Below are 70806 nucleotides of genomic sequence, written 5' to 3'. Positions count from 1 at the left end.
TCTAATGGTTAACGCTGCAATATGTATTAACTGTTTTGTCTGCTCCCTGCTCACACTTCTTTTTTTTTTTTGTTGTTGTCTAACACCCTTGGCCACATATGCTGTGCTGCTTACAGGTGTTCTCAGTATTATAAGGCTCCAATCAGTGAAAAATGTAGCATCAAGTTGTTGGTATGAGGTGGGGTTTCTTTGATTGTATCTATTCTCATTGTTTGAAGTCGTCACATCAACACCCTACCAATCACTTAGCACCATACACTGACAGAAGAACCACAAATAAAAGTTTTCCATTCAGCTAGCCAATCAGCACTTACATGTCCTTTAACGGAAAAGCCTGTGTTCATTATAAGCGACATCCGTGAGACATGTGTCACTATCGCTCTACACCAGATCATCACCACACACACGGGCAGGATGGATATTTTTCTGACCGTTCTCTTAGGTAATGTTTGGAAAAGGCTATTTATGTTAATGTTTAAATTGTAAAACTATTTTAACTACATTTTCAGTACTAACCTGCATAATGGTTAATGCTGCAATATTGTTTACATTTTACCTTGCTTTCACATTCCAGGAGCTGTTTTGTCTTATCAGAGTGGGATATGTGGATTAGAGTCAGAGCTGACCGTCAGACCAGGACAAAACGTCACTCTGTACTGTGACTGCAAAAAGTCCTCTGGAGTATACATAGTGTGGTTCAGGAACTGTTCTCATGAGAACCAGCCTTCTCTTGTTCTGCCAACAAGAGAAACAACAAGCGGTGTGAATCTTTTCCCTCGGTTTCATTTTGTGAGCAACAGCTCCTCTGAATCCTTTGACCTGCTGATCGAGAACATCACTGATTCTGACCTGGGCCTCTACTACTGTGGAACTGTACAGACCGTGGTGAAGGATGAGAACACAATTTTCTCCAAAGATATTTACAGATATGGAAATGTCATCACAAGGATCCTATTCAGTACGTATTATGGTCTGGATGCATTAATGTTTTATGTAGTGAACTTATCCATTTGACTAACTAATAACCACATAGTATATTGATGATGCAGATGGTAAGCCAGCTTGAGCCATCCCTGAGCCAATTTGGATACTGAGACCACCAATATTGCTAACAACATGTATGAGAAAATTTACTGTATCCCTACATCCTCTGTGGCGGAGAGCATGAGGATGATGAGGAGGTCAAATCCACTGTGGTTACCGGGTTAGAACAATGTAAAAGCAGCAGCAGTTATCAGCTACAGTATTCTTGTGAAATGTGGGACCTCTTGGCTCTGCAGTGTGATTGGTTATCATAACTGTGCACCCAATATTTTCAATGGCTGCTTTTTGTGCATATTAGGTTTGCAGAAAACCTTCAGAATGCACAAAATTCTGACAGATTTTATTTGGCAACTATAAACTGAAAAATTAAGGAGCATGCTTTTTTAAAAAAAAAAAAAAAAAAAAAAAAAAAAAAAAAAAAGGGGGATAATGGTTATCATTTGGGACTGACTCTTAAGACAAAGAGGTACCAACCTTGAACAGATTCATCATCAAATTCAAAATGAAAATCTGCATGATGAAAATACACATTTCCATGTATGTTTGAAAATGTGTTAGTGTCATGGTTCCAGTAGTTGGGCGAATAATACCACATGGCTATATGCATGTAAATCTTAAATTCATGTAAGAAAATGAAAATGGAGACAACTTTATTTGACTGTAATCAAACAGCACACTCAAAGAGCCAATCCACATAACGTTTTCTCTGATCCAGACTCCAGTGACTCTGAGCCTCCACACCCTGTTCCTCAAGACTGTCTGCCGTTCTGGATGTTCACTCCGACAATTGCTGCTCTCTTCGGCCTTTTCTCCTTTGTTTTGGTTCTCCAGGTCTGCCAAAAAACAGGTAGCTATTTCTCACACTTATTGACTCAGTTCTCCAGCATTCCCTTCACTTTGGTCATGTCCATATTTTCTTCTGCAGCTACTGTTTGTGCGGAGCTGAGAAATGACTAAATAAATAATTCATAATCTGTTGCTGTTTATTACCATTAACTGATAAGTGGCATTGTCTGTAGAACTGTTGTACAAAAGAACTATCACACTCGAGGTCGTGCTGTTATAGTGAATATTAGCACATCTGCGATTCTGTCATAGGCTTCTATATCAAAATTTTACTTTTGATCATCTAAAAGAAAGCTGGCCTCAGATCAGTACTCTGTGTGCAACTGGGAGCTGTCACATGATGCTGTGTTCATTTCTGCAGCTAAAGAGCCTCAAGTTCATCAACAACAACTTGAAACTGCAAGTCAAACCAGATGGCATCAGGTAACCAACAGCACCAACCTTTACCAGTCTTCATGTGTATTGGGAGACATGTTAATTTACTACAGACAGGTCAATTATTTAATTATACAAAAGCACATGATTGTGATTCTAAGGTACAAATGTCTAATTGTCTTCCAGGATGAAGATGGAGTGAGTGTGGTATGCTATGTTAGATATCTGAAGTAAAAATCGTAGAAGCCAAAGAAGAGAAGTCAGGGCTCTGACTTCAGCTCCTGTTCTGCCATCAAAAACCAGTAGAACCACCCAGTTTAATATTAACATATGAAATGGTTTCAGGAACTCAATAGCAGTGGTATTCACAGAATTGTTTCCTCTAACCTAACCCATTCTAGCTGCAACAGTGATGTAGGGGAAACTAAACACACACACACACACACACACACACGCACGCACGCACGCACGCACGCACGCACACACACACACACACACACACACACACACACACACACACAGCAAGAGGGAGAGAGAGAAGTAGATGACTGAAGATGCTCACTGATGTATGGAAAACAGTTTCAGTTTTAAAAATATATATAAACATAGCAGAACTGTTTCTAAAAACTTGACTCTGAACTTTACCTCTGAGGATGAATATGGGTTGCATTACTCTGTGTTGAACATTCATGAGGCACTAGCACAGTGTGATGGGGAGAGGAGTGGACGACGTTCATACTTTGCATTAGTTCCAGTACATTGTGAATTGGCAGGCCTATATTTTGAACATAATTACAAGACTGATATATGAACAGCAAGAACAACATTTTTCATTATGTAACTTTTCTTTGTTTGTGTTTATGCCTATAGCTGAGATTTTAAATATTAATGCTTAAGTTTCACAACAACCACTAGTACTGTGCGATATACATAATAAAAATACAATATTCCATTAAAATCACAGCCCTGTCTGCTTTTTTTCATGGTTTACATACAGTATATAAAACACACACACTCACACACATGCACACACATACAGACACGTTTGTTAGGGTTTTTTGATGGTTTGTTTGTTTTGTTTTTAATAATCAGGGATATTCAGTTCAATTTCAGAATCCCATTTGAAAATGCTTCCTTTCCATTTGAGGGGAAAAAGATCACATGTTCATTTTCCAATGCTTAAGACACACAGATGGTTAAATTTGCTATAATGGTACAGTTACAGGGCTCAAGATCTCTAATAACTTCCACAGTAATCAACAATGAGTCTGCCTTTCATTTAATCATTTTAACACTGACTTTTTCAAACCATGGAGCTCTAATTTGTGCATGAGCCTCTATAGTTGACTGGTATGGTGTTTCAGGAAATGCACAGGAAAGCCAACCATTGGTTAAAAACTACCAGCTCTGCAGCAACCACAGGACGCTACTGTGGATTTCCTGTTACATTTCCACATCTAGCTGTTTCCAGTGACCAGATCATTCTTTTGTGTTCTAGAGATTTTTATCCCCTATCCACTTTGTATGAGTCTGTGTTTGTGTCCTGTTTAAGATGTTAACATGCCTTAGTATGTCAGTAACATCAGCATTACGTAGAGGCTCCTTAACAGTTTCTGCAGTGTCTAAGTATTACTCCAGGTGAGATACGTCAGATATCAAGTTCACAATCACTGCAGCAGTTTCTTTCCTTTCTCACTGCTGCATGCTCTGCCATGTTTCTGACAACCTGAAAGAAACTGGAGATAGAAGATATATACATATATACAAAACAGATGTGCTATGGCTACATTTTCAAGACCCTTAAGACGTTTAACGTGTTAATTGTTAAAGAGCTCACCATGTATACGATAATATTGTTTGTAACAATGTTATGTATTCATATATTATGAGTTAATGACAACTTTCATGAGATATAGCATTATCTGAGAGCACTTAAACTTCAGTGTAGGCCACGGTCATTTTGGCGGACTTTGCCACCAGCTGGAACAAAGAGAACAGAGCTGAAAGAGGAAGAGGTCTCAGTAGCATATCATACCAACTCCAGGAAAAGGTTGACTGACATCTAGTGGATAAAGTTAGCATTACATCCAATAGCCATAAAAGCAAGATTGATCCCCCACCTTGACCTAGATGCTCTCTCTCTCTCTCTCTCTCTCTCTCTCACACACACACACACACACACACACACACACAGAGTGAGAGAGAGAGAGAGAGAGAGAGAGAGAGAGAGAGAGAGAGAGAGAGAGACATTTAAAGCTTTAAAGCGCCCCCCAGGAAAACCAACAGATATTCCAAGTCCGTGGTTATTTGCTGCTGTTGTAAGTTGATGTTTGTGTTGTGCTCCGGTAGACTGGAGGAACTGAATCGCCTTTTAGGACAAATAAAGTTGTCTGAATCTGAATAAAGTCGTCTGAACATACACACTGTTTTTGCACTTCAGCCTAACAGAACATGAGGCCATGTGTGGTAGTAAATAACATCACGTGGTGTTATTTAATATAACAGGCCTCAAGTCAAAAAGTAGTTCCCCAAACTAAAACTTGTTTTCTAACAACATAAACCTAAGTAAGGGATTGCGTGTTTACAGCTTACATACATGTTACATCTTTTACAATGTTACTTTCTTGCCAGCTGTTAAAGAAGAGAGCCCATACCATCTGTCTTGTGGTAGCCACCTCATTTCATCTCTCCTCCAGTTTGTTCAGGTCTTCATCTGTGAATATTATACAGTGTCTTAATCAGTGACCTTGTGAACAGTAACGTTGCATTGTTTTCATTTTCTTCTGCTGACTCATAATCCAAATAAAAAGTTGTGTGTGGAAACATATCTATTTTTAGCCACATGAAGAATGATGCTTTAGTTGGCTGTTGTCAGTTGTATATTCCAGTATATTTCAACATGGGCCCTATTTTTCCAAGCACATTTAGTGCACATAATTTGAGAGACAAACCTGGCCTGTGTGTTTACACTGTAGTCCAAGCAATCTAGCTCGATAATGGACCAATGCCCAATTTTTTTTGTCCCTGACATTTATTTGGAACTCAAAGAGTGTAAAAATTGGGCCCAGGTTGAAAATACCAGATCAATCCTTTGAGAGAGGCCTACTGCCGAATCACAGTTGTGCAGATATTTGTATAACAGCACAACCTCGAGTGTGATATTGCTTTTATACAATAGTTCTACAAACAATGTAGTTTCTTGGCTTTCAGTTTCTTGGCTATAATAATTCTGTCAGAATTCAAGCTTCAGCTGATTTGAATGTGTTTTCATCACAGTATCAGCACATGGTCCTTTACTGCTCATAAAATTGCCTGTAAATCAGCACTTTCTAACCCCTCATTTTAACCATAGCCCTAACCACAGCCACAGCCTGGGAAACAGCTCTGCCTGACAGTCTACAGTGTGGGCAAAAATGCAGAAAGTGTCTGTATCCAATTGCAATTACATTTGACGCTCTTATCCAAAGCTACACACATATGAGATTTTTATACACCAACAAGCACAGATCAGTATAGGAGAGAATGACGTCAAGTGCCAGAAAGCTGAGGTACAAGGCAGCGCAAAGAAGGAATGTAGAGCATAAAGAGCATGGAGGAGGAAGGAAAGCATAGAGGCAGATGTTTTCTTTTTTTTTCTTTTTTTTTTTTTTTTTTTTTTACACAATCCATTATGCATGAGCAGGTGGTTCCTGAAGAGCTGGATTTTTAGCCTCCTCCTAAAGACTGAGAGGGACTCTGCAGATCGAATGGACTTTGGTAGCTCGTAGCTATTGATGTTGCACCGAGGAACCACAGAGAGTCTAGCTAGTGATTTAGGAACATGTTGTGCTGGCAGTACCGGGACCCACTAAATGGCAGAGCAAAGTGGGCAGGAGGGAGCGTAAATCTGGAAGAAGGAGTGCAGGGTAGTTTTGGTTGCTGCTCTGTAGGTGAATGTAAAGGACTTAAATTTGATGCAAGCAACAACTGGGAGCCATTGGCAGGATTTGAGTTGCGGAGTGATGTGTGCTGTTTTGGGGAGGTTGAAGACCAGATGTGTCATTGCTTTCTGGATCATCTGCAGAGGTTTGAGTGTGCCTGCTGGGAGCCCTGCCAATAAGGTATTGCAGTCGTTGAGCAGTGAAGACATGCGCCTTTACCAGGAGTTGTGCTGCATGTTCAGACAGATATGGTCTGATTTTCCTGATGTTGTACTGAGCACATCAGCATGAGCAAGCCACAAAGGCCACTTGTTCCTTAAAGGTCAGTTGGTTATCAATCATGACACCCAGGTTTTTGGCAGACTTTGTGGAAATGAGCTGAGTAGAGTCCAGTTGGATACTGTTGTTGTACAGAGGGACTGACTGGGAAGACAAGGAGCTCAGTCTGTGACAGGTTGAGCTGAAGCTAGCATTCCTTCATCCATGCAGAGATATTGGTGAGGCATGCCAATATTCAAGCTGAGACTGTGGGGTCATCAGGGTGGAACGATAGGAGGAATCATCATTTGGTATCATCAGCATAGGAGTGATATAAGATGCCATGTAAGCAGATGACTGCACAAAGGGAGGAGGTATATATTAAAAAGAGAAGGGGACCAAACACTGACCCTTGAGGTACCCCTGTGGACAAGCAGTAGAATTTAAGATTTAAGATTTAGGATTTGATGTATCCAGGTTTCTTTTCTTCTCTTTTCTTCATCTGTTGACCATTCATAATTTAACTCATTCATATATTCTTCTTGCTAGGGCAACCACTGGAATACAAGATATGGGACACAAGGGGTAAAGAGGTCTTGTATGCCTGTGAATGTTAGGTTCATTAATATAAAAAATGCATAAAACATTCTGAGATTTGACTACATCCAAATTTATTTCCAGTCATTATCAGCTATCAATAAATTATCAAACAAAGAAACATCCGCTGATTTTGATATAGCCTAATTTTAATTCCCATATCTAGGACTTCCAAAGGAAAACATTTATTCAAACTGTCAAAAAAGTAGCAAAAATAGCAAAACTACCTTTTCAACCATTTACCTGTTTTCAGGTAAGTAAAGAAACTAATCAAAGCACTGACTTCAAGCCTGTAAACAATGAAACTGAAAAATGAATCCTCTAAAATACTCAAATAAACCATATAAAAAATGCACCCATCCATAATTCATATCCACTCAGTTGCTTTAAATCAAAAATCAACTATAGGATCTAGTCTATAGGCAATTTAAGCAGCAACTCTTTTAACAAAAGCCCAGAAAATTTATAAAGCAAACTCTCAAAAAAAAAAATCAAACCCAGAAATTTTTCAGTCAAAAAAGTTGAAATTTTCTCTGAGCAGAATGCATTTCATTCTTCCTCTGTATGTCTTAAGTATTAGGCAAAAGAAAATAGAATTCCCACTCACTGTCCTTCTACTTGCAATAAACTTTACTAAATACACAACGTTTCAGTCCTGAGACCATCAGGTAAAATCTAATGAAGATTTTACCTGATGAAGTGTGCAGGAATCCTAATTTCTCTTTCCTGCACAGACATTTCCTCATACACATCCATCTATAAGAAACTGAAGGTGTGCATGAGTGTTTACATTCAATTAGAGTATGAAATTTGAGTGTTACTTCTGTTACACAGAAGGTAAACCACTGTTGAATGTTTGAACCATAAACAAGGCATCAAAAATCTACATCTAAAGTAGGGATGCAAATGTATAGAACTTTTTTCTAATCAAATATACACTCCAATGCCCCAGCAAGTACTCATGTATTTGTTTTGCAGGCTTTTGCAAGCCTCTACAGACCACAGCAGACACATGGCAGTGTGACCAGCACTGTTTTGTTTCCACCTGGCTTCTGTTTTCCAAGTGCTAACAGACAACATTGTACCAGGACAAATACCTTGCTTCTATTCAGATCTAGTGAAATTGCCTAATGTCACAGGTCACACCCACTTCACACCAGGGGCAATGAAACCCCTGCTTTGAAAGAAGTATTAGACAGCCCCAAGGCCCAAATAGCTTATTATGTTGAATATACTCATATACTGACCCCTTAAAACATAATCTGACTGATTAATTTCTTAGATCAGTGTGCGCCAGTATATGTTTTATGACATTATAGACTCGTGATCCTAAATGGATATTACATTGGTAACATTGGTTAATAGTGGTAATAGTGATGTCAATAGATTCAAGTACGCTCCCCCTCAAATTCCATTCAGCATTGATATAATGGCAGGTTACTGTCATGTAGGGAATTTTGTCGAGTGATGACCAACAATCGGTTGTCAGCACCACATTCGGGGTAGATGACAGGTCATGTCTGATGATTGACATGCATTCTTGGTATATTTTTTTCACTCAAGCTGTGAGGTTGGCCAACTTGGGAGTGTGTAGTCTGATTCGGAATAAGCCATGAGGGCAACAATGGAAAATGGTTGCGTATCAGGGGCTCCCATTTTTGTGATGAGGTTAGTGATGTTGTCACTTTGCGCTTTGTGTGCCTTGTCACACTTCTTTCAGGTGAATACATCGAATACATCGATCGTTTCCTGCTGTGGGCCTGCAGTGGGTCAGGTGAAGGTAAACTGGACTGAGTGCTTCCATCTCAGATGATTAAGCACTGATGCTGAATTTTTAGATACTTAGGGCTCTAGTTTCCTGGCGCAGCGCGGGGTGGCGCAGTGAGGCAAACCCCGCGCAGAGCTAGTTTCGACCGGCGAAGCGGCAGAGGCGGACAGTTTCCAAGTTTCGCAGGCGGAGGTTCGCCGAGATGGGAGTGGCGGCGCAGCGGGGGGAGGTGCCGACATATTCGGCTTGGCGCAGTGACAGTTTCGTGCCAAAAGGCTTCGCCGAGGTGCGCCAAAAGCTCGCCATCTGAAACCACGTCTACTTTCAGCGCAAGGCGGAGCGGAGCCGGCGCAGTGGAAGTTTGGCTGCCTGGCGCACATCACCAAAACCTCACGATCAGCACAAACGGTGCCAATCTCCTTTGATCTGACATCAGTTGTGACGGGACAGTCGATATGGAGATATATGTATGTGCTGATTGTGATCGTAGCATTGAATAGTGTTTTTTTCGGTATTTATTGCATTGTTCATGTGTCTGACATTCCGGAAGCCTGCCTGTGAGGTTTTGGTGACGTGTGCGCACTGATCGCCGGTCTCCGCTCTGCGCCTGTCTCCTGAGCTCCGCTCCGCCTGCGGCAATAGACCTCCTTGTCAGCTGTGTAAACTTTCATTACGCCTTCACGCAGCGCATTTTAAAGGCAAGGACAGGGACTCATTTGATTGGTTACATGTGAATCGGCTGTGTCAAACCCACTCCATGCCTTCTCTCCTCCCCTCCGCCGGTAGGAGGGACGGCGGAGTACTTGCGCCACCGAGAACGGCGTGCCAAACTTGGAAAATCCGCCTGGCCACACCCAGTTGGCGAAGCGCATCTGCGCTACGCCCCCGCCTCGCCTGGTCTGCGAAACTAGAGCCCTTAATTTCTACCTGACATAGTTTACATTTCACTTCGTCTCCATCTCCATCCAAGTCAAAATAACATCATGCAATACTTCACTTGCTGTCCAGTTTTGGTTGCTTTTTTGTTTGTGTGTGTGTTTGTTTGTTTGTTTGTTTGTTTTTTGGCGATAGCTTAGTCAAATCTGTCAAAGCACAGTGATGAAACATGTCAGCCAGAGAGGAAACAACAATGAATGATACCACAACAGCATTGGCTTTTAGTTAACATCCCCCATTCCAGAAAATTTCAAAAATACATATGCGTAATATATAGACTTATAAAATATAAAATATATTTAGAAAATGTCAGTGGGAAAAGTGCCTACCAAACGATTTTTGACTTGATTTTTTTTGTAAACATTTTCAGGCTGCTTGATGAGCACTTGTTTACTCAACTACACGTTTGCACCCCTGACCTAAAGCATAAATGGTCAGGTAACTACCACCTGTATACTTAAGACTTAATAACAGCGACATAATTCAGCTTCTTGTAAGTAAGAAGTTACTGCTATATCAGAAATAACAGATCAATTCATTTAATGCTACTGTGATCACTGTGCATATCCCATAAGGTTAGGCATCCAAAGGTATCTTGGCATTTCATCAAGATTACATTATTCATATGTGTGCCCTATTATAACACAATTCTATGACTGCTTTTAAATCAAAATCATAGACATATCGTCTATAGGTTTTTTCTCTATTTTCTTCACTTTGTAAGTCATATACACTCGACCTGTCTGTCCTTGTCTTTCTAGAACCTGTGTCCAGCTAGTGCCTGGACACCACTGATAATGAAAGCTTCCACCCTCAGACTTGGTGATATCTTTTGGAACGTTTTCATGAGATTTCACCTTCAGGTCTTTTCAATGAGGTTCTAAACCTCAGGAAATTGTTTAAAAAAATAATAATAATTAGCAAAAGTAAAACAAAAACAAAATTATCTCAGTTGTCAGAGCTTCTGAAGGCCACTTTCAAGCCTCTCTGAAGTTGATTCTTTTTTCTTTTTAAAAAGGTTCTTGAGCTTTAAGGATTTTTTCCCCTTCTCTTTGTCTTTGTTCTTTTCATCTCCACATTCAGGGGGTGATGCAGTTGAAGATGGGGCAGTGACCCTTGGTGGTGGTACTGGCGGCTCTGTCTCTCCTAGAAACCTGCCGTGTGTCAAGTTGGGTGTTGAGATAGAGAGGTCACTGCGGGTGGTTGGGTTTGCAGCTGCTGAGGTGTAGGACTTCTCTAGGATTCCATCATACACGAGCTGGCTTAAAGGACCAGTAGGGAAAAGGTCTGATGATGGTTTCCATGGCACAAGGGAGGTTATGGTTAGGTCTGGCTGTCCAATCCGACCTGGAGTTAAACTTGATTCAGATGCATACTCATCCCTGAGTATTGTTTGTTTCTGTGTTTCCATGGCAGCATCAACTCTATCCCAGGATATCTTTGCTGTGGGTATGTCTATGGAACTGACAGTCTTGTCTCTTGGTATTCTTTTTCTAAAAGAGCCAGCAGACATCTTGAGTTCATCTCTCAGTGTTCTCCTATTTGCTAAAGTTTCTGATCCAAATTCCTGTTTTTCTCTTGACACCTTACAGGAGGAGGTATCTATCAGTGCTTCCATTGTCTCTCTTGGTAGCATCTTTCTTGAGGGACTATCAGTAGAATACTCTGGCTCATCTCTAGAAATCTTTCTTGTCACTGCTCCAGCAGTATCGGCTACTTTGTCCCTTGGAATTGCTTTCACAGAGGAATCAAGCTGATACTCTCCTTTATCCCTGGTTATCTTTCTAGAACCTGTATCCAGAGACATTCCCATTAAATCCCTGGAAATCTTCCTGGATACTGAGTCAAACGGAAGCTCCATCTCCTCTCGTATTATCTTTCTTGATGTGCAGTCCATTGAACCCCCCATCATATCTCTTGATATCTTCCTGGTTGCAACATCTGTTGAAGTATCTAATTCATCCCAAAGAATTTTCCTAGCTGTAACATCCAGTGGTAAATCACTTCGATCTCTGTATAAATTCCTTGAGGAAGGGTCCATCAAAACCCCCACTGTATTTGTCTCTATTTGTCTTGCTGCAAACTCTGCTGCGGCTTCCAACTCTTTGTAATGCCCCTTTCTAGCTGGAGCCTCCACTGAAACCTCATTTCTTTCTCTGGACATCTTCCTTGAAGGAGCATCTGTCAAAGACTCAGTGTCCTCAAGATTTTCCACACAATTATCCAGTACTTTTTCTTTTAAAATCTTTGTACTGACAACATCTGCAGAAGCTTCTTGTTCTTCCACAGAGATTTTGCGGACTGGAGATTCAATAGAGGCTTCCAGTTCTTTACTGGAGGGCTTTCTAATGGCGTTGTCAAATAGCTCCATTTCATCACGATATATTTTGCAAGATGATGCGTCGATGGTGGAGGAACTAGGAAATATTCTGCTAAGAGTAGGTGGAGTCATGTAATCTGTGTCTGGGAATATCTCCTGGGAGTCTCTATCAATGAGAGAGAAAGGAAAGAACAAGGGGAGGAATGACAGAACAATGGAAGAAGTCTAAATTAGTATGAGCATCATTCAACAAAGGAACTTGAGTATGAGCAGAGAATAATAATAATGGATACTGGACTGTAAAAGCTGTAGGCTGGGAGACATACTGTCTCTTCTGGGGTGTGTGGAAGAGCTCTTTCTCCTCCTCAAAGCAAGGGAATGGTGCATGGATGGGGATAAGGAGGTCAGGGTCTGATGAGATCACAGAGGCTGTAGGCTGAGTAATAACCCCAGTACGACGTGAACGACATATGGTGGAACCCCGAGACCGAGGAGAGCGCTTCATTGGTGGAACTGGGGAAAGAACAAAAGTAACCACTTAGATAAATGCTCCAATTATTATCTAGTGTACTGCATTATGTAATGTGTGCATCATTAGCCTTACTAATGTGCCACTGCAACTTCCCAATTTATATAGTCCCAAAGTAAATAATGAATAAAGAAACATAATTCTTAAATAATTGCCACTGACACTTTGGCTCTCACTGCCCTAACTCTTGCTACTGACCTGGTATCTGTGATATAACTGACGAAGCAGGGTCTTCTATCAGATCCTCCACTGACCCATGGACCGAACTGTGGCATGAGCAGGGTTGGTGAGGAGCTCTGGGAATTCCCAGGACACTGGGGTCTGTGTAGAGTTTAGCAGTGAGGTTTGCCAGGCCAGCATTCTTCAGGATGGGGAAGCCACACAGACGCTCAATCTGCTGCCAGCGGTGAAGGCGCTCCCGTAGACAAGCTGTCACCTCAGACAAGGCATTCCTGGTCGGTGGGGGACAAAAGTGTAAGTGTGTTACATGTTACATGTTTATTATGAGAGCTAATTAAACAGACATACACAAAAACCCCTGCATACATAATGATGTGACTCACTTTGCCTCAAGGATCTTGTGATCAACCTGGTCTAGAGAAGAGCTGTGAGCCACATGGAGAGTCCCCAGCACAGAACTCCTCTTCTTCTTAATCTTCTCTGCCTGGAAGGAAATAGGTCAGTTGCTTGGTGAGTAGGGCTGAAATGATTCCTCAGGGAACTTAAATAACTCAATTATGAAAAATCCTTGACTCGAATTCTCTGACTCAAAGCTTTGCTTCATCTATAAAACTATATACAGTGGGCTGAGCAGCACACAGATGATAATTACAATCACATAGTTTGATTGCGTGAGTTGCAAACATTGCTAGTGAGTTGGAGGAAGGGAGAGAAAACACAAGCAAGGAGCATACTGATAAGTACATGGATAGACAGATAGATAGATAGATAGATAGATAGATAGATAGATAGATAGTCTTGTCATTACCACTGCTATCAAAAGCATAAAAAACATGGTATACATAAAAGAATCTTTTTGACATTCATGTAGCCATCCGGTGTTCATGCATTACCTCTTCCTTGGCAATGGCAAGCTGTAGTTCTGCACTCTGCTTCTTGACATTGTAGTACTGGACCTCCACCTCATGGGTCAGTTGCAACCACAGTTGGAGGACCTCTGAGGCAGACCAGCTAGCCTGCATGTCTTTCTCTGCCTGCTTGAGTGCTCCACGAATCTGGAGGGATAGCATGACTTAGACATTACAAATCAATCCATTGAATAATCACTGGCAACTGCAGTAATTCTCTTCAATTTATTATGATCAAACTCAATAGGTGGATTAGATAAAGTTATGCCAAAACGTTGTCAAAATATGGTTACTCTGAACTGTGTTTGAATGAGACTGATATATTGCCTCTGTGCTTTAGGTGGGCCCATGTTTCTACCTGCTCCAGCTCTTCTTCTGCATATCGGAGGCGGCTGAGTTCACTGACAGCCCCCTGCCTCAGCTCGTGCAGACGGTGGGCCTCCTCCTGCGCCCCCATGATCTCATCTCTCATCTTCTCCTCCAGACTCTGTTTCTCCTCGGCCACATTTCGCTTTTCTTCCTGGGCTCGCTCTAGTCTAACAGAACGAAACTGTTATGAGCACACACACACACAAACAAGTGGACTCATTTATAGAGGTGGTAAAAAAGAGAGACAGAAACACATACACAGGAAAACTACAGTATGCTTACTGTTCCTGTAGTTCTCTGAGGCTCTGCTCAGCTCTCTGAAGACTCTCCAGGTCTTTCATCATCTTGGCAATGTGGATCTTGCTAGCTTTGTTCTGGACCTGAGCAAACCAGCAGCCTCCAATTCCCATCACCACCGAAACAATTAGCAGCAGGTCTTTCATGTAGTTATGAGGAGGACCTAGATTGAGGAATGCAAATTCATGTTCATAAATGGTACATATACCACAGATGGGTAATAAAAGAAAAAATTAAAAACTCACAGTCATCAGCATGGGGTAAGTCTGAATCCCAAACTAATGCTTTTACTTCAGTGGATATTTCCACTGAGAAATTGTGTTAGTTTCCTGAATTTGTTGTCAAAATACAGGGGCTAGTGACATGGAGCAGGAACTGATAAATAGTAATGATATTATAGAGGAGAAGCAGGAAGAGGGGAGCAGGTGACAAGTGGTGTTCTTACGGGTTGGTGGTCCAAACAACACCACATCCAGAGCTTTGATATTGAGCTTCTGTTTGTCTCTCTGGTCCTGAACCCTCAGATGGCCACTTAGGAATGAAGGCTCATTGGCTGCAATCCTGCACACAGATGATGAGTGTTTGTACTGACTAGATGAAGGCAGGCAGCACAGATTGAGTGTACATGTGTTTTTAATCATTCTTCTATCTTGTTTTTGAGGCTAGATAGGATAGTTTATATGATACGTAATCCTGGCATGTTTGATTATTAAATAATGAACAACCTAGTAAAGTTGTTTTGTTTTTACAGTGAATGGTACATAAGTACATAAGAGGTAACAGCATAGTGATTTGGGTAACTGTTGTCACCAAATGGTATCCTACTTGGAGATGAATGAACACTTGTTAAAACTCAGTGGATGTTCTCAGTGGATTGCCATGTTCTCACCTGGGGAGGGTGTTTCCATTCACTTTAAAGTCTTTAAAGTTTCTCTCATACTGAGGCAACTCAACAAAGTCCTTCAGCCAGCGAAGCACATCGTCTTGAGTCCAGTTATGAACTGAAACAGGAAAAGCACAGTTCTAAAAGTGAGAGAAAGAAGTGTTGTTTGGTTGCATACATAGATAAACACACATATGCACACATGCACACATGCACACATGCACGCACACACGCACATAGACACACACACACACACACACACACACACACACACACACACACACACAGACCTTCAGATGACTTCCATCCCCTCCAGAGCTCCTCTACAGTGATATGTTGGTCTTCTCTGTGCAAGTTGCTGTGTTTATTGGTCTGCTGCTGCTTCATGTCCTCAATAATAAACTACAAAGGGAGAGAGGGAGAGAAAGAGAGAGAGATATGTAAAAATAAGGGCTTTAGCAGACCCCAAAAATTGCTGCACCGGGTCAGAAGCACACAACACTGGGCACAAGCTGAATCTTGCTATCCAAAATAAAGTGGTTGAGATGTTGTAATGTCTTATGTTTCAATCTGGGAATAGGGGGAGGGTGTATGAGAATGCATGTATTTATTTCAAATGGATGTAGGAGCATGAGTGTGTGTTAATAACTTCACTGTGAGTACAAGTATCTGTGTGTGTGTGTGTGTGTGTGTGTGTGTGTGTGTGTGTGTGTGTGTGTGTGTGTATGTGTGTATGTGTGTGTATCGCTGTTGTCTTGGAATGTGTCCTTGGCTGTAAACGGATTCTTCATGTGATGGCTAGAGGAATCTCTGGGCTCTCTTCTGATGAGCCTGGGCCCCTCCCTGTCATCTCTATGGTAACTGCAACCTGAGCCCAAGGATACTGTATCCCTTGGCTACTTTCTGGAAGGCCACGGCATGCAGGAATTCTGGGTTTACTACCAATTCCACATATAACTGGGGACTCTAAAACTTTCTGGGCAAAGCACTTAAGTTATCCTAGGCTGGAAATGTTAAAGTGTTCAATACACAAAATATACCATGAAATACAAACACCACAAAGGCACAACTGCACACACGCACAAACACACTTTTACATAAATACGACTTGGCACGCATGCACTAAGCTATATGCTTACATGCATGCACTTTCATGCTGATAGCTCATTTGCAGGAGTAAATGGAAAAGTCTTAAAGGACAGCACCAGTATAATTTTACATTTGGCTCATTGACAAAACTATTTTGCTCTGGTAGAAAAGCACTAGTGGCTTCCTAGATGTAGATTTCAGACAAGTATACAAATCCTGTTTTTTCCTGTTTTTTTTTTTTTTTTGTTTGTTTGTTTTTGCGAATCTCTCCCATTCTGAAGAGGGAGGCAATATACATCATAGCACAGAAGATAAGAGGCCAAACATGAATGTATCCACCACTGTTTTATAACATTAATTTAAATGGGTTTTCAACAGCACAAATGTTTATTTTGTTCACAATTTTTGATTTTTTTTTTCTTTCTTTTTTTCTTGTTTTGTGGAAAAGGTTCAATTCAATTTAATTTAATACCAAAACAAGTACTGATATATTTGAAATATCAAATATCTGTGTTGTTTTTACAATAATCTATTTATCAAACCTCTTAGGAGAACATTGTGTTTCCTCAAGTGGTTTTTGATAATACTAGCTAAAGAATAGGAGAGGCAGAAGTCAAGAATCATAAAGAATTGTTATAAACTTAAAACAGCCTATTATTGTGAAGGTTACCAATGTTATTCTACGAGTACAAACCGATTTTGACATTGAGCCAAAAGCAAAATTATACTGTCGGTATTCTTTCAGTAGCATTTGACTTTACCGCCAGCCAGGACACCTGTTGTACCCCTGTTTATCCCTGTCTCTCTCATCTGCAAGCACACACACACGCGTACAGGCGCTCCTGCAACTCATGCAGTTCAAACATTACATTAATTAAAAGAGGACCGAGTTTTTTTTGTGTGTTTTGTTTTGTTTTGTTTGTTTTTACCTCAACACTCTCCTCCACCTCAATCCCTCCATCCTGGTCATCGTCCATCATCTGGTGGATGTTCCGTAGGGCCTCCAGGCTGTAGCGGTCCGCCTCGCTCATACAAGGAGGAGACACCACCATGCACGGGTCTGCATGGACCAAGAAGGCAACATTTCATCGACCATTTGAAGGCAACATTTCACCACCATTCAACTTCACTGATCTTTGACTCCTTTATCACTCCGATGGGGTGAGACAGCCTGAGTCTAAATTAGCCATGTGCAAGGGCGCACATTTAGGGGGGGTCAAGGGGGACAAGTCCCCCCCAATATTTATAAAAGATAGATAGATATTTATACAATTTATAATAGATATTTATAAAAATAAGATTTTCCTAGTAAACTGATGCATAAAAATGGTAAATGGGTGCATAGAAATCCACCAGAATGCAGGAAATTAAATGTAAGATGCTCAAAATTTCCAGTGGGAGGACCTCCTGACCCCCCACTAAATGTGTCCCCCCCAATGTCTAAGGAAAATTTGCGCCGTTGGCCATGTGTATGATATCATTGCTTTATGGATTTTAGCTCAGTTCTAAACAACAAGCAAAATTTCTCATCCTACACCTAGAAGGGATCGCCATAATGCAAAGCCCTCTGTGTGTGTGCGCATGTGTGTGTATGAACAAGGGTGTAACACACACACACACACACACACACACACATACACACACACCCATCTTCAGATGTCAAGACCAATGTTGTTATTAAGTGCACTAAAACTTGAGTTTTTTTTTATTAATTGTGGACAATTATTCAGTTAATATATTTTTTTTATTATAATTATTTAAAACAAGTGCACTGCAGAGAGAGTGCAGATCTATTTACATAAACATGACAATGTTTACAACTTTAGGGTTCATTTGACTTCAGAAATTTTGTGTTATTAAATTGTATTAAATCATTGTATTTTATCAAAAAAATATATAATAGCATTTGTTATTCATTCATTCATTTGTTTGTTTGTTTCTATATGTGAGTCACTAAATGCTGCTCGGTTAGATACATGGGAGCATGACATGTAGCCCACCATCACTCTAGTCTGTCATACAGAATGTCCTCAGTGACTCAGAGTCCATTTCCTTCTGGATGACTCAAACAGTTTCGAGCACCAAGGGGCCTTCAACGGGTTGGGGGTAAGAAGTCAGTTGGTCACAGTCAACAATGCTAAACTGCCTAATTGCTTCTATTTTGTTAAATTCAGCCCAGGAGTAAAAACACAGGCTAACAGAAAGAAGCAGTTGTGGATATGGAATATTTAAGATGAATTACCAACAGGCATGCTTGGAGCAGGTGTGGGGATTGCAAAAAGAGCCTTCCAGAGAGAAATGCAATATAATAGATAATAAGTGACTTCAGCATGCCAAATTGATTTATAATTCCATCTCAAACATTTATTGGTGGTTTTTGTGATTTGATTGTTTTCACATCTCTTCTCGACAATGATTTGCACTGACAGTAATTTCCTACACTGCTTGTCAACCTGGAGAAAGAAGTGGGCTGCTATGGATATGACTATATCACTGTTTATCTGCCCATCCCAAACAGGTTCATACCACCAGTAAGTCTAGTAAACTGACATGAGTCCCCTGGGTGTTCATAAAAAGCATTTTTCATCAATGATAACACTTCTTATTTGGAGGAGTGTGTGTTGGGACCTCCACATTTGACCCAACTTCAATCCTTTTTACTGGTGAGCTGAAGCTGCTGGGACTCAGGGACTGTCTGGGGTTAGATAGATAGATAGATAGATAGATGGATAGATAGATAGATAGATAGATAGATAGATAGATAGATAGATAGATAGATAGATAGATAGATAGATAGATAGATAGATGCTGTTGTTGTTTTACCCACGGATGTCATTTTAATTGTCATTTTAATTCACAGCCAGACAGGCGTACCACTCACAAACACACAAAGCCTCATACACAAGCTTTAGGATGGCATACAATGCATGTATGCATGCTCTATACTAGTATGGCAAGGCAGCACAAGTCCATGTGAGTCCAGACATGACACTGTAGTTTTTGTCTTCATCATTTTAATGGATAGCAAAGATAAATCAAACAAATTTAGGCCTATTTGGAGGGTACAGGCCATGGTCCACCACCAATGCCACCCAGCACTTGTGCAACAGGATCTCACTTAACTCCAATAATGTGTCGCAGTGGCACAGTAATATCATAATATAACCCATTCTGCCAGTTTACATTTAACCACTATTGGCATATTTTTATACCCACAGATACTATTAGGCCAGAGGCAGCGACTTCCTTGCTGGCTCACTGAACAGGTGCTTCGATCTTCAAAGACGTACTTCCATATTCTGCTCTAGTTCTTTCTCGATTCATGAGCGCACAGCCTACCTGTTGGGTCGAAGCGTGCGCTCCCACCAGGCAAGGCGAAACCCTGCAGGTTTCCCACGCCTTCTGTGGCCACGAAGAGCGCAGAGCGGAGGACGAGGAGCAGCACCGGGGAGAGAGGCAACATGTTAGAAGTAAGATAAAACTGTCGGCCGGGGACGAGAGAATCCACAAAACAGATGGCGGTACTCCAGACACCGACCCCCGTTTAACGGCGGCACCGGTGTCAGTGCGCGAAGTGTTAAGCGATCTGTGTTGCTATTAACGGAACCCCCAGAAGTGAGATGTGATACTAAAGATTAACTTGAGGAATCAGACAGGCTGCACTTGAACACAAATGTCAAAAATGGAAAAAAAAAAAAAGAAAAAAGAAAACTCCAGGATAATTTTGCAGAGACAATGTGCAGAGTCATCCAAATATGTCTCTCACAGGAGAGTCGTGCATAAAGCATTAAAATAAGATAGGCCTACCAACTTAAAAAAAAATAAAAAAATAAAATAAAAAAATAATAAAAAAATCAGTGATAAGTCCTGAAATTGTTCTACAAAATAAGAAAGAAAATCCCATGTTGTATCCACACACGCATGGAGAGCGGGTTTGGAGAACACAAGTTCTAAAGGCGCTTGGAAATAGCCGATCCTTTAGGGTTAAAAACTATTCAGTCAGAAATAAGTAGCCTATAGGCTGCATAGAACCCTAAGTCAAGAAACGCGTCCTTTTGTTCCCAGTGTCCAGTGAGAATCTGTTTTGTTTCGGCTTTTGATCTGACAAAGTTAAGTCAGCTCTCCATACTTGCCCACATTCTAGCAACGTCTGCTCTCCCCTCAACCCCCTCGTATTGGAAACGCGTCGCAGTGACGCCCCTGCGCGGTATTTACAATCTCTCTCTCTCTCTCTCTCTCTAACGCGCGCGCGCGCGCACGCACACGAACACGCACACACGCACACACACACACACACACACACACACACACACACACACACACACACACACACACACACACACACACACACACACACACACACACACAGAGTTTGCACCCACCCTTCAGAATAGGGGTCCCCAAACTTTTTCTCGCCCCCCTCAGGCCTCCCAAGTAGATGCACATCGGCCCCCAGTTCGCTTATTTTATTCTAAAGGCGCTCATCTTTTATTGACAGATATGACTTGGTGCAGGGCTGAACAGCTGTTTATAATGGATAACGACCATGAGTGAAAATCCCTCACCAGAACAATCATTACAAAAACAATTTCTAACTGCTGATTTATATTAATAAAACTGAAACTGTGGGTCCTATTGGTTTTAGATTTGCTGGAGGGCCCCTTGCAAACCTGTAAGAACCCTCTGAGGTCCTCAGACCCCACTTTAGGAGCCACCGCCTTAGAATAAGACTCATGATAAGAGCAGCATGTGGAGGTCATGTAGTGGCCTGGCTGTGTGGAACCAACAGATGTACACATGTTCGCAGATCTTCACGCCATGTGCACGGGCTTAGCAAATGTTTGTTCACCTGTTGGTTTCTCCATTGATGTCCTTATTTGGTTTGCTACTTCATGGTAAGTTTCACAGTTATAGAAAAACACCAAGACACACACACACACAATGATCCTAACTTTGGTGAAATGAGTATAACCAAGAGGATGAAAAACACCCCCCTCCACACAAACACACACACAGTTTCATGGTAACAGTAACAAAGTGTTAGGTTTCATTCCACTGGCTCTACTCTCAGTCTAAAAATACAGTGAGACAGTTTTGACCCATACCCTGCAGAGCATGCACAGATGAAGTGTCCACCAAGACCTCAGTAGGAGCTGTTCTTGAGTATGTTTTATATGCTCCCATCTCCTAACACTTACAATCCTATCGCTTCTGCTCTGCTTACTGGTAATGAGAGACAGGAGAAGAAAGGGGGCTTAAAAAAAAAAAAAAAAAAAAAAAAAAAAAAAAAAGACTCATGTACTCCAACACCTAGTGTAAAAAACTGGGTCAGTGAACAGAAATGCACCAAAACAGGCGAACGATATGCCAACTTAAGCTTTTTTTATTCATGACCTTCCATTGAAGAAAGCTGGTGGATTGATTGGCTGTTTAAGGGACTTAATCAACAGACCATATATTGACAAGATGGAGGGATGATATGGGAACAGAAAAAGGAGGGACTGATAAGTCACAGACAACAAGAGAGATGTTATAGGAAAGAGCACTTTTTTCCGTAAACACGAGCAAAGAAAAGATCCTTAAAAAAAAAAAAAAAGCTGCCTGGATCAGGACATGATGACTTTTTGCATACTAATGATTAGTTGCATCAACACCAACGTACTTTGCACCTGTTCTTCAAGAGATGTCCAAACCACCATAATCAAACAGGCAAAAAAACAAAGTCGTGAATCTGGGAACATGGAAGAAACAAAGTCAGTCGATTGGAGATCTAATGTCTTTGAGAGTTGAAAAAAAAAAAAAAACTTGGGGATTAAATGGGATTAACATTAAACCAATAACCTAGTGTTTTGGAATGGACTAAGATCTTATAAGGCATGCCAGTGATAATAATAAAAAAAAAAAAATCCACATCCCTCTCAACTGTTGCAGAACCACTGGCACCGCACTAGAATGTGGCTGGATTACTGAAAAATGCATCATGTTTCAACCTGCTGTGATAGCTTTATATAAGACATCATTAGATCAAATCATCAAGCAATGATGCAGCTTTGTATCTGAAATATTACAACTGTTGCATATGTTTGAGAACATAAGAGGAAAATGGGCTCAATGGTACCACAACAGTTGCCAGATTGTTACATACGAATGTTAAAACCACATAATGTACACATAGGTAAGAGCAATGTTAGTGGTCACTGTAACAGCGAGGAAAAGCTCAACAACCGCTGGTACCAACATGAGAGGGAACCTTTTTCCACAACATCAGATCCCAGGCAGGTTTTAGCTTTGCAGCTTATAATGGTTAGTTAAAATGTGAATTTACAAACTGACCAAAGAGCAGAAAAAAGTAAGTCACTTAAATTCTACTTACTGTACAGTAATGATGTAACCTATCCCCAGAACAAGTGTAACTATCCCTTTTCAAAGTATTACAGCACCGGTGATATAAAGGACAGGAAGTTACAGCTCCCCCATTTTGAGACCAAAGGCCAGGATGTAAATATTTCACTTTGCAACCAGTTTATCTACTTTGCAGCATCTTAGGCATGCTGATTATGCTGTAACAATATACAAAGTGATTACCTCAGTGACATAAAAACTACCAACTGGCAGTATGCTGGCCAAGCTATCACATTTACTCATGATTTTCTTGTCAATTTTTAAATATACAATAGAAAAAGGCTACTCTGTGATAAACAATAAGCAAGACAAAGCGCTCTCTTACTTAGGTAGTGGTTTGTAAGGCAATGTTATTTAAATGACAGTGCCATTGTCACTAAGTAGTTTAGTGAGTCAGTCCAAGCTTTCCATTTACATGTTCAGCCAACTGAATTAAACTGAGACACCGAAAGAGATAAAGACAACAGATGTGGTTGGATCCGATTCTGTAAGCAGTTATTGGCTAGTCCCAGGGTAAAAGCCCAAGCACAAGGTCACCTATCTAGCACGGCTGATTGTAGCAAAAGTAAGTCTAGTGTTTTAGGCAGTGAGACACCATGTTGGACAAAGCTAAATTCAACAAGGCTGAACTCCAACAGCACTCTGTTGAGCAATAGGTGAATTAAAAAGGGGAGCACTGCAGGCTACAAGGCAGAGATGGTGTTAAAGCTCTTCTTCCAAACACTTTGGCCCAAACTCAAAAGCAAACTTAAAGCCTCTCTTAACTGCCCTGTTTGAAATTGTTCTTTAAAATGACTGGTCACATGTAAGCTGTACTCCTCCTTCTCTTATATTACATCTTTCTTCTTTGCTCCTTCTGAAGATACATGAGAACAAAATGAGTACTTTTTGTTTTCAACACATTGTTGGTGTGAAAAATGGTGGTACCATTACCACAGAGCCAGAGAGGGCTGAAGTTTAGATTTGAGTTTAAGCAATCTGGTACAAAAACCGCAAACTGATTAGAAATCACAGGCCTTGGTCTCCCAGAATACACTGATAGTGTATCACACATTAACATCATACATGTATACACTACACTCATTGAAAACATTTTTGATATTAAAAAAAAGTCTAGTGAGAGGCCAATCAATTCAGGCCAATGGGCAGGATGATCTAAGGCAGCTAGGCAAACATCTGCAGGCGGACATGGGTATGTCTCAATTGTCTGACGAGTCTCCTGCCAAATCAAGCTCCATTTTTTATTTCTCATCATTATGGAACGTGAAGGATAATGAAAGGTGTCTAATGACTGTTGAGATTTAGAGGCTGATTTGTCAAGGTTTTTTGTCATACTCAAACAAAACAAACAGCAGCCATTTTCATTTACCAAGGTGCACTGTCAAAAAATGCATGTGTGGCCTAATGCATATGCATTTCAGAGTGTTATGATATAGGAGCACAAAAATATAGAAGGGCATGGCACTTTATACAAATGATCAGCTAAGCCGATTCATAATGATTGGTGGCAGGTGTGGAAACTGTAAAATTATTTAACAATTATTTTAAAAAAGCACGCCTTAACTCTTTTGCAGCACCATGGACTATAGTTCTTTTCAATTTAACCTGGCACACACAATCACACCATCTTGCATTAATTGTCAGGTGTGTACCGTAACACTGAGACTGAGTCCCAGCTGTGTGGACATGAATCACAATGCAGCCACAATCTTGATGTTGCAAACAAAGCCATTAATTTACCACACAAAATTACACTGCCACTGTCCCTTTTACGCAGCAAAACAGTGGCTTGGCATGTTTGATTATATGTGTTTCAAAGCTGCTGTATCTGATGCTGGAAACCATGATACTTTTTAGAGATGCACCAGACGGTTCTTTCAGTCGCAAATATTAACAGCAGTGCATTCAAATTAGCTCAGCTGCCACTGTGCTCCTTTACATTATCACTCTCGGTAAATCACTTGCTGAATTAAGAACGTGAGGCGTTGCGAAATGCAGCGGCCCAGGTAATAATTTGTGGCATGCTTGATAAATCAACCCCTTAATCTGCATTTTACTGTCCAGTTCCAATAAACATTAGGGCAAATGGAGGAGCCCCAGTCAGATTATTGGGACAGGTATGCCATTTCCACCTTGCCTAACCCACTGAGACAAAACTCAAATGGGGGGCCAACAAAATGAAAAATCATTCTATTTGGTAACAAAAGTGAACTTTCTATGTTGTATCATACAAAAACTGTGAAAATGTACCTCAGCAAAAGCTTATAAAATATCATACGAATAAAATAATATAATAATATTCCTTGGTCCGTAGAAACTATGTTACTATTAGAACGTATTTTCCCCAAAAGCTTTCCCTTGCACACAACTGATAAACCATCACGCTCCTTTATAAAAACATGACCTCGGTAGAAAGTAAGCATGGTGAAAATATCTTCCAAACCGACAGATATATAAAAAACAAAACAGTTCTTTTATAAAACAGGCTTCAGTGAGAGTGGGGTGCCTGAGGAAATAGATGCATCTTTGTTGAGATACAGATCTTGGATATCAGGATCCTCAGAATGGAGCTTCTGTCATATCCACAGTGATCCATATAAAAAAGGGCCAAAGAGGAGAATTAGTTATCCCAAGTCTTTTTCTTTGAACTTGTCTCTCAACTCTCTTTTACGCTCCTGATGAACACAACTGCTCCCCGATGAAGAGTTACTGACTTGGTGTGTTTTTCTTCACAGGTCCATGAGCCTCTTTGGGAAGTACACGCACACCTTTGCTCAATCATTCATTTACCACACACACACACATACAAATAGGTATTACTATGACAGCACCGACATGGCCGACGCCCCTGATGACATACTACTGGCTGAGTCGCTGGTGGCATAGGGCCCCTGGCCTTCCCCAAGCCCACCGAGCGAGGAGGAGGAAGATGGTGAAGATGACGATGCTGGTGATGATGAAGAGGTGCTGTGTGACCGGAGAATTGCCCCAGCAGCACTGCAGTGTGGTCGGGGGCCCGGTTCAGGGGTGTAGGTGAAAGTGAGGGCGGTGGCGTATATAATTCCATCATTGCGAACCAGGGTGACAGGGACTTGAACCGGCTGTCTTACCCAGCGCCAGCCCTCCCGGAAGGCAGAGATGTCTGGGACCACACACAGGATGCTCTCTCCACACCTAGGAGACAGATGGATGAAATGAAATTTGCTTTGTAAAAAGAACCCGTTACCCATGACACATACTAGGCATGTCACAATACCACGATTTTTGAAGTTGGTACTAAAACCAGTGATTCTTGACAAACCATTTGTTACAACAGCAAAAACAGAAACCCAATTCAGCACACACCCCTTTATTAAAAAGAATTCACACAAAAACTAACAAAACCTTCTTTGTGCTTTGAGTGTTTAAACATACAGGCTACATTCAAATTGGTATTTTGTTTGGCCAACAGGCCAGGTAGATTATTTGTTTGTTGTAACAATGCTTCTTGGCAATAAATCTTAAACCGTTGGAAAGCCTGTTTATTTCCCTTTTAAATGGTGCCACATTTGTAAGGAACATGCATTTGTGGGATGAGCAGCAGAGCTGAGTATGTGGGTTGTGCCCATGAAAAATTTGCAAAATCTTCTCTGCCAATGCCAAACAGCTTATTTTGCTTTTGCTACTGACTCTTGTTTTGAGCTCCAGGTGCTGCCAATCAGACCTGATTGGCAGCACTGATTGTGGGGCGGCATCTCCCTCACTGGAAAAACGAGGCTTATTATCATTGGAGGCAATCTCAGTGCAGAGAGATATCGAGATGAGATTCTGCAACCAGTGGCAACCCCATATCTCCACAGTCTGGGGCCGAACTCTATCCTCCAAGATGACAACGCTCGCCCCCACAGAGCGATGTTTATCAGAGACCACCTCCAGCATTTGGGAGTGGAGAGGATGGAACAGCCTGCCAGCAGTCCTGACCTCAACCCCATTGAATACTTGTGGGATCAGCTTGGGTGTGCTGTTCATGCCAGAGTGACCAACACAACCTCGTTGACTGACTTGCGACAAATGCTGGTTGAAGAATGGGATGCCGTCCCACAGCAGTATGTGTGACCAGGCTAGTGACCAGCATGAGGAGGAGGTGACAGGCTGTTGTGGCTGTGTATGGTTCTTCCACACGTTACTGAGGCTCCTGTTTGTTAAATTAATAAATTGTTAAATTGCCAATATGTCTTGTTTCTTCAAACTTCAATCATCCAATCCACCAAACAAGAGACAATGGCAGAATAAGCTGTTTGGCATTGGCAGAGAAGATTTGGCAAATTTTTCATGGGCACAACCCACATACTCAGCTCTGCTGCTCATCCCACAAATGCATGTTCCTTACAAATGTGGTACCATTTAAAAGGGAAATAAACAGGCTTTCCAATGGTATAAGGTTTATTGCCAAGGAGCATTGTTACAACAAACAAATAATCTACCAAACACAAATTTCCTTACTTTTTGTGCAATGTTTATAATAAAAACACTACTGGAATTGTTTTCAAAAATCTGATGTTGATTTGGTACACAAGAATGAGTTCATGTGACCTACCCAACAGACACACAGACAAAGACTCCCATACCTGTACATGGTATCAGCCTCCACATCTCCAAACCAGACTCTGAGGTTAGGGGTGAAGTTCTGTCCTGTCAGCTCCAACATAGCCACATCTCCCCCACCATTCAACTAGATACAGGGGAAGAGATAATGAATGGTCAAGTGCCTAATGTGTGCAGCTACAAACACATTTTCCACAGAGAGAGCTATGTGTGTGTGTATGTGTGTGTGCATGTGTACCTGTAGACTCTCCACCACAGGGACAGGTGTGACAGGTGTGGGGACAGGGCCCATGCCCTCATAAAAGGTGTATTCTGCCTTGTCAGTGCTGATGATGGTCCAGGAGGCCCCGTCATTAATCATCTCCTTATTAGTCTCTTTGGGGCATGGTGTGGCCTGGAGGAAGTCAGAAATAGATTTAATTGCTCAATTCCACATCTAAAGACAGAGAAACTCCAACCTCAGACACCACAGTGTGAACTAAGAGCTTGCCAATGTTTCCTGACTGGAACACAGATTAGAGTTGGATCTCTTGTCCTGGACCATAAAGCTCACTAAAGGAGGTAGAGAGAGATATCTAGACTGGGTATTAAAAATCACAGCATACACATCCAGCAGCCAAAGCTCTCAGCTCTCAGTCTGTATTTGCTTGTTTACCAGGAGAAAAGGCACTGCTTTTTAGCTAAACTGACAGGATCTCTTTCAGAAAAGACCATGAGAGGTGATGCTCTTGTAATTGCCTCCACTTCAAAGGCTTAGGCTCCTACAGCATCTTACAAAGTACCATTTATTTGTAGGGCCGGGCACGACACATAGAATTTTATTGTCAATTGCGATTTTGGCCACTGATGATTAGGAAAACAAGATGACTGAGATTAAACAATTATTGTGTTGTTGTTCCATTCAGCAGTGAAGCTGTCTTTGTGTCTTGTGTTGTAAATCCAGCAGGCCCCTTTTCTTTTTCAGTGGTGCACTTTTGCTCCTCAGTAAAAAAGCCCAGGCTCACTCTCAGTCAGGCTGTGGCATGTTTTTATTTAGCTGAAGGAAATTCCCTGTTAAAAAGACAAGCTTTTTATTAAAACTTCAGTACATGTATGGTGCATCTAAAGTCAATAAGTAATTCTGTTCAATAATCACTATCTCAATATTGACCAAAATAATCATGATAATGATTATGCCATAAGTGAGCAACCCTATTTATTTGTTTGATTCTTTTCTTTTCTTTTCTTTTAAATTTTATTAATAGTTTATATCCTATTCCATTTACATATATGCCGTGATTAGCCACACAGTTAAGTAACAAAAGTTCACAAACTGGTAGCTCTGAAATGATTAGCTGATTAAGAGATCAGTAGATCAACAGAAAATAAATTGATTATAATTTTGGTAATCAATCGTTTTAATAATTTATCAAGTAAATATACCAAACAGATGCTAGATACAGCTTTAAATATGCAATGGTTGCTTGCTTTTATTGATTTTATTTTATTACATACACACATTTATTACATGAATATCATGTTTCTTTGGCTGTTTGGCTGTAGTCACTAATTTTAAAATATTAATTTTGGGTCTGGTAATTTGTCATGTTCTTAATATTTAATAGACTAAATCATTTGGTGATCAATCAAAAAATAAAATCAACATGTCCTCTTTTTTAAGTAGCTAAAAACTAACTGTGGCAGAAGTAAGATTTTAGTCAAATATATAATCACCAAGACGCCATTAACCAAACTGAACACTATTCAGAGTTAAAGAGAGGCTATGTCAGTGTGTTTGTGTGTGTTTTTGTAGACCTGGAACTGGATGATCCTCTCTTGTGAAAGACAGAGATACATTCTGTCTGTATCTTTCAGGTAGAAGGCACACTTGTGGAGCTGGGACACTGGGTCATCTGCATCCAACAATGCTGTCTGTTTGTCCACTTTACGAATGATCTGGGGAATCGGGGCAATCACAACACCCGTCACAAATACATACAAAAGTGACATAATACAATATGTGACACTGCAAATTTACACAGTGTAAATGTGTACAAAATGATACACAGTAACACAAAACACTAGGGCACAGCGTGTACACACACCTTAAAAAAAAAACAAAAAAAAAAAACAAAAAAAACATGCACTTTAAAATCGCATGCTCCATCAGTGCTCACTCTCTCATAAACATACATACCAGTCTGGGTAGGGCCATGCCAGTAACAGAGCAGACCAACTTGACCGTCTGGCCATAGTGAATGTAGCCATCTCTCACAGCAAACTCCTCTCCTTCAGACTCATCATCATCCACTACACAAAGAGGCAACACATACATGTTATTTCTATTCCCATATGTAGATCTTAAATGTGTCCCTGGTCAGTGTAATTCATTCCTGTTGTGGCGACTCACCGTTAAAAGTCAATCAAAAAGAAAACAAAATCATTAAAACACGAGTAGACAATTAATTTTAGCAACAGGAAATGAGTCAGGACAATTCACATACTGAAATGTATTCATCGAATGACGATGCCTGACAATAAGTTTGACTTTGGTGAACTAGATGTGCTTTAATGTTTGCTGTTCCAAATACATTTGATTTCATGAATCGCTGCTGCACATACATAGATTTATAGATTTCACAGGGATATACATAATCCTGCATAAAAACATATCCATGCTGGTGGGAGGAGGTGGATTAATTAAAGTAAGACAATTGTAGGCAGCACAGAGAATCAAAGGGAGGGCGGCTAGAAACAAACTGTCAAGGTAAGCTGACACATAAAAGGCTTTGAATAAGGAAGTGAAAAGATGAGTGGTTCCATTCTGAAAAAGTGTGCTAACAAGGAGAGCTATCAGTTTACAATGCCTGATGAGTTTCCCACTGCTGATTAATAAAAGTAATCCGCTGTTAGACGGAGAGAGAAGAGAAGGAAAACAAAATGGTGCAGGGGAAGAAGATAAGTAAAATGTCATGATAAAAGAAAAAAAAAACAAGGAAAGAATGTGTGACTCACAGAGGTGGATGTAGAAGGCCCCCCACTGTTGGGAGCTGGCGTGGAAATTTCCCCCCTCCACATGGAGATACCTGGTACTGACTGTCTGGGAGCGCAGGCGGTTAAACAATGCCACTTTAGTCCCCGATGCTATACACACTGGAGCGAGCAAGAGAGAGAGGCAAGACGATAAAATAAGGAAGTATATCTATTGTGAACAAAAAGTGTTAAACTGTTTACTTATCTCTGTCACAGGAAAACCAAATATGAGCGTGCAGTGAAACCATACAACTGTACTCTACATGTGTATGTGTGTGGGTGGGTGTGTTTGTATGTGTACATGCTTGTTTTCACACATCTTCCCACTCACAGTCTGCATTCTTCAAGGACTGTTTCTTCTTGGAAGGCTTGGAGATGACCTTGATCCTCTTGCTGAGGAAGACTCCAATGTCGGAGCTGTTCCCATATAACATCTTCACAGACAGCATGAAGTGTTTCCTTTTATCCGAGTCGCTGATGTACAGCGTTTTAGCTGTGCAGAAATGCTAACGGGGGAGAACATGCAGGTTAATGGTTTTGTTTACTTTCTTGTCCCTTTTTCACCAGCCTCCCCTCTCTTTTGGAGACCTAATGATGCAACAATACACTCGATTTAACAAAACCATTCAATACACAATATGGAATTAATAACAACACAAAACGATGCACTAAATAAAAGTTCTGTGACCAAAAAAAAACAAAAAAAAAAAACAAGACTGTGCAGAATAATGTTTATTTCTGAATCCAAAATCTTTCTAGAAATGATACAAGCTTTTTTAGAATATAAAGACTTTTAAAATATTGTCATTGGAAAGTGCAAATAATATTTAGATGAAGACAGTGAAATTGTGCTCAACAAAACATCCCATTTGTGATTACTATAGCATCTAATATTGTGATAATTTTTTCTGCCCTATGACACAAACTCACATTTTATGCAATGTATTGAATTTGGATGAATTGCTCCAACCCTACTGAGAACTAGATTATCACCTTAAAATGTGCAAAAAGAAACCAGGGGGGACATGCATAAATATTAGTTTTGAGTGTGACAGCACTTAATAGATTTTTGCAACAGCACAGTTGCATATGTTCAAACTGAAAAGGAACGCAGTTCAATCGTACATTTCATGTGTTGGTTATGTTGTGTATGTGTGGGTGTCTTAAGCTTTCGACAGAAAGCCACAAGTTGTTTTTTTTTTTTTTTAAATAACTCATATGGCCTTAGTGTGAGTAAAACGGGAAGTGTGTGTGTGTGTCTGTGTGTCAACTCAATGATGTTACCACTACTGATTGCCTTCTATGGTTAATTTTATCTTGTATGCTGTAGATGATTGCCTATTGGTTTGCTTTTATCTGGTATAACAGCTATTGTTGTTATTTTTATGTACACTGTACTGTGTTTTCTGTGTTGTATAGCATGCCCAGTGATTGTGATTGTTGAGTATGATGTATTTATGTGCCTTGACACAACAGATGCAAATTAGCTTGAGGTAAATTCTGGTGCAATTTATTTTAAACTGTGCATTGTTCCCGTAAAAATAAAGTAAAAAATAAATAAATAAATAAGACATATGTCTGCCATATGATAATTGTGTACCCACCTTCCCCTCCAGATTGAGCTGCTGCATCTCCTGCTCGCTGTTGCCAATGCCAATGAAGGCACAGGGCTGGGCCTCCTGCTCGGAGCAACCCTCCCTCTCCATATTCTCTAACTTCTTCTGCCAGCCACTGCCCATCAGATACACACATGGTGGAGGGCAGAAAAACCTGGTTGAGAAAAGTGGAGGTCAGAACACACACACAAGGAGGCCCTGTGCATCTATTTGAACCTGCAGAGATTTCCCTCTCAGTGCCTCTCAAAAACACACAAGCAAACACACACAATTCAAAGAATGCAGACGATAAGAGTCCCAATCCAACCTTTTCTCATTGCCATAGGACTTCTGTGCAACTTTTGCGTGTAGTATGAGCACTGTTTGATCATCTTTCTCCTTCAAGTAATTCCTCATAGCCTCCCTAGGGGAAAAACAAAAGATAACGTTTCAACAGCGCAGCACACTTCTTACCAGTATGGAAACGACATCTGCTTTGATAGACTTGAGTCATTTCCCCTCGGCAATCTGCAGCAATTTCACGGCCCGTGTGAATAAGGTTTGACATTTTGCGTGATTTTGCCTGTGGTTAGTCTTACCTTGTCAAACGCTGAGGTTGAGGTCGCTCACCAAACTTCCTGTAAAACCAAAACACCAACTTGGAAATAGTCTACACATGGTTTCAGTGCAGTGATGAGTAAATGTAAATGAGCTCATCAAAACAACACACTGCCTGGAAGGTGCTTAACATACTACAAAATGCATCCTAAAATGCCAGGATCAAATACAAGTATGACAAAAAAACAAATAATTAATAATAATAATAATAAGAAGAAGAAGAAGAAGAAGAAGAAAACATCCTAATGAAGGGTTACTTCAGCATTTTCAAAATGGATCAATACAGATATACATAAGAACACAGAACTGATTTTTTTTTTTTTTTTTTTTTTTTGACAGGCACTAATCTGATTTTGTCTTTTATTGTTAGATATGATTATATGATTTAGTATAAAGCTGCAAAACTGTGCTATACTGTATGAAGAAAGGTAACAGCAGAGTGGCACAGTTAGCCCAAAACCTCTGAGCACAATATCATTTCACATCCTTTCTCAGTGATAACCTCTTGTCAGTGAAATAATAGTTTAACTTTTTACATTTTATTTGTGGGAGATGGACCCGATGGTGATCCCTGGACTCCACTCTAGAAATCACTGCTCCAATGTAACAGTTACAATCTGAGAAGTGACTTAACGTTGTTACTTTGTTGTTTTACTTAACTTTCCAGACCTGAGCGTTTATGTATCACAAGAAACAAAACAAATACAAGCCATGAAGTCAAACGCAAAGGCTGATAAAACTACTTTATAAAATGCGCTTAGTTACTTTGGCGTACATGTCGACAGATAGGATAAAGAAAGTAAGTGATACTGCGAAGAAGAGGGGCGACTTTTTGAGAACAACTGGCCCAACACTGAGGCACAGACAAAGTAGCATGAAACAGTTAAGTGTGGAGCCACTTTGTTGATGGCACGGCCAACGATATCAACACTCAAAAAACACTCTGCAAAAAAATGCAACAACATGACAGTGGCTCAGCAAACCGACCAAACTAAAACTTTTCAACAATTTCAGCTTCATTTTGCTTTGAATTTCAACACTTACCCCGTCACAACGGGCGCCATCTTCCATTAACTCTCCCCCCTAAAAAGGTCCAACAATCGCGAGATCCCTCCCCCAGCCCCTTACCAAAGCCAACGGCACAACAGAAGAACCAGACTGGAAGGAAAAGAAGGGAGAGAAAGAGGGGGAGGTGTGACGGGGTAAAGGGGTGAGAAGAGAGAGAGGGGGAGGGAGGGGGTGGGGGGGTTGACGGGCAGAGGGCAGACGCCATAACAACAGGCGTGGGAAAGTTGCAAAGTCGCGCGAGAGCAGGAAAACTCTCACAATAGACATGAGTGAAGATGGAACCGTGTTCACGCGAGATGAAGTGATACCCTCATAACCTGCCTGTCTTTTTTTTTTCTCTCACAAGACACCGCACTGTAACTCGATTCCCACGCCTTGTTGAGCAATACACTCAACACCTCCATACACTGGGCAGAGGATGCAAAGAAGCATGAGCTGAAGCCATGATGCTGGAAAACACTTAAATCAGAAATCAGCTTGAATAAGGAAATATAAATGATTTGATACATGACCCACTCTCCAAGCCATGTAGCATGTAACTCTAACCCTTTACATAAGGGTCAGATATATTGCCATACATAATAAAAACATATTAACAAAAAAAGAGTATATCTAAATTGTAAATACCCTACATAATTCTGTCCAAATGATTAAATCAGACTCCTCATACCAGATGCTTTATTTGTCCAAGGCTGTTCACATACTTGGTATATTCTACAGAATGTTCATATGAATTTGCATATAAAGTTTATAAAATGTGGCATTTAAATTTATTGGCAAAGCACGGGAAATGACATTTAAATGGTAAGTGTATTGACAACACATCACAATGACATCGGCTGTAGGATATCCTCTTTTTTTCTTCTACCGACTGTACAGTAACATTATATAAATTTTCAGCACTTCTATTGCACATTGCAAATGTTAATGTGGAAAAAAATAACTAATACTTTGGTAAAAAATGAGGTGAATTATTACTGGGCTGGCAAGGCTGAAATGTGAAAAAGGACATGCCTGTATCTTCTGTTTTTAGTAGTGTGATCAAATAGAAAATGCCCACACCCACATACTCACACACACACCTACCTGCATTACCCAAAATGCAATATGAGCACCATGTCAGATACAAAACGCCTACTGTATTCTGTCTGTACTTAAGACTTTTCAGCCTTGGAATGATATGTAAAAGTCTATTACAGGTAGAAAAATTAACAATGTCTTCTTAATTCACAACTTCTAACACCATTCCTAGGCCAATTCTTCCTGAGTTATGTTAAGATATTTGGCAGTAGTCAGCTGCTCCAAATGTAACAATCTTTGGAGAAAGTCCTTTAACATTTAGGGTCATATAGAGAGATGACCCACAAAAGATGTTCTCATTAAAAGTAAAGAACTCACAAACAAAAATATTAAAACAAAACATTCTCCTGTTGGATGTTTTGCAAATGTCTAAATCTCCAAAACATGATTCCAGCTGTGTTTGTGAAACATAGTCCTCCACTCCTCTGCAGGGCTCCAATTCTAAATCTTCCAGAAAATCTTCTTCCTGTAGAGCACGTATGAGATGAAGACCCAGCAGGAAGTAGCCACGAGGTTCTGAGTAAGGTGCTCGGCGTGGGATTGGCTGTTGATCATTTGCCAACGGAAGGGGAAATACTCTTCAAACACTTCATGCCCCACGTACACGAGAATGGAGTTCATCCCTGAAAACGGGCACACAGATGAAAAGGTAAGTCAAGTGTTACATTTATGTCATTTATGGTAATTGTATTTACACAATAGCAGCCTAATACAAGTCTGAGATGTTGAGCATACAAAAGTAGTAACTTGTTTATTTCTCATTATCCCAAAAGAAATATATATTCAGACAATGCATGGTTGAGGCTTTGCACTGTATTTTCATACACAGGTGTCTTACTCGCCTGCCCCTATTTGTTATTTTGGTGACTCATTGTGGACTTGGCAAAGTGGGAGGAAATGTGTAGCAGGGGGTACAACAGCAATGAACAAGCAGCAGTATGTGATCAGATCCTATTCGAAAGCGTTTCTGTCTTTTTTGGATGACATGTTGGCCAGTTTGTTTCAATATAAACCCCTCAAGCAGGACCAATGTGATATATTTTTTGCTTATTCTATGTACATACACATGTTGCTGTGGTTGAATGATTGCCATCCCATATAAAGCACTGCACTTAAAGGGAAGAGAAGAGGTGATTTGATTGGTCATGACTGACTGACACCAGCCTTCAAATTAGACGGTGGCAGGTCATAAACACTCATGTGCAGCAACATTAAAGTTGTTTTATACACGCTTCTAAAATGGTACTTTGTGAACGCCCAGGAATAGTTTAGTGCTCACCAGGGTAATAGAATGGAGCTCCACTCCACCACTTCTTCACATCCACTGTATAGTAGACCAGGACCAGCATCACAAAAGCGAAACAGGCCAGGGTTGTCACATAGGACAGAGACCTAAAAGTCACATTGACAGATGTGCAGCACCATTAAGACATTCTACTACAAAAATGTAACAGTATATTAATATATAGAAATGTAACAGGATACCTCTGCATGTGAGGAAATCTGTACATTCTAATTGGTGGCCCTCTATTTTACAGCAAGAGTTTACCAGTGATCTCATTTGCATTATACACCAGAAAAAAACAGTTATTGCATAAAGCTACTTCCAGACAGGACACAGTACCTCAACACTTATGCTCTTAAAACCCATTAGTACTGTCACTAAGCATGGGCATTGTGCTGCACACAGATTTATAACATTGTGGCCAAACAAAAGATACACAATCAAAATTTTCCTAATTCTATAACACCAGTTTGTAGTGTGTAAAGACTTTGGGGGAAAAAAACACTCCAGGAGAAGTAAGTTAAAATGGCAGTGGACATAAACGATCTATGATCACTGATTATTTTTATGTTATATTACATAACACTAATAAGATAAGCTAGGAATGTCTCTTCTCCCTGCTTCTTGGAAACCAATTTTCTTATGCTACTCCAATTTCCCCGAGCATCTAGTGAACATTTGTACACTCTGCACCAAGCAGCAAGCGCTTGGTGTCCCATCTGAAAGACACATGAGAACATGAGAAGCTTTACCATAGGTTCTTGTTGACAGGAATGAAGCCCTGGTCTCTGGAACATTTGGTAAGAACCGCTGATATGATTCCCTGCGTGGTACAACAGACATTACTATTCAACAAGTACATAATTCATGTCCTGAAAAAAATCTAAAGGCACAAACATTGTGATTGAGATGCTACTTTGAAATGCATCAGATCACGTTCTTTAAATATAAACGCAAATAACAACAGAAAGATTTGCACATGTGTTACAAAGATGTTATTTAATGAGATAATCTACTTACCAATATGAGACCCCATATGAGGAACCTGGACATTATTTTTGAGTGGAGATCTTTGTAGTGTAAGATTATATAGCCTGCCTACAAAAACGAAAATGAACACCAAAATTAGAGCTCAAATAATTCTGGTCTCATAATTCCAATGACCTAGATGACAGTTTCCTCAAAATCAGCAATATAAGAAAGAACAAGAGACAGAAAAGAGGGAATGACAGAGACCAGACAGATAACAAACCTGTAATCCAAGGAAAGTCATGAAGATGGAGTTGATGCTGCCCAGAACGCCCTCTGGGTCAAATGGCACATGAGTTGCATAAATCACCTGGATTGAAAAACAGAGAAACAGTGATCTGACATGTTTTGTTTTGCTTAAAAAGCTATTTGTAGTCTCTGTAGGAGGACTGATAGTAAAATGAAAAACTCCAAAGTACATATATTTAAAATTAGTTCTGATTTGATGAAATAGCTCTAGCATCACACACTTAAAAAATTGGTGGTAAGTTCACCACTGCCTGAGTCTTGCAGATCAGGTGGGATTATAAAGATTTACACATGACGTTAAGTATAGTATGGGACAGGATTATTTGCTGAATGAGGACGGTGCTGTGCTGATGCTTTTCAAAGAAGTGCAACAAAGGAAAAGGTAATGTTATCTTTGGCTGGTGGCCTTTCACATCGATATCAACACTACGATTAATGAAGTTAAATAGGTGTTTGCTGTGTACATTTTTTGTTTTATTAAGATTATGTTTTAAACATTTCTACTTTATCTGATAGTGACAGTGGGGAGAGACAAGAAAGGCAAGGTAGAGAGAGGGAATGACATGCAGCAACTTGCTTGGGCCACATTTGAATCCAGACTGTTGCAGGAAGAAGTTAGCTTTGATACGTGGTAAGTGCTCTACGAGGTGAGACACCAGGGCGCCCATGCAGTGTACATTTTGATAAAGACAATAATTTACACCTTATCAATTTACTGTCAACTCCCCTACAAATGTCTCCAATGGCTTTTTGGAGTAACTTCATCATACCCTGTTTAGACTGCTTATTCGCTGCAACATGTCTGCAATAGGAGCTCACACGTTTCAACTAAGCCTATATTCTCTAGTTGCAAGACCTAGAGATATCTAAGAGACAAATTATAAGTAGATTGATGATGACGATCAAATAACCTGAGAGAATGGGACAGAAACTTCCAATGAAAGTTCAAATTAAGGTTCAAGCTCCGCACATCATGCCATAACAAGAGTTAATGGGTCTATAGCTCTTATGTTTTCAGTTATTTCGATGGTCACTAACCCGTGAAGAGGGGGTCTGGTAGATGTGGCTTTCTCCCAGCAGCCAGCGGTCGATGTATCCAGCCGCTCCACCAGTGCAGTTGGGATACAGGCCCATGTCCCCTATCCCACCTGGACCCAAGTATCCACTGCACAGAGTGTTGTAAAGTCATTTTTGATGTCGACAACAAGTGAGAGGTTAAGGTTAAGGCTGAAAAAGCGAACTCGGGACGTGTTGGTGTCAAAGGTTCATGACTAGCCAGTATGGAATTCCTTTTTATTGAAAAGATGCTAGTGCACATGTACAAACACAGACACAGACAAACAGAAACACACACACACACACACACACACACACACACACACACACAATGCAAACATACACACAGTCCTGTTTGACTCACGTTGGGCAGCCTGGCACAGGAAGTAGGAATGTGAGGCAGAGCCAGATCATTTCCAAGAGAAGCATACATAGCCAGGCAGGCCAGTACAGTAGGATCTCACGGGCAGGGTACCACCATGCACTCTGGGAAATAAAGACACACAATAAGCTGCCCCTAAACACTGCACAGACCTTTCACTTCCTTCATAATATATTTAGCATAACAGAGATAACAGTTAAACCATTAGAATGCATTTGTTTCCTATAGCCACTGTATGGAAATATTACTTCAATTAGCTACCATTCCAATTAACCACAAAAAAACATTACACCAAAAATGAAAGGATGAGGGTAAAATAGATGATATGACTGACTGATGGCAGGTTGTCCATGTGAACTCTGGCCACCAACAGATTCAGGCAGGCTACAACCAGGTATGACCAGGCCAGACGCTGCAACACACCTGGGATCCTCAGGTTGTACCAAGATACTGTAGATGAGGATGCAGAGTGTGAGAATACGTGGAGGCAAGAATACACAAGCAAGAAAAGAGTGTGCGCTCGTCATGAGTGGAGATACAATATTTGCATCTGCATACATGGATACATGGATATGTCTAATCACGGGTCAACACTCACAGGGTCCCTGGCAATAGTTAGGGTTTATGATGAGGACTCCTATGATAAAGAGCTGCAGACTCCTCCACACAGTTTTCCACAGCAGTGAGCAGCGACTTGTGCCTACACGCAACAGAGAGTTGACTGACAGGGCAATGGACGTCCCCATTATAAACACAAACCTGGAGGGAGGGAGAGAGCAGAAGTTGAACAATGGGATAAAAAGAAAAGTGATGGGAAAAGGGAGGATGAAATGAGGGGAAAGAGAGCGAGGAAACGAGATAAGATGGCACCATATTTTTCATTTCTTGACTCAAACCCTTCCTGAAAACACAAAGGAGCTGATAAGGTTTATTTATTTGGTACAGCACTGTTTCCCCAGGGATTGATTTCAGTGGTGCACAGCATTTTAGTTAGAGATCTAGTTCCAAACCTACTTACTATTAAATTCAAGTCAAAACTTGAGTGCCTGTCAAAGTAAATTTGGTTTGCAGTCAGAGTTTACAATCAACACACAATAAAAACATGCTCAAAAGCAAAGCACAGTGTAACAGTATAAACCCTATGTAACCCTATGGACACACATCTGTTAATCAGCACAGAGAGGGAGTCAAAGGATCCCTATAGTTCAGTAAAGTTGCTCATCAGTGGAAAAATGTAGGGTTTGTATAGAAGCAAAACACAACACTCCATTTTCTGTGCAGATTGCACAGTGTGCTTGCAATGGGCTTGAATGAGTCCTTGGTTCTTTAACTCTTATTCCATACCACCGTTATTACATAGAGGCAATTTTCTACACATTTTCCATGGGGGGTGCTTTTATTTTCTAAGTGGAAATAAAGACTGAATTACTAGTAGTTCTGAATTAAGGCTGTGGGGGAAAAACAGTAGAAGAAAACTTTAACTGTGCTTACCAAGGGAAGACCAGATCAGCAACAGTGAGGCCTGTAAATTGACAAAACAGACAGGAAACTCCAGTTTCATCATCTGTCAACTACAAACGCAACATCTCTGAAATCCAAAATGTGCACAGGTATTGAAGATACTGAGGCTGTGTGTGACCAGGGCTGTAAGGTTAGATAGATAGATAGATACAATGCATATTTGGAACACGATTAAGAAAATGAAAAAGAGATAAACATGATCTCACCATTCCAGCTCTCATGTCTGAAGAACCAGTATCGCCCCCCTCCATAGTTCACAAACACCATAATGACCAAGGAGATACTGAGAAGGAAGACAGCAAAGGCATTTCTTTATTCATCTGGTTTGCAGCATTACGCAAAACAACAACTCACAAATCAAGATAAATATAATGTGATTTAATGGTTCATTTAACGTACCAAGGCTACTATATCTAGAACCAAATCCTGTGTCCCCTTTAGCATTAGATCCATGATAACATTACAGTGCAGGCAAATTCTTGAATGCCAACATAGTAGTCAGCTGCCTAAATCTCTCAGTAAATCACATGATCAAAGAAATTGAGTTAATAAATCCCAAAGAGCTGTAATCCAGTTGATATCATTGTTTGAACGACCAATAAAGCTGAGAACAGAGTGGGATGAGGGGGACCTACCCTCTGAATGTGTCCAGGGACCGTAGTCTCTTGCTGGGGGTGGGAAGGGGAGGGAGGATGTTGTCAGTGACTGTCTCCACTATCCTGCCTGGGGAGCCCAATTCCTGGATGATGGAAGAATCAAAGTAAGGTATCAGCACTGCATTGTTGGAAACACAAATGCATGTACATACATATATGTGCATGGACCCTCTGGAATTGAAAAACTTACGGGTTAAAAACTATGTTCAAGTACAACAGAAATCAATCAAAACCACATTAGTCATGAGTTATGGCAAATTATATGAAAACATGTTACAGAATTTCTCATGGCAGTGGGTGTCCCTTGCAAAAAGTACGTTAGATTTAGCTTATGAGTTTTTGAAGGTTGATAATAAGACCAATATTTACAGACAAAAGTAGATGATCCTTATTATTTTGTATTGCTATTCAATACAGTTAACTTTTTTCATGAAGCTATGAAGCTGTAAAGATTAAGTACTCGCTTCAGAATTGTATTCTTGTCAGGATGGAAAAGCCTCTGAAACAGCATGTAAACTGAGACTAATCAAATTCTTTTAGGTGGGTTAGCAGCTCTTTACGGCAGAGTGAATCTCCCCAGCTACTCATTGGTAAGGAAAACACTGAGGTACACTAATCCTTCAATAACTTCCAAAAAAACATAATCCAGCAATTAAATCAACGAATACAACAGAAAATAAAATGTCTGTTTATATGTAGCAGTATTCAGGGAGGAATCTCCATCACATTGGCAGTGAATAATATTGACTGACTGATAAAGATAATTAATAAAAGGCCTTTATCAATCTGATATACAGTATCTGCAAACTGATACATTAGTCCAACTCTAATAAATACACATCATAGTTGGTGTGGTTACAGAACTACCCGTGACAAATAAGGTCCTAGGGTATGCAGTCATATGAATGCCTTCCATGCAAATCTTTAGCCCACTGAAACACTCACAGAGTTGATCAGCCTCTCTGTCTCCATGGAACTGCCCAGTCGGAAGAGTATACTCTTCACTGCATCAAGCCTACACAAGACATAAATTAAACAATAATGAGAGTCTGTTTCATACATTTATGCTCAGTTTCCACTCAGGACATATAGAAATACTACTGTAGCAGCAGTTCTCAATTGCTGTGCAGTGCTGGCATGAATTAGAAATTAAAATGTTGTTCAGTAATAGCTAAGACCACTGCTAAACACAAATATTACATTAATACCATTAAAACTGACTGAGTGTAATAACTGATTTCAGTGGCTGATTTGAAATCAGTTACTTTCTTCTTTCTTTCTTTGTTTTTTAACATTCCAGATTTATGTGACTTAAAAAAGTAATAAATACATAAAAGGATTAAGTGGTATGGATAAAATTTAGAACCACCACAGTAGTCAGTCAGTTCACAAAACACAGCTTTATTAAGGCTTATAAAAAGAAATGGGAGTTTACCTCAATATTGTTCCTCCAATGGCTGACACTACAGCCAGTCCAGCAAACACGAGGAAAGCTGTTAAGATCGCTTTAAAGAGAGAGTGGTACATGGCTTAAACAGCACAGCATATTCTTTGCAGGCGGTGTTAAGTGTGAATATGTATCACAACACTGTACATATGTCTGTTTAATATGGGTTTAAGCGTGTGTGTGACTCACGTATGTAGCTGTTGACAGGATCTGCGTCAGTCACCATGGAGCAGCTGATTATTCCAGAATCGGTCAGATTTTTCACCCACAAAGAATAGTTTCCATGCTCCCCAAAGTGGAATGGAACCCTACACATTAGAGACAGTATGCTAACCAGGCAGCAAGCCAGCAAGGCCGACAAAAACACAGTCATTCAACACAGAATCAATATCTATGTCCCATCAATGAAAGACAAAATGTGAAACAATATTTGACTTTCTTTTTTTCCCAAAATCAAGGTATGGTTTGTGTAGGAATGTCTGCGTGTTCATGTTCAGTGACGTACGAGCAGAAATCCACGCTGCTAGGAGAGCTGTTGACCTGGAGGGTGATTCCATGCTGTGTGTTCACAGTGAAGTCTACTGCACTGGGCACACCAGGACCTGGCCACGCTGGCACCACCCCTAGCTGCTGGAACAAACACTAACATACAGGGCAACACTTATCAAAACAACAGCAATCATATCACCATCATCATCATCATCATCATCATCCAAAACAACTAAGGGTCCTATAGAATCAACTGGAGGAGAATATTTAATATGTGTGTGAGTGTAGGAAGAGAGAGAAAGAGAGAGCGAGTCTACCTTGTAGCAGTGTTCAGACTTCCAGGACACCACCACATCAGTGACCAGCTCATTGTTAACAGTCAGAGACGCCACATCCATCTTCAGGGCAGTGTACTTGTGATGATGATGATGATGGGGACCAGCTGGAATTAGAAAGAGAAATGCATGCATGCATGCAAAGCAGTTAGCAAACGCGTTCAAGTGATACAAAAAGAAGAAATACACTGGGGAAAAAACAAAACAAAACAAAAAAACAACAACACCGCTGCCTACAGTATCTCTGCATCTTTTTTGTAGCAGACCACACCCAATAGTAAAAACACTGCTAATTAGAGTGGTCATTATCATTTCTAATAAAGCTAAGGAACTATAATTTATATTACACTGATTAGGAAATAAACTAAGTGCACCCGCCTGGGATAATGTCTGCTTTTCTATATTATCGTAAATGTTACAAGTCAACCGTGAGGGTTTTGCTTATCACCTAACACATAGAGGCTACAACTATGTCGCTAGCAAGCACCAACTTACCGAAACAACTTGGTCCAGTGTTAATTTACTTCATCTCACTCTGGATAATAGCTAACGTTAGCTCCCTATATCGATACCGTGAATAAAAGAGAAGAAAGTGTCCAGTCTGACCGCAGGCTATAGCCAGCTAACTACAGTCTGGAGGAGGAAGGCATGTGAGGGTTGAGTGGGAAGACTGTAACCCCGCAGTCACATGCTAAATTAATCCGTAAAATACCCCCCTGGAGGGAAGTTCAAACGCCTGAAGTTCATTCTTGGACTCGGCTGTTTCCCTCAAAGTGACGTTAATGGTTATTTACCGTTCTGCTAATCTAGCCGTTAGCTAGCCGATCATATGATTCAACGGTTCGACATTTAAATAGGTCCCATGTCTCGGTGAAAGTTCAACGTTGTGAAGCTGATTGAAACGAATGAAAAGTGAATTCTTATGAATGTGCTGTGCCACTGAGCGTTTGCCAGGCTGGCAGCTGAGCACTGCTCGTAGCAGTTCGGCTACAGTCACGTCGCGATGCGGTCCGTCCGAGCGGAGCACCGCGACCGTTGGCTTTACTTACAGGCAGAGATTTCAGCTGTCAGCGGTGCCACGCCGATGGCCACAACCAGTGCAACGACTGCAAGCGAAAACAGCTGATATTTCTTTGGTTGTGCCATTCTTTTATCCTTCTCCTGTCTCCCCCCCGCGCTCTGAGGTGTGCCTTTTGTTTTTTTCTTTATTTTGACTTTTCCCTTTGCCATTACATATTCCACTTCCGATCCCTCCTTGTGTTGACATTGTAGTGGGAGCAACAAGGGACAAAGTACAAAACATAACCCACTGCACGGCCCCAGAGGCTGGACTGTGATCCACACAACGTGTCTCCACGGACATATTAATAGTCAGGGAATTGTATTTGTGTGGCTATCCGCGAAGTGAAAATTAAATTAATGGCAATGATCACTTTGGGCACTTAATTACGAGCGTATCCCATCTAGAAATGCTTCTGGACGACGGAATAACGTTAGCAATAATGGACATTAAAGCATGCACCAAATGTTTGGCACAAGCAATGGTTCGATGCTCAATTTCATACATTTATCACACTACGTAGGATTAATTTGGCGCAACAATCAAGGAATGAGGGGACATCTCTGCGTCTTATTTCCGGGTATGACAGAAACCATCATGACATGACTAGAGTCTTCGTTTAACACCCAGGGCCTTTTAAACAAAGCAGGCGTACACAATCTATGAAATGCTGATTTTATTTTTTTTACTTATTATTTTTTCGGGATATACTTGTTCAAGATTAGCCTTTGACAAAAAAAGACAGCATTGATTCGGTTAATAGCTGTACGTCTAGCCAGACAGTTGCTATGGCAACGGCTTCCTGGTGTAAAGGTGGAAGAGGAGAAGGGAGTGTTGGGAGTGATCCATCTTTAAATCACACAAGCTTTGACATTTCACGCATGCGCACACACGAAGCGATGGGGAGGCTGTGAAATCGATCGTCGAGTGAAGTGCTCCTCCCTGATCGTGTCACCATGGCTGACAAACAAAATGTTCAAAAAAGGTAACCTGTCTTTTGACTTACCGGTATCTAATTATTTTTTATGTTGATCGCCGTTGTAACACGCAGCGCAGGAATGCGTAAACATACAAATAATCAGTCGTAATGCTTCAAACAGCTTAGCGAAATGGCTATGTTGGCTAGCGAAGTTAGCTAAAACATCTTGAGCCGTATCCTAACAGTTTCTTGCTAATTGTTTTTTTTGGTTTTACAGTGTCAAAATAGCTGCCGGAGCAGTTGTTTGTGTTGAAAGTGAAATCAGAGGAGATGTAACCATTGGTAAGATGCTATTTAAATGTTGCTTACTGTGCATGCTGACTTGACAAAACCTTTGGCATCTTTATAGTAAGCCTCATCACACTCCATCCTAAAGCTGTGAAGTCTCACATCCAGGTAGTTAAACAGGTTTTAAGATGGTCTCTGTTTTCCCAGGTGCCAGGACGGTGGTCCACCCCAAAGCTCGTATCATCGCAGAGGCAGGACCCATAGTGATTGGAGAGGGCAATTTGATAGAGGAGCAAGCTCTTATCATTAATAGGTGATGTAGGACCCCTTTTTAGAATGCAGGACGTGCTTCTCTACTTAAGTCACCTTTTGAAATGCAGTCTCTCACTCTGTGTATCACCCTCCCTAGCATTATATTAACAGCAACCTCACTTGTTGATTCTGCCAAGCAGTTACCCTGAGAACATCATGCCAGACTCTGAAGGGGTGGAACCAAAGACCATGACCATTGGTATCAACAACGTGTTTGAAGTTGGATGCGGTATCCTTTTGACTAGCCTGAAAAGCGAGGGAGCATGAATTCAGCTAATTGTGTGGTCAGATTGTGATTTAATCATGTGATGATCCACAGTTCTCAAAAAGAAAATTTCCCTTAACCAGCTAATAATAGTATCCCAAGCCTTGAAAATCGGAGACAATAATGTAATAGAATCTAAAGGTGGGATGTTTTCCTGTTTGGGTTTTTGTATGTGCGCAGGTGTAAGTGTAGACAAGTGTAAACCTCATAGTGAGAGAAGGAAGAAGTTACAGTGTATTCATGAGCTGTGCTGTTAACCACTGTGTGTGTGTGTGTGTGTCAGTCCCTGTATCTTATGTGTCCTCTGCTCTGTTATTTAGCTGATGTTGGTAGGAATGTGATCCTCACCAGTGGCTGTATCATCGGGGCCTTCTGCCAGGTCAACACCTGTGAGGTCATACCAGAAAACACAGTCATCTATGGCTCCGGATGTATGAGACGAGTACAGACAGAGAGGCCTCAGGTACGTACTGGAGATGCACACATGGTTGAAGGTTTGAGTGGAGATAGGTGGCCCTCGGTTATGGAAAGGGTTAAACACTGAAGAATGACACTTTCTTCAGTGTTTTCTGCTGTCATGAGCATCATTCTGTTTTCAGTCTGAACATCTATTAGTTTATTAAAGCTTGTGTTTTTCTTACTTTAATATTGTCACCAAAAGTAAAATCCACCTCATTATGTCACACCTCATATTATGGTCAGTGGGTTACTGCAGTAAAAACCTGGTGGTGTCTGAGCAATGATGCTGCTTAAGAACTGCTGTGCATAATTTTATGTTAAATATACAATACTCATTCTACAAAGCATTTGAATGTTCTTTATGATGGGTTTCAGGTCGAAATCACTGCAAATCTGTCCCGTATTGTAACATTTCTTTAGCCTGGTTTATGTTTTTTTTTGTTTTTTTTTTTTGCTCGTGTGATCTTGATAGTCAGGGTTTTGTCTTTGTTTTGTTTTGCTGTATGCTGTAGCATGCAATATGGAAAGAGATCATATAACAAACATCACATACCGAATTCAAATCAGAGCTCAAACATGTTTTGTGACATTTTTTTGGAACTGTGCCATGATTAAAGTGGAACAGCATTATGGGTAAATCTTTAGTCTAATTTTCGGTGTTTTTCCATACTCAGTCTGTCCTAGAAATACATTCCAGTTTGCTGCTGTTACCAGAAACATTTTCCACACGAATCTCTTTTAAATTCACTGTATTACAGCCCACTAGTAGACCGGTTAAACATTTTAGGAAGTGTCTGAAAAGGTGGTCAAAACAAAGAATTACAAATAGCTTCTTGTGTCCGTATTGAATGCCTTTGTCCTTTTCATCTTCTTTAGCCCCAGACTCTCCAGCTTGACTTTCTGATGAAGATCCTACCAAATTACCATCATTTGAAGAAAACCGTCAAAGCCAGCCAAAACACTAAGAACTAACTTTACGCTTATGAGGAATGACAGATGGACATGTTAGTAAGGCAGGAGTTGCCATATTTAAAAAAAAAAAAGCTTACAGCTGAGAAGTATGAATGTATATAATTATGTAAAATGTAGCTTGCTGTCAGTACCTTTTCTCCTTTGCCACTAAAAGTATTTTCTACTATAACCAGGAACAGCAGATATGCCCTTTCTCGCTATCTTACTGTACTGTTTTCTATGACTAATTAAATAGCCTCGAAAATGTGTTGGTGTTGCATTTCATGTTGTAGCAAGTGAGTTGTCATGGCAGTACTGATTTTTATGACTACTATTTTATAGGAATGTTGATGCTCACAGATGCAAATGCTCACAGATGAATATTTTCCAATGTTCAACTTTATGTTGAAATGGGAAAAGTGACACTAAACATGTATTTTTGTTCCCTTCTCATTTGGAACTTAATACATGGTGCATTTTATTGTGACATTTTGGACAAGGCCCCTATTTCTTAAAAAACAAAACAAAAAAAAAACAACAATATGAAACTGCTTTGATGGTGAAAATATGAAATGGGTAAATGCAGGGTGTCACACTGGCTGATCCAATATACTTGATGTTTCTCCAAGGTAAACATAGTTTCACACACTGCCATGGTATCCTGTTCAATAGTGTAATTTGACCAGAATGAGTAGACATAATTACAGTATAAAGAACAGCTGTGACATGGTGTCGCAGTAAAAGTATGAAAGTAATTTTGAAATTCTATGCACAGTATTGTACATGTACCATGCTGGATATACTGCATTTCTGTTGAATGATGCAATATGTAACAAAAGCGTTTATCTTATGCAGCAATCATGGAAGAGTACAGAAAGTTGCCAGTAGATGAAGTCTGCTGTCCTTTTAAATGAAACTTTCCATACAAATCTTTCACTCTTATTTCACACATAATGTCCACGTTAGACTCAGTAAACCTTAAAGGAAAAAAAAATATTTACACATTTCACTTACGTTTGCAATTTGCTAGGTGTACAATGAATGGCCCTTTTATATGATAGTAGTTTGGGCATGAACATCCAGTGTTCTCCATAATTAACTGGTTCCCGTTCCTCTAGTATCTTTGTTACCATCGATCACTAAACCACCTTGACAGGACTGCATTGGACCATTTTTATGCAATCCATGCACTACAAGATCAATGATCACTGAGAGGAGTGGCAGGAAAGGAAAATAAGACAGCTGATTGACACTACTGAGACAGCCATAAAATGCCATTGTATTGTACATCCAAAGTGAGGTTCTCCATGTCCAGTGACCTCTGGACTACAGTTTCAGCATCACTCCTCTCAGGGTAGGGAGCAGTAAGGAAAGGAATTTCACTTCTTTGCAGGCACACCATCTGAATAGTCCTCCAGCACTCCTGCCAAATGGTCGTTGTGGGTCTTGAAGCGTCTCTTCTTCTGTCCACCAGGCTTCTTTCTCTTTTGAACTGGTAACTACAGAGAGTAACGGAGGAAATCCAACCCTTACTTAGATGCATGATGAACTAAGCATGACAGTTACTATATGCATCACATTTTTTAATTCAAAGCCATCATTTCAAGTTCATTAACTCTGGGCAATCTTCTCCTATTTTAACAATTTGCAGAGAGACGTTAAGGGTTAGAATGAAAAACAAGTAGCATCTGAGACATGAGGAGACACTGACCACTTTCTTTGGTCCTGTTTCTTGCATGGAGGAGATGCCTTGTTTCTTCAGGTACTCCTCAATCTTCTCTTCATCCATGGAATCCACTGGAACACTCCTCCACAGCTTCTGGAACTCTAGTGTTTATCGAGAAGAGTGAACAGAATTAGACTGATCAAGCAACAGGTACACTGGCATGCAGAGATACCTCAAGGTTTTGACCAGAGCTATGAAATTGCATGATCCAAACAGTGGAAACATGCCAATATGCATGAAAAATAATGTAATAACTTATTAATTCCTTAACACGTTATGTAATACAATTACAGTATTCTGCATGTAAGCACATGGTAATCTAAAGTACAAAAAACAAATTTTCTAATAATATTCCCTAACTTGTTTCAGATCTCATTTTGAATTCAATAAGAATGGTTTGCTTCTGACCATAAATTTGGTCAGTAGAATTACACAGCATAATAACTCAATGTCATTATTTCCGGTTCTATTGCAAGACAAAGTACTCCCAAGCCCTGAACCAAATGTTTCAGGCAACAAGTCTTTGCAGATTTTTCTTCAAAGTATGTGGTTTATGACAAGGACCATCATCCAGAGCCACAGTTTTCAATAAAAAATAGTTAGAAGAGGGCTACTGAAATCTCAATAATGCTTACCTTCATCCACCACAAACTGGGAGTGTTTATCATTGTAGAACAAGACCTTCTTCTTGTCTGGTCTGGTCACAAAGATTATTTGATCCCCTAAAGCCTGTGGAAAACCAAATCCATCCATTTATTCAACCTTTATTTAGCCTTGAAAAATAACTGAGGTTGCCCTCCTTTAAAATGACATTGAAAAAAGCACACCAAGTAACAGTTTTCTTCTCTTCTACAGTTCCAACACACTTGTCTTAACACAAAAATTAAGTACCAATTAACTGCTCATAAAGGGTGTGAAACCGTGTGTCCCTTGGATTCATGATCTATACACAGACATATGATTGGGTACATACAAAGTTTTTAATGTTAATGTTACCTTAATGGCCTTGGCTGAGTTGGGCAGCCCCTCTTCTACGTCGTCCAGCAGCACCCCTCCCAAACCAAGCTGGTCATGTTTGTCCAACAACCTCAGCAGAGCCTTCTTGTCCTTCAGGTGGTACTTGGGCTTAAAGGCATACTTCCCATCCCGCACCTCTATCTTTGGGTTGTTGGCCAGGGCCTGCAATCGCAAGGCAGGATGGAGGAGGGAGGAGGTAAGGTTTACAGTCACTGGTTTATTGGTGCACAAGCAGAAGATGAGCGCACTCACAATATGCCTGTGATTTCATTATTAACACCAAAGCTCTCAACTTTACTTGTCTGAATTCTACATTATTTCAGCAAGCGATTCTGTTCCAACTTAGTGGAGAACTTAAGTGGAGATACATTAGCAGGGCAGATGTGTAATTTTTTTTCAATAATCTTCATAATACAAGATATTCAACTTAATTTTATTTTCCTTGTTCCTTTCATACATGCGCACACATATACAAACACACCTCAGTCATAAGCCACTGTTTCTGCTTCATGCCAATATCCAGGAGTTTGGTCTCATCCAGAATCTCATCTAGGGTTAGGAAGTGTGTGTCTCCCCTCTGGTGCCTTGTCTAAGAGAGTGTAGGATAGAAATGAATGTGGAAACAGAACTGCAAAAAAGCCTCCTTACTACATTTGGTCCTCAAATGTGAGCAATTCTCAACCCAAGTACTTGTGACATGGTCTCTACAGTGTTTTCTGCCAGTGTCCTCTACTGTGATTCTGTGCCTACTGCTAAACTATCTATATTCAACAGACTGCCAAAAAAGACACATTCAAAGAAAATCTGTCAACATGGGTGCGAGCTCTGCAGCATGGATGAGTCAGAGAGCTGGTGTGACAAGGCCTAGCGGCCTCTCTGAGGAGCACAGAATGGTAAACAAGCTGTTTACATGCCAACAGAACGTCTGAGGACCAAATGTTGCACGGGAGTCACAAATTAATCACTGGTTTAACACAATAGACAAAAAGCCAACTTTTGCCTGGCTTGTGGTTCACGTGATGACAAGTTTAAAATGCAGCAATTCAAACATGCTGTTGTGAGATCTTGAGGACACTGGGACAAAAGCAATAAGTCTATATGTCTCTAGAGCCATACCTTCATGTAATTTACTATCTTGGCCAGGCAGCCAAACTTGTAGCCAGAACTAGCCTTGAGATTAAAGGTGCCATTACTCGACTCTGTGGAGAAAGAGAATAAACTTTAGTTAAAGGTTGAGAAAGAACATTGCTTAATCAAAACAGTGATGAACTCTACTGACAGAATACATTACAAGTTTTGAGACTGATCTTTGAACGATCAGTAAAGCACAAACAATGCATGAGTTTGCATATCGCTCTGTATCAAAACCATCACAAAAAAAAAAAAAAAAAAACTGAATTAGTTTCTCTTTCATTTTCTCTTGTATCCAAATACCACACCTACAGCCATGAGTTCATTCTTCTTTATTCAACTGGCATAAAGCTTATTATGAATTTCAACACATCCACTAAAAATACAGTGAGCTATTACAAAAATTAATAGTTCATGTACCAAAAACATCCTAAAAATATTACAAGAGCAATATATGAGAGTAATCTGTTAAGAGTGATTTGACGTCCTGCCAGCTGGTCCCACTCTCTGCTGGAGTCCAATAATGATGCTGCCCCCACCCGCAGATTCTGTCTGAGGTCTGGGCCGAGGACCAGCCAATCAGAGATGCCCACAGGCATTGACTAATGAATGATTCATGATGCAAACGGGAGATGCTGTTGCTGTGCACTGGTTAGGGGGAGGGACACTGAAATTAAGAAAGGGTAGTCAGCAAATGGTGCACGGGCAGGTCTTGAAAATAGCCAATGACGGAGAGCGAAGGTGTGGTATTAGGTTGAGACGTAAAGAGCTGCAAGGAGTGGCAGAGAGAGAGCGAGTGCATGAGAGGACTAAACAGGAAAACTGGGAGACTGGGGAGAAAGCGCGGAGGAGGGAGAGAGTGGAAGACAGAGCAATAGGTGGAGCAACAGAGAGAGGAAAGAGCATCTCTTGACTCGCATCCTCTTGAAACAAATTCAGAAACACAGGTGAGTCTGTATGTTCCTAAGAATATCATGTGTCCCTAAGAATAATGTGTGCATATATGTTTGAGATCAACAGATTACAAGAGAATGCACACTATAGATTTAGGCTACTGGCTATAAGCTATTATATGTCGCACTGTGTGGGTTTTTGGTTAATAATCTAGCACTTACAGGATAAATAATAAATTTCTATCCACAGTCAATCCAACAGACTGATTCCTTTAACATTAAGGGGGAATTTTAAACAGCAAGGCATGGCGTCACCAAATGTAGCAATTATGCATGAACTGTTATTTATACTATAACAGCAAACAAGGTAGGAAGCCGAAAGATCTTATGACTGTAATTACAATACTGAGGCTAGGGTTGAGCATACACCCACTGGATTAAATAAACATGGATGTGTTTTTCTGCGCTCTCTTGCTTGAATACCAAGCATCAGAATTGTTTGTGTGTGTTTGTGTGTGCGTGTGCGTGTGTGTGTGTGTGTGTGTGTGTGTGTGTGTCTGTATTTTTTGCAATGCCTGACTGGACGCAAACTGCAGCTCTCTAGAGAAATCAGTGAGGGACAAACAGCTGTGAGGAGCAAGCCAGAAACATTAGGAGTGTGTCTGTGTGTGGTGGGAGGCAGCCCTGTGCAGCCAGAGAGAGCAATATCTGGCCCTCTAGCACCTTAAGAGGCGATGCTGGGGTGGGGCTTCATTTAGGCTGAGATAACGGATGCTGCAGGGAGCCAATCTGTGGTTGTGTCTGCAAATGCCCTGAGAAACAGAGGGGGAAGACGGGGGTGGGGGCAAGTCTAGGCGAGACAGATTAGGCTGGCTAAAAGAGGTTGTTGTCATGGCAATGGGTTGATGTGAAGTTGAAATCATAGGCTGGGTCTAGGATGGGTAGATATCAACAAGGGGAGCGAGGTTAAATCAAGAGAATGACGATCAAACCCACAAAACACGCACCAACATATTGCACATAAATGGATGTGGATTGTCTGCTACAATAACCCAAATTACTAGTTAACTGGGAGACCTCCTACACGTCACTGATACTTTTGTATCTTAAGTTTCTCCATTAGCTCAATTCTGACTTGACAGCTTAGTTAGCCTGTGTCTACCTGAAACATGTTGCCAGCATGCACAATGCTGGCTACAACGCACTGAAAATATGTAACTGAAACACTGTTTCAATAAAAACCCTGCACTCACAGAGCTTCATGTGTGCATACAGGATGGATGATTACAAGTTTAACAGTTAAACTGTCAAGATTCATTATAAAACTGACGATATCAGACAATACACAACCACTGTTATTCTTTGGGATCAGGCTTGTTAGCAGTGTTTTGGAATCCAAAGGACACTGTATCCCACGTCTGGTAGATTTCACTTTGCACAAAACTGAATATGTTTTCCTGAGGTTCAGTCTTAACATGACAGTAGAAATTAGGTGCTTTGGTCCAGAGGTAAAACATTCATGCTCCTCGAGACAACTGAAGGCATCACATAAAGTCTTAGTATCAAATTACACAGGGCAAGGCGAAATGGATAGCCCAGTTACCATGATACAAAGGGCACTATATCACTTATCTTGGCATTTGACCTAAAACACTCTCCCACATTAACACACATACACACACCATAGTTGAAAAGTCGTTAAATCTGCTACAACGCACATGCTGATATTAGCTAGCATTGTAAGTAAAACAGGAAAACAGTGAGACCTTTTCAGAATTCGCTTTGTCTGAGGACAAGCACTTAAGAGCTAATCCATTACCCCTTCCTCTCGCTTGCTCACCATCTTCCTCCTCTTCTCTCTACAATTCACTCAGGCGAACGGGGTCAGCAGCCCCTATGTCTGAATGTTTGACTGTGATATTGAAGGGTGAGAGCGAGTATGTGTGTGTGTTTATGCATATGTGCATGTGCGTGTGCCTATGTTGGCATGGATAGTAGCATGCTGCTTACAGAGGAGGAAAACTGACAGGCGTGGGCTGAAAGTGTTAAAGGATAGCTGAGAGGAAAATGGTTTGACAATGTGCACATTGCAAAAGATCTTTTAACTCCCATGCTTAATTTGCAAAACCTTAACCACAAGGATTTTGTTAAGTGTGGTTAAGACCTTACAGTTGCAAATCAAACAAAGGAACAATGTTATATTGCAGTGTGCAACTGTCCTATTCAGCCAGGCTTTTAAGTCTATTTTTGTTCTGAGCTGGTGGAACCTCTTCATAGCCTCTTGTTGCATTTTGCATTATTTTCCCATGCACTAAAACCCTATCTGGAATGACAGGTCTAGGTTAGCATATATTGTTTGTAAATAATGCATAAGAACTTATAATTTTATAATGCAAGAACCTATATTTTTAGCACTGATGTAGTGTTACCAAAGCAGAACAAAACAACTAAACAGAACAATTAAATTACAGCACAATATAAGATAGCAATACAGCATGAGCTAAGACTAATCCTGACCTTTTCCCAGTGAGACACATTTTTTTTCTCTGAGGGAATGTGTTCCCCTGCTGTGCTGAGACTCTGGGATTTACTTAAGTCATTCTTCTAAACAGCACTTTAAACTGCAATTAAAAATTAAATTTAGGCACATGATCTGTGAAAATAATTAAACAGATAGCCACAAGGGGCAATGAGCAGGTTCCTTGCAGCTTGAGAACTTATGAGCTCTGATGCTTATTGAAGAGTTTATGAATTCTGAAATATATGATTGTAAGCTTCAGTGGAGAACGCCTAGGGTCTCTCAGAATTTCAAATCAGTGTCAACCCACAAATAGACTGGTTAAAAAGCTCGAAAACTGGGTGAGATAAAACTGATAGTACTGAAGGAGGACTTGAACCCAGGACGTTTCTATCTTCAGGTGAGGTGACTTGCACTGTGAGCCACTGAAGGCATGGTTTGTCACATGCCTTCTCACATTTTTGTTAATTTTGTCTTGATAACTGGTAGCCCCGAGTAGTCTGACAATGGCTGTAAACTTTCATTTCAGTCAGAGAATAGCATGTTTGATGAATCTCACTGCTCAAGCACCAGCCAAGATCAAATTCTCAGCTACAGAACATTTTACACAATGTGAAAGAGAGCCAGAGAAAGTCAAAGAGTGAAATAGAATACATCAACAGCTGGATATAAGAAGTTTCTGTTTCATGCATAACATCCGCAAAGGTTTCGGTACTTTGATTTCTAAATACACTGGAAGAGTCCCCCCATTTAGTTTCATCTAATTTGACAGCTTGGTTTGAGTGCTTTTATTTTAGAAGTAACAGTCCTGCGTAGTTTTGTCTGACTTGACGAGCTGACAACAGCTCAAGACTGATTTCTTTGCATGATCGTCTGGTCCAGGTACAGCACACGAGTGACCTGGTCACAGAAGTGAGAGAAAGGCAGAGAGAGAGAGAGGGAGAGAGAGAGAGAGAGAGAGAGAGAGGGGGCAGGGAGAGAGAGAGAGAGAGAGAGAGAGTGACAAAGCTGCGGTGGTCAAGCATGCTAGAGTATGAAGCGAGGGACCAGCGGTAGCAAGAACAAAACCAGTGAATCAGAGAAATTAAGTTATTTTCTGATTGTTTCACAGTGGTTAAGTTGTAGAGCACAAATAAATAACCCCAGATTCAATGTGAATACAGCCGTAGTGGGTTTACAGTTTGCTTTCAGAACCTTCACACCAGGGCACATTTTTTTTTGCGATGTCAAAAATAGGATTTTGAGAAAATCAAGAGAAAGTGAGATGCAGATAACTTTGGAGATTAAATGATCAAAGAGTTTTGATGCTGGGCCAAGCTGTTTAAAATAATTCTGAAAGCATAAACTTGATTACTGCAGTGCCACCTTGAGGTCAGTAGGTGTGTTTATGTGCCTGAGAAGTGAGATGTGCAATCCACCTGACAATTTTCATGTTTTCTGGTTTTCACTGCCCAAAAACTTTAGGGGAGAAAAATAGGAAGAAATACAGAAAGAGAACAAAAAGATAGGGCTATGGTAGCTTTGCTGTTTGGACCCCTAAATACACATCCCTCCTTCAATGTTCAAGGTGATGTTGTGCTCTTTTTTCAATGTAATACTTTTTTTGTTTGTTTGTTATTGTTTTTTGGGGGGTGAATGCAATAAAATTGTTGCAATATAAGAACCCAACAAATCAGGCTGAAAAACATATTTTTACATTCAAACAATATGAGTCCTAATCAGTATGGTCTAAACAATTAAACAACTACCCCTGTTATCATCACTTAGTGCTGCACCAAAAACCAGATATTGTCAGCTCTGCAGATATTAACATTCTGTCTTTCTCTTTATCTGTACTAACTGCAACCAGATATCATGGCCAACATCACTACTACCATGTTCCCTAGTGGTCTCCCATTGCACCCAGAGGCAGCCCCTCTCTCCCGAGTTTCCTTGCAGGTCCAGGAAGTGTATCCCTTCCATGATGGCTGGAATGTGGCCTGTTTCATCATCCTCCTCCTCTTCATCCTTACTGTACTATCTCTGGCTGCCTTGGCTGTGCTCTACGAGCTCTTGGACTGTGGGTGCTGTGCCAAGGGAAAGACCCATCGCCAGCTACAGGAGGAGGGGCCAGGAGGCTTCAGCAAGCTGATGAGCAGCCTGCGCCGGGCACCAGAATCCCACACTGAGGTGGTATAGGGAGCAGAGATGAAGATGAGGAAAAGTGGGAAGAGGAGGATGCAGGGTTTCAATGCTGAACTGGCCAATACCACAGCTTTGATTATGACCCCCCTATGAACAGAACTTTTAACTGGCTACCAGTGCTCCTGTTGTTCACAGCTGAGAGACCATATAGAGGAGTGAGGGAAATGGACAAGACAGATTAATAAAAGAATGTAAATAAGAGGGGGACATTTTTTTTCCTCTGTGATTTGGAGTAAGCCTAACTGGGTCTTCATCTCAGTTAGGAGGATATCTTCACACCTCCACAGTCACCACCACGTCAAAAAACATACAAAGTAGACCCCAAAAGCCATCTTTTACAATAGAACACCTACCTACGCGAACCAAGAAATACAAACCCCAAAAATCTGGCTTGATGAGCACAGAAAGGCAGTGCTTAAAGATAACAAAAATTGTGGCGGAATATATGCTGTATTCTGGTGGTTGGCGGCTCATTCCACCAATTAAGAGATACCAAATATCAAACTGTAACAGAATTTAGTTGCTTTCAATTTTTTTTGCCCTCGAAATAAACCAAAAGGCCAAAACAACAACAACAACAACAACATGAATAAGAATAGAGAAAGGATGGCCCAATCATTATTTTTTGGTCTCAGATCCTAGCCATCTAGTGAGTACCTGCATTGACCAGGTGCCAATCTGACATTTGTCATTATTTTTTTAAACAATTAACATAGATGCGTACTGAGAGCAGCACTCTAATCTAATCTGTTTGTTTAATGCTAAAATGCACAAACTGCACAAATAACTAGCCTAGAGCATCACTGCATTTCTTTAATCCTTACTAATCTTTGTCACTGTTACTATGTTCAAAAACTATAAATGCCTTTCTCTAACATTGTCATTGAAAGCAGCACTGCTGCTGACATCCCTCAAATTACTTGCATTGAAAGTATTACACATGGCTGTTGAGCTGCTTTCTGTCTGCAGTTTAAAATAATTCCACTGCAGTTATGATGGTGTGACTCATCTCCTTCATCACCATGAACCTCACTACCACACATGGTGGTGGGGAGCCTGTTTACAGCACATACAATTTTTTAGATAACTGGCATCAGTGAAGTGGAGGGGGGAAAATAAGCAAATAAATAAATTGGGATTGATAGGGCATGATGTAGCTGGTAGTGATCAATCAAAATACGCCTTGATCAGGTCTGCACATAATTGTGATTTGCTGTAAGAGCTTTTATGTGACAAGGTAAAATGCTGTCCACAGATGGGAAGTTCTGCTCTATTATAAGTAAGGATTTGCAGTTACACCATATCAGAGTTGAAATACTAGGCTTGATAAACAACAAATAAGCTGATCAAGCTTAGCTGTACATCATCATTGGTTTGAACAAAGCCTGTTTTTTCTCTGTTCTGTCACAAATTGTTTGCCAATGCTGTCTACATGTTTAGCATTATCTTATGATAAGTGACACTTGGATGCTGCACAGTGATGTAATTTGCCACATCGTATTGAGCACACTGTATGATTTCATATGCCTTAACACAACATGCCTAATAAATGGTCACGTAATTATGTAATGAAGTTTTGGATTTTTCTTCCGGAATGAAATGAGAGATACAATGGAAGCTGTATGATGCATTGAAATAGCATGTGGCCTGGATGTAGTCCTGTGTGAGGGTTTATTAGTAACAGTATCAGTATCAGGAAACCCTCATCTGAGCCAGGAAACCCAAAATCATATGCCTGGTCAGTGAGAATTATTAAACTCAATGTTGTTTAATACATATGGAATTTTCATTTGATTTAAAATATAAGTAAAAGTAATAGACAAAAACTCTGAAATTTTAACATGACCTTCAATATGTCCTTCATTTGTACAAAATCTTTTTAGACTGTCACTTGTAGCACTGGAGTACGTCCACTTCTCTGGTTGTGGCGTCTCAAGTTTATCTTGGCCAAAAAATATCCTCATCAACAGCATAACAAAGTTATTAACATCAGAGTTTCTGACACAGTCATTACAATGCAAATATTTATCAAGCACAGCACATTTCCCATTTTCACACAACAGCTTTTGTTTCAATTACAACTTCACACTTTAAATTTGGTGATGGTCACAGTAACGGCAATGTCATTAGTGCTCCTGTTTTTTTTTTTTTTTTTTTTTTTTTTTTTTAATATCTAAGGTAAGTAAGTAGTTGGCAACTTAATATTATGCAGCAAAAGTAGGCAGTACAACTCCTGTTACAATGGTCAGCTATCCACTGGTGACCAGTACCAACTCATCCACCCAAACACTAGCCATTTTCAAGATCAGGGAGAAGCTCTTCATCGCAACAGTCAGATGGAGAGTCTGCTACTCTTACCAGTAGTGTGTTTGGATCCTGAAGATCCCTCCTTGTCGACTTTGGCCTTCTTCTTCTTGTGTGAACCAGAGTCTGAGGCAGCTGGTCTCTTCTCTACAGCTGGGGTAGACAAAGCTCTCTTCTTAAAAAGCTCCCTCTCCCTCAGTAGAGCTGGATCCATCCTGACTGATGGCACAGAGTGTACAGAAAAACAACATTAACCACACTACACCAAAATCAAAGAATAGCAATATTTGGAACAGTTTTCCAGTCATTTTATTTTTCACTACCTTTCCTCAAAAAACAGTCTTTCTGACAGCCCAGCAGTTTATCAAATCACACCACACAAATCAGCTTCAACGTTTCGTTTAAATCATGAAGCTTTGAGGTTTTCAACAGATTAACGTTTGAATGTCAACTAGAGTCAAAATTAATACATGAAGTAAACAGAGGATGTGATATATACTCAGAACATGTACCATCGTAATGTGCTGACTGATATCACATACAGAGGAAATCATTATTTTGAAAAAAATAAAATCCAAAACAAATGAAGTAACGATAGCTAGTATAGCAGCTAGGCTATCACTGCCATCTGTGTAACTTATCTAAGAGCAAGTCGGCTTACGTTACAATACAGATTACTGTACCAAAATCATGAAATAGAGCTGGTTTATATGATCTACATAATCTGACTTAACTTTACCCTACAAGGCGGGGTGTTTTGGTAGCAACGTGAGATACAAATGTAGCGTCACAAGTTTTAAAACATGGGACGTTAGCTTGCCAATTTGTTTAGCTTAGCTAACAACTATCTACTACCTGACTCCGAGACAGCACTCCTGTTCTCTTGATAAGCTGGTGGGTTAGTCTTGGAGGAAATCCTGAACTCGCTCGGTGCACACCAGGAAAAATATATTCTTCCTTGCTGTTCTGTTTTGTTGTTAGACGATGTATGTGGCTAACGCTTAGCTAACTAACTTGAGACATCTTGCTAGCTCATTTTGTCAGACTGCACTTCCGCTGTACGCTCGATTTTTCGGATTTCGACTGTTGAGCCTTCAGCGTGGTGACGTCACTCTCTTGCTCTCGCTCTCTCTCTCTCTCGCTCTCTCTCTCTCTCTCTCTCTCTCTCAATTTCAATTTAAATAGCTTTATTGGCATGACAAGGCAGTGCTTATATTGCCAAAGCAAATAGCAGTGATAATGACAATAAAAATAAAAATAAAAATAAAATAAAATAAAATAAAATAATTTCTCTCTCCCTCTCTCAGTTCAATCCAATTCAATTCAATTCAATTCAATTCAATTCAATTCAATTCAATTCAATTCAAAACGCTTTATTGTCATAGAAACAGACGTTTACATTGTCAAATAAAAAAAGTGAATATTAAACGATGGAATTGCTCTTAGAATTCTATATGCAAATAATAATAATAACAATAATAATAATAATAATAATATAATAATAATATCTAAACAGAAAAATATTTAAATAAAAAAATGCATTTTTTTAATGACAAAATGTATATAAATACAAATAAGTGGTAACTATACAAACATTGCAACCTTTTTTAATGCATGTAGAGTGAGTGAGTCTATGTACAGAGATCAAACTGACGGTCATCATTGTGGTTGTCTTCTACTGGACGTCCTTTGTCGCTCACAGCAGCTCTCAAATCCTGCTGCTGGGTTTTCACACGGTGGTACTTGACCCAGCAGATATGGCAGTTTCTTGTCAATAGCCATGTTTTTGAACTCTTTGTGGGTGGTTTGATCTGTGTGCATGGTCTGGGATTTCCTTAGTTTTGGATTGGTTACACTGGTCAGGGAATCTGCCACTGAGTATTCTCTGCTTAGCATCCCAGTTTGGTTTTTAATTGATTGTTTCCAATGTGTCAAATAGTTTCCTTTTTTGTTTTCTTATAATTTGGCTTAGCCAAGTAGTTCCTGTCTCAGGGCTCTGCTTGTCTTTGTGAGCCAAGTCCCTGAGCCAGTTGGCTGAGGGGGCTTCTGTCTCGGGACTCTTTGTACGTGAAGGCTTTGTTATGGAGTGTGTCAGGGTCACTTTCCATAAGGTGGTTCTAAAATTTAAATGCTCTCTTTTGAATCTTAATAATTAGTGGGTATTGTCCTAACTCTGCACAACATGCATTATTTGGGGTTTTCCCATTGGACACAGAGAATAGATTTGCAGAATTCTGCATACAGAGTCTCAATTTGGTGTTTGTCTCATTTTGTAAAATCTTGGTTGGCGACTGGACCCCAGACCTCGCAACCATAAAGGGAAATAGGTTCAATAATAGAGTCTAATATCGTAATATAGTACTATAGTACTATAGTATAGTTATCTCTCTCTCACTGCTAATTATTTTGTTCTTGCTTAATTTCATTGCATGTATTTTACATTTCTACAATGAAATTCTGTTTAGATTTATTTTTTATTGACATTACTTTTGTATTATGTGTAGATTAGTGTATATTCTTTGTATAGTCAGAAGTTAGATTACTTACTTGACGTTTTGTACCTTTTCATTTTGGGAAAGGTCATATCTGCAGGGTTTTTTTTGTCTGTTTTAAAATGAATATGAATTGACTTGAAAACTGGTGACAGACAGTTAACGCAGGCTGTGTCTACAGGCTGTGTGCAGGCAGCATGAATAGTGCTGCTAAATAGGTGCACAGTGTGTCATGTGGTGTGTGAGAGGCTATGAGCTGTACAGTGATTCTGCATTCTCTGTATGAGAATGCAGAATGAGGAGGATGAGGAGGAGGCAGTCAGCCAATCAACCTATTCATCCGTCAGCCAGTTTTTTAGGTGACATCAGAACCAGTCTACTTTTAAGATCTTCAGTTGATCAAACATACTGTGCAAGAGCTTTTTGAAAACATCAGTTACAACAAAACACTGTGTTTGGACTGGAAATATAACCAAGAGCAATTTCCCTAACCTGATTGATCTGTATGGCATCTGGTTTTCTTGTGCAAGGCTTCCAGTTCAGCTGATTTGACTAGGTGTAAATGCTACCTAGAGGGAGCTATGTGCTACAACACAAGCCTTCTGGTAACCAAATCTAATCTAATCCGTATGTACGTGTGTGTGGTATGTGCATTGGAAGGGAGATTAATGCACTGTACTACATAAGGTGGACCTTAAGTGTTTGCATATAATACAGGCACTCAGGGTCCACCTTATGTAGGGAAAATATTGTGGACTGAGTTTAACAGATGGACAGCAACACTGACCCAACCATGTCTTCCTCACATCAGCCATGTGGGTCCCCATTTGGATTTGCTGCCAGCAAGAACAAGAAAAAATGCAGGCAACATAGGCCAGCATGTTCATGACATATTTAAATACATGCTGACTGTTGATTAATTACAAACACTTGTTTTTGCCTGCTATTGCCTGCTTGCAATAGAAATCAATAAATTTAAAATGAAATTTGACTCTACAGGCAGTGCATTCATTGTGATTCTGAAGATTAGGTCCAAAAGGAAGATAAAGTCCACCTTGGAATTTAGAAATCTCTACAAAGCACCTTTAACATTTCATTTTTGTCTCTCAACTTTTTCTTCAGATGTTTTTTTTTTTTTTCTTCTAAAAAAATGCACATAATTGTGAATGTATTCTCCCACTCCGGTACATGTAACTGTTTTGTTTTGGACTTTGGCTCCAGAAGAACTCCCCCTGCTGGTTAGGTGAGGTAATCCAACTTCTGTAAGTTTTCGTCTCACAGTTAGGCGATGCCAGTGGGTTAGGTCTTCTACATCTTTGATGAAAAATAAAGAATTTTATATGTGATCTTTGAACCTGTATGTGTGTTGAGTGACTTCATACATTTCATCATAATGCAGGATAACATGTTTAAGACCACCTCTTTCTCTCTGTCTGTCTTTTGTGCCACTTTTAGTCCAGTATTTAAAAAAAATCATATGAATTATCATATGAATCATATGAATTATTTTGGTTGATTAAAAATGGCCTGTCATTTTGTCAGGTCTTGAGAAATTTGGCCATATAGCAGCCCCATTGTGAGCTAAAGGTGCACATGTGGGATTTTAAAGGGTAACTGTGAAAAAGCTGTCTACTTTCAGTTTGTGCTCAGGATGAGAGACTTTACCAATGTAGTGACAGATAAATAATAATAAAAAAAATAATAACAGTATCTCCTTTTTCAGAGCACATGCAAAGAAAATTAAAATAGCAACATGCATTTAGACGTCTCTCTTATTTTGTCTCTCTTTCTCTCTTCCCACATGCTGTCTGGGCTGTATTCCCAAATGCTGGACTGTTGAACCTGAAACACAGAAAGGAAGTGCTCCATGCTGTAGCACAGTTTGCCTTCCTTGTTGACATTCTGTGAGTGCTGTGTGCTCATATTGTATTGCACAGGTGTGTGTGTGTGTGTGTGGTGATTCTAAACTGTGCATGAGTACATCTGAAAGTGCATCAAAAGTACAAGTTTCATTCAGAGTGGTTTGAAGAAATTATTTGTCAGAAAACAGCCTTCTTTTTTGTTTTTATATATATATATATATATATATATATATATATATATATATATATATATATATATTTCCAAGCTAGAAACTCAACAAGCCCTGTGCCTCTGTAATGTTCATAGCTCAGGAATGATCTACACTATCAATATTAAATGCACTTCAGTACCTTTTCCATGCACTCCAGCTTTATTAGCATAAGGGCTTTGGTCCTTGAAGGATGTAAACAGGATGTAAGTGTGTATACGTGTGTTGGAATTTGCTTTAGCTGGTCATTTCTGGCGTAAAACCCCTGCTGGTTTGGTCACATAAGACAAATTGCTATGATTCTAGCTCATACTGGATCACCCATCCCTTCTTGTGTATATTGTATCTAACATGAAATGCTTGGGATGTTGATATTAAGAAATCTTATTTTGAACTTTGATGTGTGTAGGTGGGACACCTCCACCAGCACAGTCCTTGGTGGCGTGCATTATTCAGAGAGGTATGCTCAGTCCTTGACAACAAATGCTGAAGAAAACTCCTCATGTGCAGGTACGGAACATCAAAAAACAGGCATCAGTTCATCCAACTTTCAGATGTTCATGCAGATCATAGAACAAATTAGCATCTCCAAAACTCCTAATTAATGATTCAGCAGGCCAGTCAAAGAAGAGAGCCCACATGAATGATTAAATATGTGCTAACCTAATTTAGGGCTTAATCCATAATGAATGAATTTCAGTGTTTAGTCATAGCAGAGAAAGTGAAAGAGAGAGAAAGAGAGAGAGGGGCTTTAGACTTTTTAGACATCAGAAAATGCGGGGACTTATGAAGTGGCGAACATAAATTATTCCGCTTTGGATGGCTCGACCTCACCATTAGTTCAACTGCAACCGTTTCCAAGCTGCAGCAAACACAACAGCCTGGCCTAGTCGAGGGAGGACTGTGGCCAATTAGACCAATGCTGTCACTGTGGAATTGAAGAATAAATTTGATTCATGGTAGTAGTCACTAGTCCTATTTATGAGCCAGTAGAAGTTGAGTGCTACCCGTAAGTTGTTTTTCACCTCTGGAATTCTAAAATATAGTCATTTCTCCTTGTGTGTGTGTTGCAAGAGACAAGTATGAAAGGGAGAGTTACAGTATTGGTGTAGGAAGAGAGAGAGAGAGAGAGAGAAAGAGAGAGAGAGTGAGAGAGGGGGAGTGGGCGAGAGAGAGAGAGTCAATGCTTAATCTAGAGGTGAGGAGCAATATCAAAGAGAAGAGACGAGTGAAGTCCTGGAGCTTCAGCCAGCCAGTATAAATCCCTGTGGAGGAGAAAATCGCAAAGTGACAGCTTTCAATTACAGCAGTGTGAGTGAGTATGTGTGTCTGAGTGTGTGCGAGTCTGTGTCTGTGCGTGTGTATATGTGTGTGTGCTGCCTGTCAGCACCTCTGGGCTTTCACTGACAGTTCGGTGTCACAGCTTTTGGAATAAAAGCACTTCACGCACCCGCGCGCACACACACGCACGCACGCACACACACACACACACACACACACACACACTCACACACAAAATCACTTTCATTTTCGTTTTCTTCCTCTCTCTCTGTCTCTTTCACACATGCTGTTTGCACTATATACCCAGGTGTCTGGGTTGGACCGGTGTTGAAATCTTGAGACTGAGGAAGTGCTGGAACACTGTCTATTGCATGGTGTGTGCATGGTGGGTTAGTGTGAGGGCGGTGTTTGTGTGTGGGTGGGTGGGTGGGGGGCATTTTACATCATTCATTCAGTTAAACAATTGCAAGGACTAATGGACTCTGGGTCAATGAGAACTATGAAGGAGGGTGATTAAACAGGAAATGATATTAACAATACAGGCAAGCCTGACCAGTGTAATATCGTATAATATTACAGTGCTACAAAACAGCATCACTGTAAGTGTGCCTCATAAGATATGCACAAGATATACATGCCATTCAACGGAATCAGTTTACAGTCTGTGCCATTAATATTGAACCAGTTACCAGTTATCATTTCAAAGTGGTTAATATTTATGTTTAATACTAATAATTAATAATTACAAGGGAAGCTTACAGCTTGGATTTAACTTTCCTGTTGGGAAATGTTTAACAGTGGAATCTGAATGTCAGAGTGTTTTAAAAGTAGAAGTGACTTTGTAATTGGGTTCTACAGCTGCAGTATCCACAAGGGGGCAGTAGAAGCACATTTTTCCTGCTCTCACCTCGTGTGTGAGTCATCAAGGCAGAGAGGCTGCAGCCGCAGACAGACAGCGAAGATGGAACGAGCCAGACCTGCTGTATTGACCCCAGTCGCAGGGCTATAGCTCAGCTGCTAACCTTTACAAAATGACTGGTATACCAAGGCTGCATAAGAATCTAAATTGCCTAACTGAATGAAAATAGATCATGGCAATAAGCATCTCTAATAGAGGAGAACAAAGGGGTCTATTATGCTGTCACAGTCTACACCAGGTCAGTGGTGTGTGGCTGTGTCCAGACACTTTCTTTGTCCTTCCTGCAAACTGCCTCATAGAAATCAATGATCTGACTTTGACTGACTGGTGTGAGTGATCTTGTGAGGAGGCTGCACCGGTTGACACAAGCGATCCTCACTAAATCTGGGATTATACAAAGGAAGGAGGAGTTGCTTCTGAAGCATTTGGAACAGACTCGCTTGCTGTGCGATAGCTGGTGAGGCATCATTATGTAAGACAGTATAGACGCTCAAGGATGGGGCAGAGTTTTGTTGCCAAGGCAGTTTTTTCAAGTGTGCTGTTTTTTTTTTCTTGCAGAATTACTGTCCCAGAATGAGCCATATATGCCTGTGAATCTGGGATGAGGAGCAGCATTAATGCATTATTCTGCTGTTTACGTAACTGGAGAGGGGGGATTTTCACAAGCATACAGCAAGGGTTAATGGTTTGCTTTCTCACAGTCCCACAGTTTCTCTCTGATACACACACACACACACACACACACACACACACACACACATGCACACACACACACATTTGTATTACTATATTTGTGAGAGCCTTCATTGACTATTTTAATTCCCTAACTTTGACACTCATTACTACATGACAAACATGAACCAAACCAAGCCAAACCAAACTGTGCTTCTATTTTTTAGGCTTAAACCAAAGCCCAAAGCAAACCTTAACCTTAACCCTAACTGTGACTTTGTGTGTGCATGTGTGTGTATGCATGTGCAGTTGCTAGCACGTGCATGTGTCTGTTTGAGGGGTGTGTAGTGTGTGGGTGGCACTATGCAGTAGGACAGCCAGGTGAAATGAGTGTGCGGTGTCCAAACTCTGCAGGGGTGAGCTAATCCTAGTTCCTCATGCTAATCTGAGTATTGAGCTTCTATATAGGGGGCCACACTGACACCTGATGGTGTGGAGGTCAAAGCTGTGTGTGTGTGTATGTGTCTATGTGTGTATGTATATGTGTGTGTGTTTGTGTGTGCATGTGCGTGTGAGCAATGTTCCTCTTGCCCTTTCCAAATGTCACAGAAGGGGCAACTGCTGGGGAGGGGGGCCATAACATGGGACTTCACAAAGTGTGCGTGTGTGTGTGTGTGTGTGTGTGTGCACAGGTGCATGATGTGCACATGTTTGTGCATAAAGTATATTTGTGTGTAACTCTCTCTGCAGTATCCTATTCTTTATTCTCTTATTGCATCTTTAATAACAACCATCTGCAATACAGTACAGTTCAAAAACAAACTGTTCAAAACATAAACCCTCCCACAAAATCCCAAAATAAATTCACATATCCTCTGACTTTTACAGTTATATTGTGATTTGAGTAAAGAAACAAGTCTCTCAAAGTTAAAAGCCAGAGAGTCAGAGCACTATTCTGTCAGGTCATCAAGCTCCACTTTCTGGAGCTGTTCCATTTTTAATGACTACAGGCCTGACTTTGTCGATACTACAGTGTGATGGTGCCCAGGTTGATTTTTCAGGGTATTGTGGTGCAGAACTGTCCCTACTGTGGAAGTGATAATGCCATAAAAATCACTATTTCACACACATCCAAAAACAGAGGAGAATTTAAAACATAAACATTCAATTGGCTTCAGCTGTGTGAATTTCCCTGTTTTTGTTTTTGCTCATATTTATCTGTTAACCATGTGACTTGCGTGGGTAAAAACAACAATGAGTGCCTCATGGCGCCAGATCCAGCCCAGATCTAGCCTATTCTACACCCACAGATTGTCACCAGTTGCTCCTATTCTATTCATGCATTAAAAACAATTAGAGAGTCACAATGTTTACTTGAGAATTGTTTTCCATCATTGCAAAAAAAAAAAAAAAAAAGAAAGAAAAAAAAACCTGAAAATGTATACATATAAAAAAACATTACTTTATAACACTAGTGTTTGTTTGTGATGGGAATTTTTCAGCAGGACACCTGTATTTATTTTTGTCAGCTGAGTGGATATAACATAAGACAATGCAAACAAGTAGGGTATGATATATTCCTGCTCCACTCCTTTCACTGCCTCTGTCTCAATTTCTGCATCATCTTTTTCTCTCATAGTGGTTTCTATGGTTTCTACTTTTGAGAAGGAGACTTGTCCATTTTAGCAAATATTGATTAGGCTGCCCAAGATTATAGGTAGAATGTATGTTCTCCTTTTAGATGGATCTCCACTTTAACTGGCATCCTATTGTACTGTTTTCACTACATTTTTATATTCCTATTGGAATGATTTTGCATGACTCATCTTGTAACGCCCTTTGTTTTACAAACTGTCAGAGTTGTAACTGTACATTTTTTTCTGCAAGTGTTTAAACAAAATAGGGAGAGACTGAGAGAGTGAGAGAGATTTTTTCTTCCGAAGTATAGTAGAGTTCTGTACTTTTTCTGATAGCACGTAGATCATAATATAAAACGGATAAATAATATTTCATGTTATTGTGCTTTTTAATGGGTCTTCTGGCTTAAATATCTGTGGAATTTTGAACCCATTTTATCTCACCACTAGCAGCAGATGAAACATGACTTACCTTAGCAAATGCATTTTCAGCTTTACTTCTGGGGATGTCAAACATCGGCAAAGTGTAGCATATGAAATAGTTTCCTGGCTGTTTCCCCAAAATAATTTTCCACAAAGCTACATTCATGCGTTAAGTTTGCCTTTCACATAGACAGAAGATTCAAAATACAGTATCATTATCATAGATCAACTAAGTTCCCACCACAGTTAAAGTGCCAAACTCCATTTATAGTAACATATAGTTCCTCTTTTTCATAGTTGGCCTATAAAATACAACTTGTAAGTTTTCCAAGGCAATGAAATATGTCTGGAGTGACTTATTACATCATCAAAGACATAGATAAGGCACTGCTGAGGAGTTAAAAAGTCAGCTTCAGAGAACAAGATGAAATATAAAGCTATTCACTTGTGTTCTCTTAAGATGTTAAAAGAACACAAGGTTAAATGACTCATTGGTTCATACCAGAAACTTGGGAATTAGACAATTGAAAAATGATGTCATCCTCTACTGCTCCTACAAGGCCTTTGTACCTAGCTGCATCACTGTTGTGTCCCTTGTATCGCTGTAGTAATCACTTCTTAATAAAAAGTACGAAATCCCACAGTTTCACACAAGCCACTCATGTAAACTGATCTATTTCTGTTCTGGGCCAGCTCACTGCCATGCCCTTATGAATTCCTCCTGTGTTGCTGTGTTGTAGGATGGACCATTGTGGTTCTCCTGCTTGGCCAACTGGACTTTGTGGTAACAGATGTCGTGGGAACACTAAGGGTCAGTCATTTGTTCTGTCTGTGTGTGTGTGTGTGTGTGTGTGTGTGTGTGTGTGTGCATGTTTTTGTATGAATATTTGTGTGTGTGTACTTAATTTATTCAGGAATTCCCCTGATATCAGCTGGCACACGTTACTTTCCCAGCCTGTCCCCTAATCCTCTTCCTTTTCATAAGTGTTTCCCAGACCAAAATGGAAAACCAATTGAATAATGAGGTACAATGAATCTGAAACAATACTTCTCTCTTATCCTCTCCACTAATGAGGCAAACAGTACAGCTTAATAAGTTGTTTATGTTGGACATTATACAGATAATTTAAAAGCTATCTCCTTTCTATGCGTGTAAAGGAGAAAGATAGAGTTATATCTATATCTATTTTTTTTTTTTTTTTTTTTTTTTTTTACAATTGTATTTAGAGATGCAATAAGTATGATGTTTACTGTCCCAAAGCCCAAAGTGACCACAATAAATCTGGGCTACTTGATAGAGTTGTTGATCAATACCAGTGGTGATTTCAGCTACACATCCACAATACCCATGCTTTCACAAATCACTTTCCAGCCAGTTTTCTGATCTGGAATAAGTACAGCCCACTGAAATATCACGCTAACAGTACATATGTCAATAAAAGTCACTCATTACTGAATAGCCCTTTAAGTTGTTCATATGTGGTGAAATCGCACAAAGTGAAAATAGACAGGAAATGCGTGCAACTTGGGTGCAGAGCCAAACTCATATCAATCATACTTAAAAAGAGAATTACAGTAGGAACATGGTGCATGACATTGCTTGGCCAGTATGTAATGTAGAGAATGCAGTTTGTGTTCTGGCCCGTGAGACTGAATGTGAAGGTTCAAACTCTTTTTCTCTCTCTTTTTTTTTTTTTTTTTTTTTTTTTTGGACCAGATTGAATGGCCTGGTCATGATAAGGAGATGACTGTGATGGTCCAGCTTTCCCTTCTTTTGATCCTGCTTTATTGGAGCTTTCATAGTGAGATGAGTATATGCAGCCTCAGATCCTTCATAACACACAGCAGTAGCTACTCATTCTCTTCTGTTTGTATTTGTTCTGTATAAGGTATATGCTCTTCTCTCTCTCTCTCTCTCTCTCTCTCTCTCTCTCTCTATCTCACTCTGTCTGTGTGTATGTGTCTGTGTGCGTGCACTGGCCTACATGCCACTCTGATTGTGACCACGTATGTATGCGTGAAGTTAATCTTACAATGTGCTGTGTTATGATTTTTCTTTGATATGGATACACTAGATCAGCAGATTGGGAAAATCAGTGTTATGCTTCGAAAGGTGTTAGAAGGGCTTACGTGTTCTTCGTGAAGAGATCTCTCAGC

General features: G+C 40.3%; 6 protein-coding genes across 8 annotated transcripts; 2 read left to right on the top strand and 4 right to left on the bottom strand.

Moving 5' to 3' along the window:
* Positions 1 to 10699: 10699 nt before the first annotated feature.
* stim2a (tromal interaction molecule 2a) lies at positions 10700 to 19782 on the bottom strand. The gene is made up of 12 exons (XM_030055597.1): positions 19686 to 19782; positions 17249 to 17379; positions 15521 to 15632; positions 15237 to 15348; positions 14793 to 14908; positions 14333 to 14510; positions 14040 to 14217; positions 13667 to 13828; positions 13157 to 13257; positions 12792 to 13045; positions 12391 to 12601; positions 10700 to 12230 (listed from the first exon to the last, which is right to left on the bottom strand). Exons 1-12 carry the CDS (start codon positions 19780 to 19782, stop codon positions 10700 to 10702), a joined length of 3183 nt encoding a protein of 1060 aa, XP_029911457.1.
* A 1895-nt stretch (positions 19783 to 21677) lies between these two features.
* rbpja (recombination signal binding protein for immunoglobulin kappa J region a) lies at positions 21678 to 33594 on the bottom strand. The gene is made up of 11 exons (XM_030051430.1): positions 33575 to 33594; positions 32512 to 32550; positions 32241 to 32336; positions 31922 to 32087; positions 30649 to 30823; positions 30300 to 30437; positions 29482 to 29594; positions 29100 to 29240; positions 27544 to 27699; positions 27329 to 27432; positions 21678 to 25895 (listed from the first exon to the last, which is right to left on the bottom strand). The coding sequence occupies exons 1-11, from the start codon at positions 33592 to 33594 to the stop codon at positions 25541 to 25543; spliced, it is 1503 nt and encodes a 500-aa protein (XP_029907290.1). The 3' UTR covers positions 21678 to 25540.
* A 665-nt stretch (positions 33595 to 34259) lies between these two features.
* Positions 34260 to 44388, bottom strand: hgsnat (heparan-alpha-glucosaminide N-acetyltransferase). Of its 2 annotated transcripts, none has more exons than XM_030051408.1 (18): positions 44177 to 44388; positions 43110 to 43234; positions 42809 to 42945; positions 42493 to 42611; positions 42292 to 42361; positions 41802 to 41871; positions 40836 to 40939; positions 40407 to 40483; positions 40171 to 40201; positions 39278 to 39438; positions 39014 to 39129; positions 38662 to 38783; positions 38280 to 38406; positions 37216 to 37302; positions 36984 to 37061; positions 36716 to 36786; positions 35958 to 36070; positions 34260 to 35301 (listed from the first exon to the last, which is right to left on the bottom strand). In XM_030051408.1, exons 1-18 carry the CDS (start codon positions 44355 to 44357, stop codon positions 35120 to 35122), a joined length of 1971 nt encoding a protein of 656 aa, XP_029907268.1. In that variant the 5' UTR covers positions 44358 to 44388; the 3' UTR covers positions 34260 to 35119. The 2 variants fall into 2 exon arrangements, with proteins under 2 accessions (XP_029907268.1, XP_029907276.1); XM_030051416.1 differs by lacking the exon at positions 44177 to 44388 and adding an exon at positions 43623 to 44059.
* A 647-nt stretch (positions 44389 to 45035) lies between these two features.
* On the top strand, positions 45036 to 47545 carry LOC115360111 (dynactin subunit 6). The gene is made up of 7 exons (XM_030052760.1): positions 45036 to 45172; positions 45384 to 45448; positions 45602 to 45707; positions 45847 to 45935; positions 46065 to 46112; positions 46292 to 46434; positions 47307 to 47545. The coding sequence occupies exons 1-7, from the start codon at positions 45144 to 45146 to the stop codon at positions 47400 to 47402; spliced, it is 576 nt and encodes a 191-aa protein (XP_029908620.1). The 5' UTR covers positions 45036 to 45143; the 3' UTR covers positions 47403 to 47545.
* Positions 47546 to 47764: 219 nt separating this feature from the next.
* Positions 47765 to 60237, bottom strand: gtf2e2 (general transcription factor IIE, polypeptide 2, beta). 2 transcript variants are annotated; one of them, XM_030052747.1, is made up of 8 exons: positions 60010 to 60237; positions 59209 to 59369; positions 51241 to 51323; positions 50606 to 50713; positions 50104 to 50286; positions 49743 to 49836; positions 49093 to 49208; positions 47765 to 48880 (listed from the first exon to the last, which is right to left on the bottom strand). In XM_030052747.1, the coding sequence occupies exons 2-8, from the start codon at positions 59366 to 59368 to the stop codon at positions 48761 to 48763; spliced, it is 864 nt and encodes a 287-aa protein (XP_029908607.1). In that variant the 5' UTR covers position 59369; positions 60010 to 60237; the 3' UTR covers positions 47765 to 48760. The 2 variants fall into 2 exon arrangements, with proteins under 2 accessions (XP_029908607.1, XP_029908598.1); XM_030052738.1 differs by having other exon boundaries at positions 59209 to 59373; positions 60010 to 60236.
* Positions 52086 to 58414, top strand: smim18 (small integral membrane protein 18). Its single transcript, XM_030052773.1, has 2 exons — positions 52086 to 52202; positions 56516 to 58414. Exon 2 carries the CDS (start codon positions 56521 to 56523, stop codon positions 56842 to 56844), a length of 324 nt encoding a protein of 107 aa, XP_029908633.1. The 5' UTR covers positions 52086 to 52202; positions 56516 to 56520; the 3' UTR covers positions 56845 to 58414.
* Positions 60238 to 70806: the final 10569 nt, after the last annotated feature.

This window comes from Myripristis murdjan, chromosome 1, assembly GCF_902150065.1.
Source record: "Myripristis murdjan chromosome 1, fMyrMur1.1, whole genome shotgun sequence".
NCBI classification, from domain to species: domain Eukaryota; kingdom Metazoa; phylum Chordata; class Actinopteri; order Holocentriformes; family Holocentridae; genus Myripristis; species Myripristis murdjan.
Note: the sequence above shows the minus strand (reverse complement) of the source record. Positions and strands in the feature narration are given on the sequence as shown.

Bases quoted from the DNA above. Each gene is read 5' to 3' on its own strand.
- stim2a (XM_030055597.1), bottom strand. From the start codon at position 19,782: ATGTTGCCTCTCTCCCCGGTGCTGCTCCTCGTCCTCCGCTCTGCGCTC. The intron at 14,909-15,236 runs GTGAGAACATGG...ATCTGTGTGCAG, and splicing joins AATGGAAACACCCTCCCCAG to GATTGCAGCCAATGAGCCTT. The intron at 13,046-13,156 runs GTGAGTCACATC...CCCACCGACCAG, and splicing joins CACAAGATCCTTGAGGCAAA to GAATGCCTTGTCTGAGGTGA.
- rbpja (XM_030051430.1), bottom strand. From the start codon at position 33,594: ATGGCGCCCGTTGTGACGGG. The intron at 30,824-31,921 runs GTGGGTACACAA...CTCCCCCGTTAG, and splicing joins AGCTCAATCTGGAGGGGAAG to CATTTCTGCACAGCTAAAAC. The intron at 27,433-27,543 runs GTACACATGCAC...CCCTGTATCTAG, and splicing joins CTGTGGTGGAGAGTCTACAG to TTGAATGGTGGGGGAGATGT.
- hgsnat (XM_030051408.1), bottom strand. From the start codon at position 44,357: ATGGCAAAGGGAAAAGTCAAAATAAAGAAAAAAACAAAAGGCACACCT. The intron at 38,407-38,661 runs GTGAGTCAAACA...CACTCTGTGCAG, and splicing joins CCTGTGCCAGGCTGCCCAAC to TGGATACTTGGGTCCAGGTG. The intron at 37,062-37,215 runs GTTTGTTATCTG...TCGTTTTTGTAG, and splicing joins TGACTTTCCTTGGATTACAG to GCAGGCTATATAATCTTACA.
- LOC115360111 (XM_030052760.1), top strand. From the start codon at position 45,144: ATGGCTGACAAACAAAATGTTCAAAAAAG. The intron at 45,449-45,601 runs GTAAGATGCTAT...CTGTTTTCCCAG, and splicing joins CAGAGGAGATGTAACCATTG to GTGCCAGGACGGTGGTCCAC. The intron at 46,435-47,306 runs GTACGTACTGGA...CATCTTCTTTAG, and splicing joins TACAGACAGAGAGGCCTCAG to CCCCAGACTCTCCAGCTTGA.
- smim18 (XM_030052773.1), top strand. From the start codon at position 56,521: ATGGCCAACATCACTACTACCATGTTCCCTAGTGGTCTCCCATTGCAC.
- gtf2e2 (XM_030052747.1), bottom strand. From the start codon at position 59,368: ATGGATCCAGCTCTACTGAGGGAGAGGGAGCTTTTTAAGAAGAGAGCT. The intron at 50,287-50,605 runs GTGTGTTTGTAT...TTGCGATTGCAG, and splicing joins AACAGTGGCTTATGACTGAG to GCCCTGGCCAACAACCCAAA. The intron at 48,881-49,092 runs GTCAGTGTCTCC...TACTCTCTGTAG, and splicing joins AAACAGGACCAAAGAAAGTG to TTACCAGTTCAAAAGAGAAA.